The following is a 51,425-nucleotide window of genomic DNA, read 5'->3' as shown; positions in this document are numbered from 1 at the left end:
ATAGGTGTTTATAATCGCACCAGTCTGAGAATATTGTGTAGCTGTACGGAAAGTGTTAATTACAGTAGTGCAACAGGTTTTTGACTAGTAGTATGACATCTGTGTTCTTTGAACACGAACTGGCCCTTGAAGTGCATTGTCCTATTGAAATTCAGACTATAAAGTCATACCAAGTTCCATGACAAAGTGATAAGTGCAATGTTATTCACATTGTCTAAATTAAAATGTCTTTAGTACTCTGACAGAGGATTTTTTGATTTATTTAAGCAGAGATACTGAAATATCAGTTTGTAGCAAATTCCATGCTTAGGGCATACAATCTAAGATGACTGATTGCTTTAGCTCATTACCCTAAGAATAGAGAACAGTCATACATGGAACTTGCATAGTATACATAAATCACTGAAAAATTTGTAACTCTGGGCACTTGCCACTACAAGATGAAATTAGGGTATGGCACAGATCAATTCCCACAGAAAGAGGTATGATTACATAAGATGTTCTTGTAGAGCACTCCTCTCCCTTATCTCCCCTAATAAAATCACATGACAAAACAGGCAAATTTATTAGCAAAATATTTTGCAAAATTTAAAACTGAAGCTACACGATCAGTTGTAAACAAGTATACTAGATAGTTTTCCCCTTCCCAATAACATCACAATTGACACATTAGGGCAGCTTACACAGAAAAATAAAATTGGTTGTGCAAGACTTCCACAGGAAGATTTTGTACAAACCTGGCAATGTGTAGCACAGGATCACAAAAGCTACGTAAAACACTTGAAAAATGGTTTCTTAATTCTTTGTGTGAGGTTTACAAGTATGACCTTTTTAGGTATGCTACATCATGAAGTACAGCACCTGACATGTTACAACTCCCTGAAAAGAAAAAGGATTTGTACCAGGCTTTGAAAAAAAAAAAATCTGCATACTGAAGAGTCTCTGTAAATAAATGATAGCCTTGCAAGATCTACTGCTAGGTCACAAGAAGTTGGGGCTGCACTTTTAGAAGCTAGCTGCACTTCAAAATACACATTCTGTAGTGGAGTCTTCCATATCTTCTAGGACTTTGAACACTCCCACTTTTTCCTTTTCAACTGATTCTGACTTTTTCATTTGGTCTAAGAAAAACAAACAGTAAAGATTCAACAGAACTCTGAATAGTCTTACACTGAAGTAGAACAGTGCAGAGAAAGCTTGTACCTCTTTTTTTAAAGAACATGAAGATTGTTAATATTCACATTTTGTTCTATTGAGTCATTTCCTTGGCTGTTTAGTAGCTATAGAGCTCCTTAAATGACACCATTGTCAAAACTGGTGCTTTAAAGTTATCCAGAAATGTGCACTAAAATTGACAGCATCTCATGGGACATCTACCGTAAATTAGCATATATAACCTGCACACATGTATTACCCGCATCCCTGCATAACCTGCGGTTTTTCCTGATTGTGTAAAAAAAAGTCTTAGATAACCTGCACACATGTATAGCCCGCAGGAGATGAACCGCAGGTACTGTTAATGAACAGCACCTGTAATGAATGAGTCAGGCTGGGTTAGGGGTTCAAGTCCTGCTCCACCATGAACCTGCCGTGCATGTGCCCAGCTGTACGATGGGACAAGAGGCCTGGCCACCAGGGGCTGTGAGGAGATATGGCACAAGGCTGTGTCAGAGCCAGCTCAGGGGCTGGGGAGTCCCAGGCTGTGGCTGCCATGGAGAACTGGAGTGAGGCAACAGATGCGCTGGGCTTTCAATGGACTGGGAACACCCCACTGATCGCGCACCCAGCTCCTGCCCACCCCGGCCAGCGCGCGCGCACACACATCCCTCCCAGCCAGAAGTGGCCCCGACGGATTTTCAGGCTCATTTCCTCACATGGCGGGCGGGGGATGGGATGATTATAAAACCTTGCATAACCCACAGGTTATATATGCTAAAAGATGGTAGTTATTTTAAGCCTACAAAAACTATGGTTTCTTCCTTTTTAAGAGGAGTTACCCATACAAAATTAGGAGGAAACTCAACAAAATCTGAGAAGTCTTTTGACTGAGGTTAACTGAAACATCTCAATTTCAAAATGTTTTAGTTAATGCCTTAAAAAAAATTACTATAATTAGCACTTAAAAAAACCCTTCAACCTCCCCGCCCCCTCATTTAAAAGTGTCCTATTTTGACAATTAAAAAAAAAATTGTAACAGGAAATTTTGAAAATGACCCTTTTCCTGGGAACAGTTTCAGTTGGCGATGAATTGGCCATTTTCAGACAAAAAAAGTTGTTAGACTTCCTCATCAGCACCAGTTGTCAATGTAGTAGTAGCCAACAGTACATCTCATACATCAATTTTGTTTGAATGGAACACTGACATAAAATTTGATTACAAATTTCTGCAGGGAGCTGGTGTTTTTGCATACCATATGATCTTTCTAATAAAGGCACTAGCAATTCTCTTTTATAGGCTTTTACAGATAAGAAAAAAGTCAACATATTTTACTGTCAAATATGAAAAGAGGACCAAATTAATTTCCACTTACCAATAAGGTCACTTCTATCCAGCAGTGATTCTAGATCTTTGTCACTTATTACTTTCTCTCTGGATCCTTTAACCTCTCTATAGAAATAAGAGAAAATAAGTACAGTAGACTTCCGATAATCCGGAACCTATGGGACCTAGGTGGTGCCAGATTATCAGATATGCTGGAGTATCAGGAGGTACTATAATCTGGTTATGTATACACTGTATATAGTATATAAAGTGTTCTTAACCTTTTTAATTGTACATACAGTATACTGTAATGTTTTAAGTTTTTTTAAACCCTTTTTTACCCTTTTCGCTCAGTTCAGCTGCTGCCGCTGTTACCTTGTGACTCATTTTTTGCCGAAGCTCACTCACTAGGCTCTTGCCATTTTGATGCTGGACTATCAGGAGTGCCGGACTATTGGAGTTTTACTGTATGTCTAAACACCATAATTCTCAACATTTTTCCACAAAGGACCTCCCTCCTTTTCTATACCAGAGTTCCTCAGGACCGATCTCCCACACTGAAGAGCCCCACATCCCATTTAGCAGTATAGGAAGGGCAGGGTAGTTGAGATCTTTGGACACCCATTTGCATCTCCCAGGACTAACAAAATGTGGAAGTTAACATACCTTTCATAGTCCCTGGATTTCAGCAATTCCATTAATTCCTCAGGATCTAAGCAGCTCTTTGTTTGGATTAACGCAGATTTACCACCTTTAAATTGATCTATAAAAAGAGAAATCTTACTTGACTATAAAGGCTTCCAAATTACCAATCAATTGTATAAACTGACATCTAATGTATGAGTTTAACTCAACAGAGAAAGGAACCATTCTTGGATTTGTTGATAAAACATATAGCAAATATGCCCTAAATTGTGATGACTGAATTACAAATGCAGGCCTTCACTTTATAATTATGGCGCGCACGCACACACGCATACACAGACGCGCACACACACAGGTAGCAAAACACTGATTTGACATGCGCATGTACAGTAGAAAAGCTATTAATTCTACTTACGTAAAAACATTGCAAATAAAGTTAGATGGTGGATGCTGAAGCATGTTCCATTTGCAATGTTGCTGATTGAAACAAAGTTAGGAGTTGTACCACTAAAAGATAGAGAATAAGCAAAAGATATCCTGCCCATTTCATTGTAGTGTACTTCACTCCATCAGTGAACTAGATACGACTGTTTTGATTAACATTTTAAAAACAAGCATGTTTCTTCAGATAAATTCATACACTTTTATACCGAAATCTGATTGTTTTCCAGTTTAGATGTGTGTGTGAATAGAAATCTTAAACAACAATGTGTACTATTGTTGTAAAAACAAGAGAAATAGGTTCAGTCAAAGTATAACTGATAATGAGATCGGAAAGTTTAATTAAAAACAAACTGTCTTTTAGATCAGCTATCCAGTATGTCAAGAAATGGTATAAAAGATTACTTCTAATTTGCAATGGTTGAATGAGGTCAAAACCAATGACAAGACAACACATGCCCAGAAGTCCTTCCAGGGATTGTAACTTTGTTATCACTGGACTTATCCAACCTACCCTGAACTTCAGTTACATTTACTGAAACATCTGTGCATCCTTGCCTGCTCCATATGCACTTCTTCCTTTCCTTTGTTTTCAAACTCCATCATGCCTCCACTAACTTTTTGTTCTTTCTCTCTGTACTATTTTAAAACTTAAACATATACCACAACATTCTTCTCAGATGTATAATTATTTTAAAGAAAATCAAAGTATATATATACTGTGCAGAAATAAGTTTCCATGTATAACTCTAAGATTTCCTGACTGGATATCTTAACACAATCTTTTAATGTAGTTTAAGTGATGTTTCCTATGGGCTTTTTATTATAAATTATTATTGATTATAAAAATAAGATAAACAAAATGTGTCAAGACCTGAAAGCTCTGCTGATTTGTAACTAATTCCAAATCTGGAGCTACTGTTATTTTACTCCTCAAATACCACCAAGACCCCCATTCACATGACAAGATTCACAAGAGGATCTCTCTACAGCAAACTGTAGTTGCTTTTCATAATTTTTTTAAAAGGACAGAAGGCCATTAAATCTATAAGATGACCTGTATAATAGCCTATAGAATTTCACCCAGTTACCCTTGTATTGAAATGCAAACCTTGTGGTATACACCTGCCCTAGTTCATCTTTAGAAGGACCTTGTGGATCATTAGTACTGAGGGAAAAACATTATAGGGCAGCATGAACATGTTTGAAAGGGGGCCTGGGTTGTGGTTTCAGAAAGAGCAAAAGACGGGGCATTTTTTGTCATCTTTCACCGCAAAGAATCCGATTTGAGGAAAACCCAAAAGATGTGGAAGATGGAACACAGTGGCTATGAAAGTATCTGCTGAGATGGTCTGCTATCATGTTCCATACTCCTAGGGTATGTCTACAGTACATGTCTCCGTCGATGGAGCCATGTAGATTTGTTTACTGGGCATAGGAAAATGAAGCAGCGGTTTAAATAATCGCCGCTTCATTTAAATTTAAAATGACTGTTGCGCTTGCCAATCAGCTGTTTGTCGGCTCAGCGCGCTAGTCTGGATGCTCCGCAGTCAATATCAAAGGCATTTGTCGACCTCCCCGCTAAACCTCATGCCATGAAGCATACCGGGGAGGTCGACAAATGCCTTTGATGTCGACCGCGGAGCGTCCAGACTAGCGCGCTGAGCCAAACAAACAGCTGATCAACACAGAGCAGCAGTCATTTAAATTTAAATGAAGAGGTGATTATTTAAATCGACGCTTCATTTTCCTAAGCCGGGTAGCCTAATCTACATGCCTCTGGCGACAGAGGCATGTAGTCTAGACATACCCCTAGAAAATAAGCAGCCTCCAGGTAAAGGCACTGGGCTATACAAAAGTCCCAGAAGAGGAAAGCTTCTCCACAGAGTAGTGACAATCAGGCTCCACCCTGTCTATTGATATAGAATATGGCGGTGATATTGTCTGTCAGAACTGTCATGCTGCGACCTTGTATAGTAGTGTGAAAGAACTGACAGGTCAAACAAATTTCCCTAAGCTCTATGACACCGATGTAGCTCATTTGACTACAGACCTGTATCTGCAGGTCCTCCAGATATACTCCCCCCCAAGTCTGATATCTGTGACTAGCAGTAAATCAAGTACCTAGCGCAGTGCTGTAAGCATCAGTCCTGACTGTTGTGATCAGGCATGTCTTGCCTCCGCTTACCAGCCAGAAGTGGTCTTAGCCTCAGCCTGGCACGCATGATTCTATATGTGCATGCAGCCATGTACCCAAGAAGGTTCAGGCAGCTCTTCACAGGGGTGTGGGATAATATAAGCAATTGAATGAGCTGAGGCAGGATGTGGAACTTCAAGTTTGGAAGGACTGCTTTTGCCAAAAGTGAGTCCAGGGCAGCACCTATAAACCCTAGGCAGAGCAGAGGTGAAGCAAGTGCCTTGGGGGCTTCCTCATGGCTGCTGGGCTCTGCCGACAGAGGTTAGGCTCCTTTGCAGGGGAGACAGAAGCAAGAGCTGGGCCAAGTCACTCCCCATAGCTTTCAATCAACCAGAAGGTAGTATCTTTCAAACCGTGGGGGTGCATTCTTCATAGTCTGAAAAAAATCTCTGTGCTAAATTGAAGCCAGAAATCTAAGGAAACACGTGCCCCAACGCATCACCTGCTCACCCCACATTACCTCCTTTTGCTACCCTGGCAGCCTTGTGCTAGGGGGGCCTGCCCTCCTCTGTTTATAACTCAAATGAAGTGGAGTGTAAAAAAGAGACTAGGCTACAAGAAAGAGGAAGCATCACTAACTCAAGACTGGCAAATGTCACCCAAAACCTAGCAGTAGCCTATGATCAACAGTTCAAAAAACACCACACCAAACAATTTATTCTTTCCTTCTCTCTGTCTCTACCCCAACATATATCGTTTTTGCTGTATTATGAGGGGTTTGGATATTTAAATTATAGACTACTGTCAGAGCCCATCAGATCATAAAAAAAAAATTTCCAATTGATTTCAATGTATGTGATCCAAAGCCAGACAAGTTTGCCTGTGCAGCTAGAAAACTCCTCTCTCAAAGGTTCAATTTAACTTAAAGACAAAATAGTTCTGACTCATGTCTGTCAGGCATTTCCTCTGAAGGTAGATAACTATAAATCTGAAAGCTGATACTGCCAACAGCTGTCATATCCCCAACAGTCATCCTGACCATTCTTGCTCCTTGCTGCCTGTTGCTCTCATTTCTGTTTCTCTCTCTGGCCAGCATAATGCCCCTGTTTCTCATTCTCCATAGCAGCCAGGAGGAAGTATAGCACACGCTAACCTCTAATTCCACAGCAAGGACACATTTTTTTAAATGGCAAACTAATGAGGCAGCAGTCAAATGCATGACAAAAGTAATTTGAAGCCAAATTCACCATCATGTCACTAATTTCAGCCTTGATGCTAAAGAATGCTCAAAGTGCCGATTAAAAGAGCTAAGAGAAGAGAGATGGGAATATTTAGAAAAAGGTGATGAATTATTTAAATAGGAGAATTTCTCTGTTAACAAGGATAATCAGAAACAATTTTGAATTACAGCACAACTTCCCCACAATAACTTAGTGGAATAAATAGGAGAATTTCTCTGTTAACAAGGATAATTAGAAACAATTTTGAATTACAGCACAAATTCCCCACAATAACTTAGTGGAATAACAAAATTGTAGAAGTGCTGAAGAATGAATACACTTACTTTTATGAATTATCAACTTCTCTAGCTTCCTTTTGGCAGCAGCTCTCTCCACAATCTTCTGGTCAATAGTGTTTGCTGTCACGAGGCGATAAACAACAACTGGCTTTGTCTGACCAATTCTGTGACACCTGTCTTGGGCTTGAAGGTCAGACTGGGGGTTCTAAAGAGAATTATATCAAAGGAATCAAATTAGCTTAATTGTTAAAGATGTACAATGGATTCCATTTTCAATTACTCAGCTTTCCAAGCTATTACTTTTCAGGGTGAAAAATTTATCGCGGGGAGTTTTGTATGGCAGAAAGAGGGGAAAAAAAGTACAGATGTTCCAGAGAATGAGTTAGAGAGCCTGAGAAAGACAGTTATCCCTTTACCAAAGCCCTAACAATTAAACCTGTCTTACAATTGATACGGAAGATGGAATTAGCTCTCATTAAGAAGTACTTTCGCATTCAAATTCTCAATTTGTAGCTCTTCACTAATTCCTCAAATGGGAAGGGATATACTAACCATGCTAGTGTAGACTAAATAGCTGTCTATTGAAAAAGTGGGTTGTAGCTGTCGGGAACTTTGGGATGTCAGTTGACTTGGGAAATTTTGGGGACCAGAGGGGCCAACAAAGAAGATATTGAAATAGGGAAACCTGCAAAAGTTGTCTGCCCAAAAGGGCTCTAACTTCTTTAAGAACTTAGAACTTCTTCTCTAAGGAAGGCATTTTAATTATTATCAGGACTCAAGCAGTACGCATTTTTTTAAAACTATCAGAAAAACCTGTTAAGGAAATTGAGGGGAAGCAGCCAGTTGCCTACCAAGTAATCTTAGCTGTTTTGTATAGGCCAGCATGTTTGTATTGATTAGCCGATGCTACATATTTAATCTGAATATGTATTTTACATATTACTTCCAGAGACTCCATTTGGAACTGCATCCCATAACACAAAAACCTAAGCGAGTACTTAGAGCTACACTAGAAAACTGTAGGACGTAGCATTTGAGAAACAGTATGTCATCTTACCCAGTCACTATCATAGATGATGACCGTATCTGCTGCAGTCAAATTAATGCCCAGACCTCCAGCCCGTGTACTCACTAAAAATATGAACACTTCAGGATCTATATTAAATTTATGCATCTGTAAAAGAATACATCTAATATGAAATAGCATAAAGAATAAATATGTGGTAAGTGGGTTTTTTAAAACCCGTATTTTATATTAAATCAGACAATTAAAATATATTATTTGCTTTGTCTTTCTACAAGGCATTACATGTAAAGCATATCAACAGAGGCTTAATTTATTGCAATTAGTTGAGTTGGATGCATGCATCATTTAAGTTATTACTTACATTTTCCTCTCTCTCTGTATAGGACATGGATCCATCCAAACGACTGAATTTGTAATTCCTCAGATAGCAATAATCCATCAAAATGTCCAACATCAGTGTCATTTGTGAGAACAGCAACACCTACAAGTAGTTAAGACTCAATATCCCTATTTTAAAAAAATAAAACCAACCACCACCACACAGAACAAAGCAACTGATCAGCTATGATTCATATTCATAAACAAAAATACCTTGTGTCCCCTCTTTTTCAGTTCTGGCAGCATGCGATCCAAAAGCAGGAATTTGCCTGAATTTTTCACTAGATTTTCATCAACCTTAAAAAAGGAAAAGTTAAGATTTACAAAGTCTCAAATGCATCAACGTTCAGGTTTTAGAGATGATAGCTAATGCACTTGACTTCCACTCATGTGGCTAATCCTATATCATCTTTTTCCAGTCTAGATCATTTGATTGTGTCAACCATGACTTGGGGCTCAAAGTTCATGACAGCCTCTAAGTGGTCCTTCTGACATGGAATTCAATATTTTTTATGAAAATGATTATATGAATGTGCCATGACAGATATGTTTTATGCAAGATGGCTCATAACCTTATTAGAAAGGTTATAATTTACTGAATATGATTATCCTATTTCTATACATGCATCACTTCTGTTTCTGTGGTTAGGAATATAGACTGTAGATTGATATTACACATGGGCTTCATACAGCTTGAACGCATTACCCGCCCTTCAGGAGCAACAATGAAAAAGCTGGACAGTGCTGATGATTTGTCAGCAAGAGACAATAAACTGTGAAAGAGCTTAACCCACCTAAGATCTGTGTATCACCATGTAAAGAATGGCTACAGGTTCCCTACAGAGACATATGACCACATCATCGGATACCTGAGCTCTTGAATTCTATACTTTTACATAAGAACCTCTGCTGCAACTTGAGACCATTGCTCCTTGTTCTGTCACCTGCCACCACCTAACCCCATCCTCTCCGGAACCTCCCTTCACATAGTTGAAAGCTGCTCTTAAATCTCCCTTCACTCTTCTCTTCTGCAGTAAATAAGCCCAGTTCCCTCAGTCTCTCCGCACCCTAGTCCCCAATCATTTTTGCTGCTCTCTGCTGGGCTTCCTCCAGTTTGTCCATATCCTTTCTGTAGCGGGAAGCCCAAAACTGGATGCAATAGTAGAGATGTGGCTTCACCAGTGCTAAACAGAGAAGAATAATCACCTCCCGCAATCTGCTGGCAATGCTGTTACTAATGCAGCCCTATAAACTGTTAGCATTCCTGGCAATAAGGCCACACTGTTCACTCATATCCAACTTCTTGTCCACAGTAGTCCCCAGATCCTTTTCTGCAGAACTGCCGCTTAGCCAGTCAGTCTTCAGCATGTAGCAGTGCTTGGGATTCTTTCTTCCTTTTTGCAGGACTCTGCACTTTTCCTTATTGAACTTCATGAGATTTCTTTTGGCCCAATTCTCCAATTTGTCTAAGTCACTCTGGACCTGATTCCTGCCCTCCAGTGTTATCTACCTCTCCTCCCAGCTTAGTGTCTAAGCATGTCGGGTGACATTCCACGGGTCCTGACCCGCCAGTTTCTCTGAATGACAGAGAATTCAACTCTAGGGTTGAGTCATGCTCATTTTTGTCTGCAAGACTATATTTTGAATGAGAGTTTTTAGTTTTTGTTAACAGGTTATTAAGGGTTAGTAATAGGGTTGCCAGGTATCCAGTTTTGAAGCGGACAGTCCAGTATTTGAGCTCTCTGTTTGGGAAACAAATTGAGGAAATATAAATGAGAAAATATACATGTCCGGTATTTTCTATATAAGATGTAATGTAGATTGTGATGTAATGTAAAGTGTGTCCAGTATTTTTGTTGAAACCTCCGGCAACCCTAGATAATAAAAATGCTAAGAGGATTAAAGCTACCATAGATACAGATACCATCAAAACTCTTTTCACCTTTTTAATACAATAAGACTATTTATGGTGTATTTTAAAAAATCCTATTAAGGATACTAAACTCCAAGAGGCTCTGGGAGACAGACCCATAGTCTTCTATAGACAACCACCTAACCTCAAGATGATTCTTACCAACAACCACAGGACATACCACACTAATACCAACCCTGGTACCTTCCCTAGCAACAAACCCCGTTGCCAGCTTTGTCCACATATTCACTCTGCTGATACCATTATTGGACCTAACCAAGTGAGTTATAAGATCAAGAACACACATTCCTGTGCATCCAGAAATATAATTTATGCTATCAAGTGCCGAAAGTGTCCGTCTGCTTTGTACATTGGACAAACATCTCAGACACTTCGCCAAAGGATCAATGCCCACAAAACAGATATTAGACAGGATCACAAAGAAAAAACAGTTTCTTGCCATTTCAACCAGAAAGGACACTGTCTTAACTTAATTACCTGCATCAGAAGCCTTTTAAATCTGCACTTGAAAGTGCATCCTATGAACTGTCACTCGTGCTAATATTCGACACTCTACGCGGGGATCTCAACAAAGACTCTAGCTATCTTACCCATTACAAAGATAGCTTCCCCAGTTATCACCTCTAATACCATTAGCTCACAGACATTTACCTCCCCCCCACATCCTCTTCTGTTCTGAAATTTGATTTGTCCTTTTCATACGTGTTCATTTTTTTTTTTAATTGTATCGTTTGGTATATATGGCTGTGACTATTTTCTTCCACTATTTGATCTGAGGAAGTGGGTCTGGCCCACAAAAGCTCATCACCTAATAAACCATCTTGTTAGTCTTTGAAGTGCTACATAGTCCTGTATTTTGTTTCAGCTACACCAGACTAACACGGCTACATTTCTATCCCTGTTAAGATGACCTTTATTTATTTATTAATTTGTATATATCTTAAGTGGGGGTTGGATGCTGAGATCCAAAAAGAACACTGTCTTGTATACAAGTTCTAGGAAGCTCTCTAGGATACGATACAACTGTATCTTCTACAACGTGTAGAAGCCAAATTATTCCTATTTTTCAAAAGAAATCAACATTTTCACATTTGAAAATACTCAAGAAGAGTTTGTGATCTTAGGGCCAGATATTTGGCTAACACAAGTCAACAGAGCACCACTGAAGCTAGTGGATCTAAGCTAGTTTTACAGCAGTTTAGGGTCTAACTCTCAGTTTAATTTTCTTGTGGCCAAGTAGTCACATCACAAAAAGGGCAGAAAGTGAACTTACTCTCTCATATTTGGTGTAGTTAATTTTAAAACAAGACAATCACATTGATAGGGTTTTTTGGAGAAGCATACTATGCAAGTCTAAAGCTGTTCACTAACATTACATTACCTACTGTCACTTTCAAACAATGCTTTGAATGTTTCAATACATGTACCTTAAATTCCTGTGTGGCAGGGTCCAGTGGATATTCAATGAGATATGGATGGTTGCAGCATTTCCTCAGTAACATCATAATATTCTGCAGTTTAAGATTGACTTCTGAATCCATGGGAATGGTCATTTCTATCACCGGCCTTACAAAGATATCCAATACTATTAGCACAGAAGAATGTCAATTCATTTCAAGTATAGCACAGCATAATCTAACATGTCTGGAAGACCTACTGTAAACTGGATTTTCAGAATTAGTGAGAAAGAACAGTGCAGCTTTTTTTGATTAAGCAATTTCATTTCTATTCCATGTAATATTTCATAGTGTATTAAAAGCAATCTTAAATTAGAGAATACTTTTAAAATGGATATTTTTCATGCACCTTTCTTTTTCTACTTCCTCTTGCATTTTGTTGATCAGTTTTTCCAGCTCATCAGGTGTATCACCATCTAGTTCACGGTAATCAACTGCTTTTCGACTCCGGCGCTTTGGCCGTCCTGTAGGACTCAACTCGACCACTTCTTCCTGTATAAATTGACACAACTTGTGATTGTCAGCAGATGTTTCTCATGAATCATCGGGGGGAAGGAAGGCAGCCAGATATGACCTAATCCTTTTGTGCCCCAATATATATGCTGCTTTAGTGTTTCTTAACCAACAGTACACATTTCTCAATATTTACTATTGAGGGTGCATATAAATTATAGGGAAATGCCCAGATTTTTCTGTGACATTGATATAGTGAAGGTTGGCCTGCAGCTGACTTCAGAAACCAGGTTTCTATGATTGATCATGCTGGTCAGGGCCCTTCTAATCCCTGTGTGGATAGAAAATTGGTATCCACATCCGCAGAAATGATCCACAGATATCCATATCCACGGACATAAAGCAGATATTCAAAGTTGTAGGATTCTAGATATCTGTATCTGCAAGAATGAGGCAAGGATATCTGCACTGACATGCACCGATGCGGATAATCATGGATGTAAAGCGAGTATGTGTGGATTTGCAGGACTCTAATTATGATGCATTGTGTCTTTGGCCCAATCATTCATAGCTGCCCTCTGAGAAGATTTGATGGCAGTCTGAAGGCTCTATGCTTCACAGTGGAGACTGCTGCAAATTGGCTTGGCAAGCACTGCATTTGAAAAGAAAATGACCATTGAAGATCATCATCTCTAGTGCTACCTAAAAAAGTTATGTTGTGATAACTCAGGAATGAACACTGAAGCTGTTCAGTGTTTTTCTAGTTAACTAAACTTAAATTCCATTTTTAAATGGTCACTAATTCTCAGGACCTAACTTTAGATACTGAAAGTGTCATTTTGAGAGGTGCATGGTCAGTCATTGCTCCTGTGAATGGTCTCATCAACCTTAACTGTCGTTTAAGCAAGAGGAAGGTCTCTTAGCTGTGAGCTACAGAAATAGCATTATGTCTTCCTATGCTAAAGTTACCCAAGGAGAAACAAGCTCTAAATTCTATTCACTGAAGTCAGCAGCAATAAATTCAAATTAATTTTAAGTGGCAGAAGAATGGGCCCAGAACTATTCACAACAAAAAGCTTTTGCTCAATTGTATTATTTTCTACGGTAACAGTCAGTGCTGAAGTTTAAGAAAATTTAAGTACAGGCAGTCCCTGGGTTACGTACAAGATAGGGACTATAGGTTTGTTCTTAAGTTGAATTTGTACGTATCTCGGAACTGGCTCCAGATTCAGCCACTGCTGCTGAAACTGACCAGGAGCTGACTACAGGAAGCCCGAGGCAGAGTTGCTCTGCCCCCAGCTTCCTAGAATCAGCCACTGATCAGTTTCAACAGCAGCTGAATCTGGAGCCTGGGACAGAACAGCTGGGGCGCTGCCGGGTAGGTCCCCCCACGACCAACCCGGCAGCACCCCAGCTGCTCCCCCCCTCCTCCAGCAGACCACCAGGGAGACCCGGAGCAAAGCCGCGGAGGTGGCGGGGTCCCGCGCCTCCAAGGCTTTGCTTCGGGTGTCCCTGGTCCGCTGGGGGGGGCGGGGTTCCCAGCAGACCAGGGACACCCAGAGCAAAGCCGCAGAGGCGGCGGGGTCCCACGCCTCCAAGGCTTTGCTCTGGAGCAAAGCCGCAGAGGCAGCGGGACCCCGCCTCCTCTGCGGCTTTGCTCCAGAGCAAAGCCTTGGAGGCACAGGACCCCGCCTCCTCTGCAGCTTTGCTCTGGGTGTCCCTGGTCTGCTGGGGATCCCCCCAGCAGACCAGGGACACCCGGAGCAGCTTTTCTCGCCCTGGAGGACGCGGTGGCGGGACCACTGCGCGTCTGGGTGGTCCCGCCGCCCACAAGTTCCGGGGCGAGAAAAGCCCCGTTCGTAAGTGTGGATCCGACATAAGTCGGATCCGCGTAACTCGGGGACTGCCTGTATATGGAAAGCTGAATAGCATAAATAGCCAATTTTTAGCTGATAGGCACTGAAATAGACAAAAGTTAACAATCTGAAATCAGGGTAATATTTTAGATTCCTGTAATAAAAACCTGACATACCAAAATTGATAAGATAGGAATGTTTCTTTTCAATTTCAATGTACAGAATTCTAATATAATCAATGAGCTGTGCACCTATACATTAAAAAAAATGATAAAAAATGTGTTTTACATAGTTTACTAATGTACCCAATGCTATGATATTTTCATTTGTGAACCGCTGACAGTAACAGTTGTATACATTTCTGAAGTCTACATCAGTAGGCACCTCTTTATTTCCAAGTAGCTTTTTAATGGTCCGATTTACAATAGCAGTATAGAAGGTTTCTTGTTTCTTTGCCAGCGGTGCATACACCACAACTTCTCGTTTAGGAGGAACCTCAAGAGCTACATCAGATTTCAATCTTCTCAATAAGAAAGGTGTCAAAATCTAAAATGTAAACAAATATGTATTATAAATCTCTAAATATGTGGGGCCAAGCTCTCTAGCTGCATACATTGGTGCAGTGCCATTGACCTCTAAAGAGGTAGTGTCAATTTACAACACAGAATTTGGCTTGTAGATTTGTATAAAGCTTATAATACGTAGCTGTACAAATCATGGGAATAGGCCTGAGTCTTCAAAGACATGTCATGCGCTACATGTACCAAAATACTAAAATATTTTTAATGGTAATGCAGCTATTGTCTACATGCCATAGTGCAGAAACTATGAAAATTGGCTATTTAACATTATGCAAGTTTCATTCCCAAGTTCTCAAATTATCTGTGGGCTTATAACATTTATGTGATCTTGATGCAACAATGACCAAATGCCCTTACTAGAGTACAGAAGTTGTCAGGGAGAGTCAGCATGTGTCAGTTACCACATAGCATATCTGGAATACAGAACAGGAAAACAGTGGCAACTGCTAACAAGGGCTGACTTAAAAAATAAAACAAAACAAAACAGGAAAGCAGATACTTTGGCGGAAGAGGGTCCAGAATAATCCAGACAAATTGGAGGATTAGGCCAAAAGAAATCTGATGAGGTTCAACAAGGACAAATGCAGAGTGCTGCACTTAGAATAGAAGAATCCTGTAAACTCCTACAAATCAGAGATCAACTGGTTTAGTGGCAGTTCTGCAAAAAAGGACTTGGGGATTATAAAGGACAAAAAGTTAGATAAGAATGAGCCTTCTTGGCAACCAGGCACACTGTTAGTAGTATATTGTAATGCAGTAGTAGGAGCACTGCCAGCACATCAAGAGATGTGATGATTCTCCTCTTATGCAGCACATTTAAGGCCACAACTGGAGTAGTGTGTCCAGTTTTGGGCTACCCATTACAGAAAGAATGAGGACAAATTGGTGAGAGTCAAGTGGAGAGCAACAAAAATGATTAGTGGGTTAGGGTGCATGACTTATAAGAGATGACAAGAGCAATGGTCTCAAGACCTTGCAGTGGGGAAGGTCTAGGCTGGATGTTATGAAAAATTGTGTCACTAAAAGGTTGCGGAAGTGCTGGAATGGGTTACACCCAGGGAGGTTGTGGAATTTCAATCCTTAGGAGGTTTTTAAAGCCAGGCGAGACAAAGCCCTTGCTCTAGTGTTCCCTGTAAGCTATATGCTTGTGCAGCTGCTATGGAGAAATTCAAATGCCACCCAACTGAAGCAGAATGCTCACAGCTAGGTTTGTATTTCTCTTGGTGGTGCACATTCACAAATGCCTTTTTGCACATAGATTTATTCTACAAAATAGGTGGAAAAGATTAGAGGAAACATTGTTTGGTTGGGATGATTTAGATGGGGTTGGTCCTTCTGTGAGCAGGGGGTTGGACTAGGCAACCGTAATCTTCATTGATCATAATACATTTGGTTTTGCTTTTGAAGAGGGGAATAAAACTCCTTTACAAACTTAGAAAGTAAAAAGAGAGCCGTGCCCCACAAAGCTATGTCACTGCCAACAGAATTGAGTCAGAAGTGTATTAGTTTTACATTCTGTAAAAGACCAACCGTTTTACGTCATTTACAAGGGTACACAGAATTCAATTTAATGATACATGGTACCAGTTTTATCTGTTACTGCAGCATCAAGTGCTAAAGAAGTGCGGAAACAAAAGCTGCAGTTAGCTTTAGTCATCAGAATTCTCAATTTCATTCCAAAACCAAAAATATAGTAAGACTTATATCTTCTAATATGTTGAAAAGGTCCTATAGAAAAGTAGTGCAAGTAGTGCCAAAGACAATGCCAGACCTGCTAAGTCGTGTTATGATCAACACCAAAGAAGAAATCTGCTTTAATTTTATGTTTTGTATTAAAAAGGTGTAACAAAACAAAAAACAGCAGCAGCAAACTGAAGAATCTATTTAAAAATAAAAATGAAGACCTGGTGTAACATGTGTAAGATGTTCTGCTCCCTTTCTTTAGCGACAATATCTTCAGCAATTTCTGTAATGCTTGTAATGTCAAACCAGGACTCAAAGCTAAAGAGAAAGACAAAGAAATTCAAGGTATTCTATATACAGCATTCTTTGTTATTTGAATGTGTGTGTCAAACCCTAAGTAAGTTTCAAAGTCACCTTATGTACGAAATATGTACAGTGAGTAGAACTAAAAACAAACATTTTCTTTTAGCTAAGTCCAGACAATTATAAACTAAATTATAATAAATACACTTAGCACTGATATTAAAGTTGTTTTTTGACACTGTGATGTGACAAATAGTCATGAAGAAAAACAATGCTTGCTGCTTGACTCATGGGATTTTAATTTTTGCTCATTGGCTAACATTTGTAAATTGTTTCCCTCTCTGTACAAGCAAATTCAGAAATGAAAAAACACACAAACAACAGTTACTTGAGAAAAGAAGAAGCCATTCAAGCCCCTCCATCACCAAACAAAGACGAATCCAATCATTGCAATAAATGATCAGTTTATCCAACTCAAATTAACGAATTCTAATGGTAATGATGTGGGGCAACAGTTCTGAGCAGCTCATGCAGAACACACACTGTCTTGGCCAACAAACTATTGCCTACCTTTTCAAGTCATCAAATACGTCCGGCAGCAGGAAGTTCAGTAGTGACCAAAGTTCTGCCAAGTTGTTTTGCAAGGGAGTACCCGTTAGCAGAAGTTTATTGTCAGCATTAAATCGTTTTAATTCCCTGATAAGACGACAGTTCATGTTCTTAATTCTATGTCCTTCATCCACTATCAGATATTTCCAGAAGCAATGCTACAGAAAAAGAGAAAAGATGTCACCTATCATTGTAAGGAATGTGATCTCTGCTACATCAAAATACAGTAGACTTCCGATAATCCGGAACCTATGGGACCTAGGTGGTGCCGGATTATCAAATATGCCAGAGTATCAGGAGGAACTATAAGCTGGTTATGTATATACTGTATATAGTATATAAAGTGTTCTTAACCTTTTTTATTGTACATTCAGTATACAGTATACTGTAATGTTTTAGTTTTTTTAACCTTTTACACCCTTTTCGCTCAGTTCAGCTGCTGCTGCTACCACCTTGTGACTCATTTTTTGCCGAAGCTCACTCACTAGGCTCTTGCCATTTTGATGCTGGACTATCAGGAGTGCCGGACTATTGGATTCCAGACTATTGGAGTTTTACTATATGTGTATTATAGGCAGGGCTAGTAGTACTGATTATAACTGCCCAACACTTCCCTTATAACACCCTATTGTCATGTGCTTATAACTGTGCCGAACTCCAACTGTTTACCCTAAAGTCTCCCATGCCTGGAATCTGCCTCAGGTTGAACATTTAATTTTTTATTTTACATATTATGGCCAAATTTGTTTCTAAGAACAAGGCTAAAAAACCCCTAAAATAATGTGACTTTTTCTGGGCTCTAGTGGGGCAAAGAGTTAAAATCCACAAGAACTGGCCTGAGTGTCAGACAAGCATCTTTTTAAATAACCATAAAAATACACCCAATTTTGGCCATGTTCTCTACCATTGTCCACAATCCTTATTGGGTAATGTAGTCTATTTTTTCATAATGTTACTCAATATATCAATCCAGGGCTCTAGGTGCTGAGGGAACAGTACACTTGGGCTATGTCTACAATGCTCCCGATTTGTGCAAAAATATGCAAATTAGGAAAAGTGTGGAATATCGCTGTGCCTCATTTGCATAATTAATGAGGCTCCGTTTTTGCACAAAAACCCCCTCTTGCGCAAGAGCAGTCCTTCCTGAAAAAAATGCAGAAGAATGGCTCTTGTGCAAGAGGAGGCTTTTGTGCCAAAACGGAGTGATATTCCACACTTCACCTCATTTGCATATTTTTTGCGGAAAACGGAGGCAGTGTAGACATAGCCTTGGAAACTGATAAAAGCATGTATACTGCTGATGTGACATTGCTACTGGGGAGAAAGCACTGTTATCAGCTATACTAGAGATACTGAAGCATTCCACTGGTCAAAGTGTACTATGTACCTGCAATGCATTCCTGTCTCTCATGGCTATTTCAAACGAGGTAATGACCACAGGGTGAATTTGCAGTGAACCATCTCGCTTGTGAATTTTTTGAACCAATTTATGACGTTCACGCTGGGCTCCATGGTACAGCATTATGGGAATCTAAAAGAAATGTTTAAAGTTCCATTAGGAAACAAGAACCCACACATTTTGTAGTAATTATACTAAAAACTACAACTGCAGTTACAATACATACAGAACAAGTTCCAAACAAACAGTTACAGGCATGGACTAATTTTCTCTTCTAAACATTAAAAAATAGTTTTTACCTCTGGAGTGAATCTCTTGAACTCAGACATCCAGTTAGGAAGAGTAGACAAAGGACCACATACTAAGAATGGTCCAGGGACTCCTCTCTCTACCATCAGTGCTATTGTAGCAATACATTGGATTGTTTTTCCTAGTCCCATTTCATCAGCCAAAATGCCATTGATGCCATTTTCCCAAAGCATCTGCATACACAGAGATATATTTCTAAATTTACACATACTTAGTAAACACTAGACACAAACATATGACAGAAATCATTGTTTGGCTTCTGTTAGCAATCCTTTCCCATAGCCATATTTTCAGAGTTACGTGAATAGAATTTCTCTAACTTAGTTTGGAAAAAAGAAGATTAAGGGGGGACATGATAGCGGTTTTCAAATATCTAAAAGGGTGTCACAAGGAGGAAGGAAAAAATTTGTTCCTCTTGGTTCCTGAGGACAGGACAAGGAGTAATGGGATTAAAGTGCAGCAGGGGAGGTTTAGATTGGACATTAGGAAAAAATTCCTAACTGTCAGGGTGGTCAAATATTGGAATAAATTGCCAAAGGAGATGGTGGAATCTCCCTCTCTGGAGATATTTAAGAACAGGTTAGATAGACATCTGTCAGGGATGGTGTAGACAGAGCTTGGTCCTGCCTTGAGGGCGGGGGGCTGGACTCGATGACCTCTCGAGGTCCCTTCCAGTCCTATGAAATACAAAGGATCTGTATGCATGTGCCAATCAAATATCTTCTTCGTACTATTATTTTAGAAATGTGTCTGTCCTTCTATAAGTCCTAAACGGGAAGAGCTAATACCACCAAATTTGGTATGCAGCTTCCCCTTACCATAACTTAAAGCAAGATAAGGATTTGGTTGTGCCAGAACAACAGGACATGCATGGAATGTTATTGCTTAGAATCAAATGGAGGTAGGGGAATCCTCACTGGGGCTGCCCACAGCAGTCCCCTCCCAGCTTCTCTGGGAGGAAGGAGAGGCAGGGCTGCAGTGCTCAACCCCAGCTGTTATCTCCTGGGGGGAGGGGAAGGGGGAGAAGGGAGGAGAGAGGCAGAGAGCTGGGATGCTGAGGCTGCAGGGGCTTAAGACAGAAATGGATTTTAAAAAACACTTTAGAAGACTCTTGGGTCAATACCACTGGTCACAAGTACCTATAAGAAGGAAACTCATGCTTGAACCTGGGTTGGATCTGCTAGATGTTAAGCAGTTGGTACACTCAGGTCCCTGTCTAAAGGTGGGAAAATTACAAAGATTCCACCCTGTAATATTATGGGCAAGAAGCCTACTACCTGAAGAGATGCACTCAGAGAGACCAGACATGGAACAGTTGAAAAGGAAAGGCTTTTAGTCAGAATATTTAAATCTTTTAATACGTTTAACTCCAATGCCCAGTATAAAGAAGTTTTTATTAAACATTCAAAATACCAACTTTCCAAATAAGTTGCAAGAGCTCATAACGCACATCAAATCCCCAAGATATATTCTAGTTAGTGCAGGGAACACTAGATACTCCTAATATTTCTAATGTGAAAAATTAAGAAAAGCTTTTAAAAAAGCTTTAAATATCCTGTTATACACCATAAAGAAACAATAAGTGCATGAGCCCAATTTTACGGTTTGGAAATCCTTTACAAGCCACTTAAAAATTCCAAAACTAAGATGGAAGCTCTGAATTTTGACACATGGGATAGTGCTCATTTGAAATCAGGTAAGGAGCATCCTGCCTGAAATGTCAGTATGTTGCAATAGGGAAATGGACTACAGCCTTCCAATATGAATGCTTTACTCTTATTAGGAGAATGGCTTTAAGGCTTTAATATCTTCTATCAAAACTTTCACCCAGACATAATGCAGCAATGCCCATATACATATTCCCTTCTTTTAAAGAAATGTGCATGCAATTTCTGTAGTTTAGTAAATTACACAGTGTTGGAATAGGGATGTTACATTTAAATTAGTCAAATAGTCGATGGCATTTACATCAACTATTCGATAAGTCTATAAGAGCGCCTCTGCCTTTGAACTGTAGCAAGAGCCTTGTAGGCCTTCTGCTTTTGAAATGTAAAAGAGCCCAGCTGGTGCTCTTGCACATTTCAAAAGCAGAATCGCAGCAGAAGCGGTGCAAGTGGAGACTGCTTCAGTCCCCGCTCACACTGCCCCTGCTCCCTGCGGAGATGGAGCTTGGGGGAGGGGGGGGGGGGGGACTGGCTTTTATGCCGGCTCTCCCAGCACCAGCTTCTGCTCCCACCCACCCCCACTCTTGCTGCCTCCCTCTGATAGAGGCAGCAAGCAGGGAGGGGAGAGCAACTAGTTGCATCACTAGTCAACAACCTTTAAGTTTCTGATTATCAGATAGTCAACTAGTCTCTTACATTCCTATGCTGGAACAGCCAAAGCTAACATCGACCAAGAGTTCCTTTAAAAAAAAAAAAAAAAAAAACCCCACAGCTGATACAGCCGTGCATAGCTTCTGTACCAAACCCAAAAAACCCCACTGACCTCCCAGTATAATTAATCTGGGGTAGTATCAAACCTCTCTCAAGCAAAAGACTTTGAAACATGAGCAGGTATCATTCTGTGGAAATAAGTATAAACTTGAGACTTAGGCTAACATATAGATTCATACCCTGAGCCATTCCATGCCTTCAACTTGGTACCACCTCATAACACCTCCCGAAAAAAGCTTTGGCTGTTGAAAGGGTATTGGCTGCCCATTAAATTTCCGTACTGGATCAAGGAAGTGTTTGGCATTATGTCGTACAGCTTGTGACAATCTATCTTTAATGACACTATTAGAGTCTTCATTTTTCTGTAAGTCTTCTGCACACAGTTTGTAAGAAGAGCTTTCATCCTACAGAAGAAAGTTATGAGAATTTAAGTAAAAATTTTGCTATTCTTAGTTGACACACAAGCAAGTTGCTGAGGCAAAACTGAAAGTCAATGTTATTGCTACATTTAGGTAAAACAGTTCCCATCTTCAATGATAAAGGCAGATTGAATCAAAGTGTGGTTGACCACATTCAATAACACAAGCACAAAATAACCCATTATAATATTGACACTTAACATTTTTAAAAGTTCAACTGCTCAATAGCAATCCTTCAACTCTTTGGTGTACAAAAAGCAATAATATTTACTAAATAAAATGATAGTATTGAACACCAAGTTGATGCCCATAAAAACTTGACACACAAAAGATGGCATATTTCAGGTGAAACTGTTTTCCTTTTTCAAGCAAAATTCTAGTGAAGCTAGAAGTTAGATTTGTCTGTGGAGAGGGAGCCATCAGAACAGAGAAGAAAACTAAATCCACGCATACCATATCAATTATTAGAACAAGAACACTTTATCACATGTATATCAAAGGCCTGATCAGATATCCCAGCACTCAGTTTTGCTTAAGTATATTATTTATACTTTGAGAGGCAAAGATATTTTCCTTGTGCCTGTCACAACACTGAAACTTCTGGAGGCTTGAGCTTAAAATTTAGTCAGTGTGCCATTTAACCTCGCACTTTTTAAACTTCTAATAGAGTACCTGATGTTGTAGCAACTAGGAATCTAATTATAGAACGTTAAAAATATACTACATAAGACGACAAAAATCTTGCATTTTATAAAGGGTTCCCAGAGCATCTTTTCCCGGAATTGTATTTATTCTATATAAATGTAAAAGATGCATATTTGTTTTTTTATCATTTAGAACAGGGCTTCTCAACTTTGGAAGCTCTGGGGGCCACAAAGACACTCACAGTACATGCTGAGGGCTGCAACTTAAGTGTGGTTGCATATACATGCAAATAGCTTCTTTCACACTGATGGGCATGAATACAAAGATAAAGACAAGACTACACAACACACAGGCCCTATTTAAGTTAGCTCTGCTGATATAATTAAAATGCAACATTTACCCAATTTCCATCCATAGGACAGCACTTAATGAGCACTGACAGTCCAGGAATTTAACTACTAAAACGCGTATCAACAGAAGATTATATTGACTTTTTTGTTTTGTCTTCCAGCTGCGTGTTGAGCCCCACGTAAACCCAAACTGCACCACAAGCCGCAAACCAATAGGCTGCATCTGGCCCGCGGGCCACATATTGAGTAGCTCTGATTTTGAAGGAAGAGATAAATTGAGCTAAAGCGTTTAGATATTTCCTCGTTTACTACACAGAACCACCAGCTGCAAAACTGAATTTTGTAACTTGCTCTTTAGCATATTTGGTGGCATTATTTAACAAAACATTTCAAGATAAAGAATTGTATTTTCAGATACTTATTTTAAAATCACTGATTACAAGTTAGCATGTGCAACTTTAGCTGAACAAATATACATAATTGGAAAAGTACGTTTTCAGTAAGCAACAGCTAAAAATGAGGGCAGGAAAAGGAGGTAAACAATCTAAAATATAATTAGGAATTTTGAAATTCACGATGTTTAACAATATTCATGGACATACCTGATTTATTACTTTGCTTTTTTTGGCCACTGACAAGATTTCCTAGAAATAAAAAAAGAAAACGACAGTATAAAATATTCTTTGTGACAACTTGAAAGACTAGTATAGAAATATCATTTTTGTGGAATCTTTAATCCAAGCATCTGAAAGTATTTTAAGTGAACCTCAACCAACTATTATCTGCATTTGCTGATGAGAACATGCATAGATAAATTAAATAACTTGCTCATACTCACATTTTAGTCAATATCCTCTCCCAAATTGCACATCAAGGAATTCTACCTATGTTTAAAATATACTGTATTGCCAAAAGACAGCAGTATCTTGAGGCTACATCACAAACAAATGCTAATGTACTTTTCTATTTACTACAAATTACATAAGAACATCAGCATTCCCTTGTAATGTAGCTGCCAGACACTGCAGCTATACCTCTTTGGACATGACTTCTGAAATGTAGTAAGTTTCATCTTCTCTTCCTCTTTTTTTCTTTTTCTTCACAGCTATAAGAAAATATCATAATGTTCTTAAAAGCACAAAATACTATGAAAGCCGCATAAAAACTTAAGACTAAATACTAAATAGTCAAAAAGCAAAAACTAATGAAAGATAATCTTACCAGTTTTCTCTTCTTTTCCATCAGTTAGATTCTGATTCTAGAAAGTAAATATTTAAAAGGGTTATCAACTTAAGTAGTTTCCAGTATCTCTTGGATAGATAAAAGATACAACCAGCACTGATCAGTTTATGTAATCAGTAACTACATTTAACACTTTTCAAAAATGTCACTCTCAAACACTGTTAATAGGTTTCTAAAAATAGCATCTATCTTCATTAGAACAAGATTCAACATTACATGGTCAAAATATACCATCAGGTAGTCTTGAATAAAATTTGGGCTAAAACGGTTTTCCAGAAAGTACTGGCCCATCTTGGAAAAAAATCAAGACATTTGAGGTACAACTGTTCAAAAAAAGAGTTTGGCTTTGTGTAAGAGGACAGTTGTGTGACATGGACATACATATACTGCATCATAAAGCCTTTCCCAAAGTCTTAATCACTGTCTCAATTTTAGTGTATTTATCAGGCTGATCATTTTACAGTTTTGCAGCATGCCATCACTGAAAAGCAATTTATATAAAACAGCCAACACATCTTACCATTGACGCTTTTAGTAACATCTCTTTTTTTTTTTCTAATTTCTCTTTCCTTTTCTGCTCCTAAAAAAACAAAGTTCTTACTTGCATAGAACAACAGCAATAAATCTAATTATAAAAATACTATATTAACAGACACTGAGTACACACAACTCCATGTTAACAATGTAAGCTGGGGACTGGTTTTGCTTCTGTTGGTGCCAAGATGAAAGCTGATAAGTAGCTGAAATTGCTTGGCAGTGGTGTACAGAATTATTTTGAACTGCCTTTTGCTGGATAATTTAACTCGATCAACAGAAAATCTGTATATCAGAAATATTTTAAGGCAAAAGACATGACACAAGTAAGCTAGTTAAGTATATATTTTACATAAAACTAATGGCTTAAACATAGCACCTTCCCTGAAATCAATTTTTGCAGGACATGCAGCTGCACTTCATTTTACACATTGTTGCTTTTGCTGCATTTGAACTAAGGATGTTAAAGACTAGTTGACTATCTGATTCCATCCCCCCCTTGCTGCCTCTATGAGATAGGGGCAGCAAACGGGGGAGGAGGGAGAAGGGAGGGAAGGAGAAAAGGGGCACTTCAAAGTGGCTGCACTGCACAGTTGAGCCAGGGATCAGCTGTGCGGCGCTGCCACTTTGAAACACTAAGACTATGTTTCAATGGGGCAGCTGCTGCTGGACTCCATGGCTGCCTCTTCGAAATGCAGAGGGGCAGCGTCGCACAGCTGAGCTGGGGGAGGGAAGGGGGAAATCAGCTGTGCAGCAACTGCCCCTTTGAAACACGGTCTCTGGTCTCTGCACGTTTCAAAGGGGTAACTGTGGAGTCCAGGGTCAGCTGGGGGAGTCACCCGCTGACCCTGGGCTCCATGGCTTTGAAATACACAAGAGTCCCCAGTGGGACTTCTGCATTCTTCCTTTGAAATGTACAAGAGCCCCAGCAGGAGGAATGTGGAAGTGCCTATCGACTAGTCAATTAACAGCATTTTAACATCCCTAATTTGAACTGGACTGTGGGAAGATTTCTAAAAGTTAAGTGCTGTTAAAACTTCTCACTTTTCAGTCTGGAATTCTTAGAATCCTCAAAGATCTCTTTGGTACATGTAACATGGAGCAATGACATTTTAAAATAGGAACATATTAAGCAAAATATCCTTTCAGAGTATGCATTTAGGTGTAAAAACTGCAGATTGTTCCAATCAATAGTTTTAAGAATGAAGTTTCCGCCATTTGGGAAAAAAAGCCCTTGTCTACCAAAGTTAACGCTCTCTCCCACATCTGACCATATCCATCCTCTCAAATCCTCTTGCCTTTTTTAAAAAGTTAAAGCTTAATTCCTAAGAACGGCTATACTAGGTCAGACCAAAGGTCCATCCAGCCCAGCATCCCATCCTCCCACAGTGGCCAATGCCAGGTGCCTCAAGGGAAGGAGCAGAATAGGTAATCACCTGTCACCCTTTCCCAGCCTCTAACAGAGGTTAGGGACACTATTACTAAACATCCTAGCTCATAGCCACTGATGGACTTATCCTCCATTAATGTAGTTCTTTTTAGAATCCTGTTAAAGTCCGGTCTTTACACCATCCCCTGGCAAGGACTGCCACAGGCTGACTGTGCACTGTGTAAAGAAAAACTTCCTTTTTTTGGTTTTAAACTTGCTACTTAATTTAATTTGTGACTCCCCCTCCCCCAGTTCTTGCGTTATTTACTTTCTTCACATCAGTTATGATTTTATAAACATCCATCAATATCCCTCCTTAGTCTCCTCTTTTCTAAGATGAAAAAGACCAGTCTTTTCTCTCTCTCCTCTTATGGCAGATGTTCCAAATCCCTAATCATTTTTGTTGCCCCTTTCTGAACTTTTTCCAATACTAAGATATCTTTTTTGAGATAATTTGACGATATCTGCACACAAGAATTAAGATGTGGGCATACCACAGATTTATATAGAAGCATAAAATATTCCTTGTCTTACTGTGTCTCTCTCTCTAAATTATTCCTAACTTTCTATTTGTTTTTTGACTGCTACTGCACATTGAGTGGATGTTTCCAGAGAACTATCTACAATGATTCCAAGAACTCTTTCCTGAGTGGTAATAATTTAGACCCCATCATTGTGTGTGCATAATTAGGATTATGTTTTCCAATATGTATTACTTTGCATTTATCTAAACTTTCAATGATTTGCACAATGCTTACTTCAGCTCTTGCTCCTTTTTCTAGCTTGTATCTTTGCGCCATCCTCCTCCTTTCAGGTCTGGTTTCTCTCACCTTCTTCAATGTTGTCTCTTGGGGTTTGTCTACACTGTGGCGCTATTCCTGGATATTTCTGGTATCCCAAAATAGCTAATCCATGTCTTTGAAACAAGCCCATTATTTCAAAACGTAACGAGTTTGCTATTCCGATGTCCCTGTAAACCTCGTTCCACGAGGATTAAGGGATGTTTTGGAATAGTGGTTTATTTTGAAATTTGATGCTGTATAGACAGTGCCAAGTTACAAAATAAGCTATTTCAAAATTAACTTGAAATAAGCTATGCAAAAACTAAGGATGCAGTGCAGAGGCACCCTTAATCTGTTGCAGAGGCCTATCCCTCTCTTCCAAATCCCCTCAGACTAATTCCATTAACAAGAATTCTGCTGATTTATTCTCTTAACATAAACCTTAGTTGGAATACAAACTCTTTGGGAATGGCTTCAGATTATTTTAAAAATATCAATGGTTATGCAAAGGAGTGTGGCACTTGTAAGTTGTTACTATATTCGGAGCTTAAAAATTAAACACTTGAGAAGGAGCTATAATATAGATAGGGCTATAATAGTTTTTGGCATTTTTACCTGGGTTTAAGTAACAAAATAGCAAAGACATCAGAATCTTGCATTAAGGGAACAGTTATGGTAAGATTCCCTAGTGCAGATTAGCATTTACAATGCTCTATAAATATTTTTTTAAACTTAGAACATATCTACCTCCAGCTGCTGCTGCTCCATTTTAGTTAGCAAGAATTTTGAGTATATGTTGCTTTTTTCAAGCAAGTGTTGAAGCCTCTTGTAGCGTATTTCGCTGGAGTCTCTTTCCCAGGACATACGAACCTGCAAACAAGAAATGAAAGCAGATTTTATGCTTTATCCTTTGAAATGAATAAAACCATTCTGTACATCTTGAACAAGACAGCTAGAATTGTAATATACAGACTCTCCCCTCCCCCATCATTACCACTTGGCTACATCTACACTATGCACATGGTTTGCCACCACTACCTACATGACATATAAGCACAACTACATGCTGCAGTGAAAAGCAGGCTGCAACCACACTGTGGCATATAACATCAGTGAAAAGTTCAGGTAGATGGGAGGCAGCAGGAAAGGCAAGGGCCTTTCCCAGCTGCCTCCCCCTGCAGAGCTTTCCCCATGGAAGGGAAATGCTCCAGTAGTGGGGAGGTGACACAGAGCCTTTCCCTCCCATCAGTATCTCTCCCTTTGAAGGGAGAGGGCTCCAGCAGCAGGGAAGCCTTTCCTAACTGCTGGAGTCTTTCCCTGGTAGGGAAGACTTTTTTTTCCCAGAGGGGAAGGCTCCACAGATAGAGCCCTGCATGAATACAAATGTCTATTCACGGAAGCAAATATCCGTAGATAGAAATTGGTATCCACAGAACTCTACTTCCAGGAGACATTGCAACGAAAGGAGTCAAGTGTGGTACCGCTGCTCCCATGAGTCAGTGCCTCCATGCCGGCAGCTCCTTCCAGCCATGCAGCTATACCATCCTCAGCCATAGCCCCAGAGGGGTTAAACAACCCCAGACAGGACAGTCAGCTGTGGGAACCTATCCCATAGTCCACCTCCACACCTTCTACTATTAGGCTTTGTGAGAGGCAGTGTGTCTCGTGGTGCATCTTGGTACCAGGCTCAGTGTTCTATGAGGCACTGATTTCTGATCCAGCATTCCATAGGTTTCTGGCTTTCTCCGAGCATTTTTCAACAGCCCTTGTTTGATATTCTCCGTGACATCTCCGTGTGACAGGATGGATCCCACACTGCTTCCTATGCTCTGATGATGGTCCTTGAGACATTGTGGATGCAATGTAGTTAATCATGAAGCTCCTAACTGAAGAAGGCTCTCAGTTTCCAGACCTGCAGTGTGATTAGGACAGAAGCAACTTTAGATTGTTTTTGGCATTCATACATCAGCTGCAGATTGTAGATTCTTGAGCCCAAAAGTGACAAACAAGCACTGTATGGTGGATCGTCCTGTTATGCAGGTCTGGTATAATAAGCAGTGGCCACAGAATTTTCAGATGCGGAAAGCCACCTTCTTGGAACTGCGTGAAGAACGTTGCACTGCAGCATAACAACAACAGAATCAGAGTTGCCCTGTGGTGAAGTACACAGCAATCTCAGTGTGGAAGCTGGTTACTCCAAACTGTTGCTCGTTGGTCGTAAATAAATTTGGAGTCAGGAATTTAACCACTGTGACTGCATTAATACAATGGTGCTGGGAAATGGTGGTGCCCCGTAGTGTAGTCACCAGGACAACGCTGCCAGGAGTTCCACATAATCATCTAATTTCATCTCTTCATTAATTACTTCACCCTCCCCAGACCTGCAAAAATATCCATGTGGCTCTTGACACCAACGACACCATCAAGCTCCTGGTAGAACCAATTCTTAGGTGCAGCTCCAGTGTGATAGTTTACCTCCCTTAACTTATGAACACCTGATGCAGTTCCTTTATCTTCACTCTGTTCTGTAGCGTGTCCCAATCATAGCCCTTTTTGCACAAGCCTCAAGACAACTGGCCAGTTATCAAAATTTCTATGGCTCAAGCACAGCTGGGGGCTGCACAGCCTCCTCTTCTACTGAACAGATTCAGCAGCTCTGCAACAGTCCAAGTAAGAGAGAATTTGCTGTGTTAAGCTTCCATGGTTACCTGAGAAGATGCAAAAAGAGTCCTTTCCATGCCAAGCCAACAGGAAATGCAATTTCAAAAATCCTAGGAGTTCTAAGGGAGAGGAACGGATGGTTGTTTACCTAGTTGCAGGGCAGCAGAGTTCAGACTGCTGACCACAGCAGTCAGATTGGGCACTGGGGGACCCCTCTTAGAGATCAATTAAAGTGATAAAAATCAAGTGTTGTGTCTATACTGGCATTTTGCCAAATAATTTGGCACAAAACTAATCTTATGTCTCTTGTTGGAATGGTTTTATTTTGTCACCAAAACAGGGCATTTTTGTTGTCAACAGGCACATCGTAGTATGTATGCATTCACTGTTTTGTCTACAAAACTCTGTAGTGCAGACAAGGGCCAACAATGAATGGTGATTTGGCAAGGGAGTATGTGCCACTTATTTTTACATAAGTGTTTTTATTTCATTTGTGACCGGAAATTTTCTACATATGTGAAAAGGTCTCACCCACAAGTTCTTTCACTGGTAGCATAGTCCATTCTTGTGAGCCTCCATGGTTTCTATTATTCTTGTTTTACTTTCTTCTGAATGAAAGCTAGCTTCTGAAGAACAGCTCATGTGACATTGCCAGTAGTGAAAATCTAATTAGAATCAGTACTACTTTATATAAGTATATGCTGTTGCTGGCATTCTGGAATAGAACTGTGTTCTGTCCAACAACAACTGGTGAATCTGGATTTTCCCCTTGAGTAATCAAGAAAACTGCAGGAAAAAAGTGACAGGTTACTCAATCAATGCAACATTTAAAAAACTTTGACCCACTTAAGCCTGTCAAGAATAATCTCTCGTTTTGTTCAGTTATTCAGTTCTACCCTACTCCCAGCAGGATTTTTCAATCATGTTTCTTACTGCAGAAAGTTTTTTTCCTATTCTTTTCATCAAATGTTGGGTATTATTCTCAGTGCATTTTGCCTCCAGCACATAGTAGAACTGCAGTGCTAATCACATGGCAGGGGGTTCAAAGTAGTAACAAGAAGAAAAAATAACGCTTTCATGAACATGCATGTTCTAGCAAGACCCCATGCTGCTAATGCCCCTCCCCTGCCTGAAAGGTACTGAAGCTGGTAGGGGAAGGCACACAGGAAAATTGTTTTCAATGCTGCAAGGGAGCTTTGTAGATTCAGAACTGAAAAGGGGTTCTAAAAATAATCAATCTTATTACATTCTAGTAATATTATATTAATAGATTTAATATTTAGTACCTTAATTGCAAGTCCCTTTCTCACTGTTATTCTTTGGATTGAAATCTCATGATTACTACATAGTGGAAGTTTCTCTTTTCTAACTTCAGAGTTTAAAGAAAATCCATTCACTTAGAGTTATCAGAGCAAGAGATCTTTTTTTTTTTTTTTTAAGTTCAGTATCATCATAGAATCATAGAATAATAGGACTGGAAGGGACCTCAAGAGGTCATCGAGTCCAGCCCCCCGCCCTCAAGGCAGGACCAAGCTCCGTCTACACCATCCCTGACAGATGTCTATCTAACCTGTTCTTAAATATCTCCAGAGAGGGAGATTCCACCACCTCCCTTGGCAATTTATTCCAATATTTGACCACCCTGACAGTTAGGAATTTTTTCCTAATGTCCAATCTAAACCTCCCCTGCTGCACTTTAAGCCCATTACTCCTTGTCCTGTCCTCAGAAACCAAGAGGAACAAATTTTCTCCTTCCTCCTTGTGACACCCTTTTAGATATTTGAAAACCGCTATCATGTCTCCCCTTAATCTTCTTTTTTCCAAACTAAACAAGCCCAGTTCATGAAGCCTGGCTTCATAGGTCATGTTCTCTAAACCTTTAATCATTCTTGTCGCTCTTCTCTGTACCCTTTCCAATTTCTCCACATCTTTCTTGAAATGTGGCGCCCAGAACTGAACACAGTACTCCAGCTGAGGCCTAACTAGTGCAGAGTAGAGCGGCAGAATGACTTCACGAGTTTTGCTTACAACACACCTGTTGATACAACCTAGAATCATATTTGCTTTTTTTGCAACAGCATCACACTGTTGACTCATATTCAACTTGTGGTCCACTATGACCCCTAGATCCCTGTCCGCCATGCTCCTTCCTAAACAGTCGCTTCCCATCTTGTAACCCATTTCACATTTTAAATTCATGGGGCTTATCTAGAAACCTTGTTAGATGAATATGTGCTTTGCTAGTTTTTGCAAAATGTTTGAAGCAATAAAAAAGTTAATGAGCAAAACAGGCATATTGTTATTTTCTTCACAGACTCAATCAAAAATTCTATAAATATGTGCATGTACTCAGAGTTTTGGAACTTAATTTCCACTGTGATAACCCTTTTTAAAAAAAAAAAAAAAATACTGACAGGAGAGCTCTCTCCCATTGGCATAGACTGTCTTTACCATACTCCAAGATGTTACACCCAGATATCTACCATAAACACATCACCAAACTCATTCACTTCATACTGCCCCTAACATTTTTTTTTCCACAGTAAAGTCTGTATTATCCAGCCTTGTATCAACTGGAAGGCTCTATAAACTGGCATTTCTAATCTTCATAGAAAACCTGGTTAGTGCAGGGCCAGCAGGCTCCCTACCTGCTTTTTGTGGCTACCCAGAAGCAGTGACATGTGCGTGCTGCTCCTAAGTGGAGGAATGGTCATGAAGTTCAGACTTTGGGAGGGAGCTTGGGGACAGGGGGCTGGAGAACAGAAGCGATTTCAGTATGCTAGGTCAGAGAATGGGGGGCTCGGGTGATTCCCTACAAGCATTAACCTGTCTGGGCTGGTCTTAGGCCAAGGTGCAACAGGGGGTTCTGCATGCTGCCTCTGCCTGCAGGCATTGCCCATTCAGCTGACTGGCCACAGTTAAAGCTAACGAAAGCCAGGGAGGTAGTGCTTGAGGCAGACCTCCATGCTGAGCTGCCTGTCATGCCTCTATTTAGGAGCAGCTAGGATAGGTTGCTGCTTGTGAGGTGTCACCTGAGGTGACCTTCCCCCAGATCCAGCACCCCAAAACCCTTCCTGTGCACTAATCCCCAACCCCACATGCTAGGGTTGCCAAGTGTCCAGTGCTTTCTGATTTTCCAGAGGGACGCTGGATGGAAGCCTGGCAGGGGGAGTGGCTGGAAAGCAGGGCGCAGTTGGCCCTGGGAGCCTCTGGTTGCGTCTGAGGAGGAAGGGAAGCCTTGTCCCTGCTCCTGAGCGTTGGTCTAGTGGGTGATGGAGCCGCAGCTGGACTCGCTTTGCTGGGACCGTGCGCGGGACGGGCAGTGCCCTGGAATCTGCACATGAGCGGGTCAGTCCCGCTCCCCGCCAGCTGATTCACTCCCCCCGACCCCGGCCAGCCCCGCTTCCTGCCAGTTGCCCTTCCCCCAATCTCCCCCATCCAGCCCCACTGCTCCTGATCTCCCCCAGCCAGCACCACTGCCCCCGCCCCTGCTCCTATCCCCCGGCCAGCCCTGCTCCCGCCACCCGCTCCTCCCCTGATCAGCCCTGCTGCCCCCGACCAACTCTGCTCCCCGGTCCCAGCCCCCCCTCCGATCAAGTGTGTCCAGTATTTTTTTTTTTTTTTTAAGACTACCTGGTAACCCTACCGCATGCCCATCTGCACTCAAACTCCCTTCCTCTTAGTTAACCAGCATTTTTCACTTTCCCCCATTCCCATAATATGCCAGATAAAATTTTTACTCTATATTCAAACACTTAGTCCAAACCATGGGAACAGCCAGCATACTAGAATGGCTCCCCAGTATGCCCACTAGGGATGTAAAATTTTCATTATTTGGCTAATCGAATAGTCGATGCAATTAGTCATTAAGAGCACTTCCGCCTTGGAAGGGTATCAACAGTCCCAGGACTGCTGCTACCCTTCAAAGGTGGAAGGGCTGTGGGGATCACGGAGCCAGTGAGGAACTCAAGCAGTCCCCAGTTGACCCCAGGCTGCATGCGGCATTTCAAAGTGGCAGCGCCACATGGAACCCAGGGTCAGCTGGGGAGTCTGACCCTGGGCTCCATGTGATGCTACCACTTTAAAACACCCTGGGGAGTCCAGCATCAGGCTTCATGCAGCGTTTCAAAGCGACAGCGCCCTGTGGCGCCTGGGATCAGCAGCGGGGAACTTCCGTCTCTGACCCTGGGCCCCATGTGGTGCTGATGTTTTGAAACACCACATGCATCCCAAGCAGCGCTGCATGGAGCCCAAGGCCGGACTCTGGGCTCCACGCGGCAATGCTGCTTTGAAGCATCCTATCCTCTTCCCCGCTCCCTCTTGCTGCTTCTTTCTGATAGAGGCAGCAAGGGGGAAAGCAACTAGTTGTTCACATCCCTAATACCCACCTCTTCACTGCCTACCTCGAGGAAGAGTTTCTGGACAAATGGACTAGAAAACCAGTTATATACCTGTGGTATGTACAATGAGGTACATCATATTTTCATTCTCTGGATTGACAAGCTATAGCCCACTCATAGATTTTTACTACAAATTCAATAATCATCATCCATGCACTGAAGAACGTAAGGACAGCCATAATGGACCAGACCAAAGATCCATCTAGCCCAGTATCCGGTCTTCCAACAATGGCTGATGCCAGGTGCTCTAGAGGGAACAGGTAATCATCCATTGATTATCTTAATTTAACTAAGTTTCTGTAAGACCTATAGTATCAATACCCTCATTTAATATGAGGCACTCTAGTTCACCCATCTTATTATTTAGACTTCTAATATTTGTATATAAGCACTTTAAAAACTTGTCATTTTTTAGCTGACTGCCATTACATGATGTGATTGAATGGGGCTCTTTTTCATTTGACTGTTTCTCAACAGATCTTACCTGTATTTTAGCATCTCCTCTTTGCTAGGACATAGAAAATCTAGTAATAGGCCTGCTCCTAAGGGATGCAATGCATGTTCTCCTCCTGGCTTTCCCCCAGCTAGATAAATTCTTCTTTCAAACTCTACAGCAGTGCCACACTAGCATTTCCTTCTTGGAAACCTGGATCAGCTTCAGGAATGGAATCCTACAGACAGCTACGTACAAGAAACCCATAGATCACCACACCTACCTTCACAGATTTAGTAACTGCTCCAAACACACCAAAAAATCTTATCTACAGCAGGGATGTTAAATATCAGTTAACTGAATAGCTGATTAACCACATGAATTCTTATCACTTACTTGCCTATTCTATACAGTACTTGGGGGAGGGGCCAGCAGCCAGTGCACTCTGGCCCCACTCCTGAGGAGCCCCCTGCCACTCTGCGCTGCAGCCTCTGTATCAGATGCAGGTGCGAGGGGGTGCCAGGTGGGCGCTGGTGCGCAAGGGGAGCCAGTTTAAAAGCCAGCTCCCATCACGGACCAGCTGCCTGTTGCCCAAAGCTGCTGCCTCTGATACAGAGACAGCAGTGTGAGGTGGCAGCAGCCCCTGTCCAAGAGTGAGAGAGCTCCTGGACTCAATGCAAGCCGGGCTGCCTGCCCGCCAAGCTCCTAATACACTTTAAATGAAGAGCCTCAGCAGAAGAAGGTCCTGGGCCCAATGTGAACTGTGCTGCTGGCCAGCCTGCTAAAAAATTTACTGGTGGGGGGACAGAGGAGAAATGTGTGTACTCTATAGCATTAACCTATAAGCTTTTGCTTATCAATTAAACAGATAATCAGCTACACTATTACATCCCTAATCTACAGCCAAGTACTCCGATTGCACAGAACATGCTCGAAGGAGAAATTCCAGGATATATACTCTAATACATAACAGGTTTTGAATGTAAGGACACTCCACTAGAGAAATAGAATGTATCAGGGAAGGGGCAACCAATATACCCAAAGGGCATCTGCTTCAATACAGAATTTAAACTCCCTGCAACCATTAAACAATCACAATCTATACTTGATAAGGACTTACAATGTAAAATCCCATTTAACCAGTTAACCAATTACAAAGAGGTGGTCAGGGGGGCTGCCCAGCTGGAACAGCCTGTGCCTGAGGGAGAGCTGCTCCAACCCCCACTGGTTAACCAGAATGAGTAAGCATCAGCCATTAATGGTCCTAATGAGGCCCATTTAAAAAAAAGTTTATTCTCCTGGTGTATAAAAGGCACACAAACAATAGAAGATAACTAAAATGTTAAATGGATTATTCAAACTGTTGTGCATTGACTCGTTTCACTACAAAGTTGCTTCCCATTTTCAAATTAAAGAGTAATATTTGGTATTTTCAGGCCCAAGAAATACCACAGAATATTAAACTGGTAAATAGGGACAATTACAGCGCATTTAAAGTTTTAAAGCGTTTATTGAACTTAATAGTAACATTGTTTAATAAATGTGTTAGTTTAGAAAAATAAGGATGTAAACGAAGTGTCCCCTTAAAAAAATCCATTGCTGATAACTAAAAAAAGACAAACACGTCTAAGCATCGATGCTGTCCTGTCAGCACAAGGACACACTCCTACAGCACCTGTGGGACTTGCTTCCGTTGACGTGCACTCTGCTAAGCCGTTCCTGCTCCGGAAGCAGTCCTAGGACAGGCACGCTCTCAACTCTAACTCTCAAGTGCCAACAAATCAAGCCCAAGGCGGAGAGCGACGCACGCCCTTGTCTCTGGGTGACGTCAGAGTGGGCACGAAGACGCGTGTCTGTATCCCACGCTGCAATTTACCTTCTCCAGCATCTGCCGCTCCTTCTCCAGCCCGGCCGCCTCCAGCTGCTGCTCCTCCTCCAGCATCGAGCGTGTAATCAGCGCAGCGCCTGCTGGCTCGCCCATCTCCGGCCCCGGGCGCCCTGCAGGGGCAAGGACCCCGTGAGCAGCGCCCCGCACAGCAGCGAGCGGCACTAGCGGCCGGCAAACACACGGGCCCGGGTCAGGCTGTTCCCGCGGGGACACGGGCCGGGCGCAGCGCGGAGGAGGGGCCCCCAGCCCCCGCGCCGCCAACCGCCCCTTGCGGACCCTTTGCAGCCATCGCCTGCCCCTCCGGCCCCGCGGCCCCCCCGCCACTCACCGCCGCTGCTCGGGGCGCTGCGGGCCGGCATGGCCGGCTGGCTGGCGGGAAACTTGCGGAGGCCGCTCAGGTCCCCTCACGCGAACTCCCGCGCCAACTTTCCTACCACGCGCCACCAGGACTACACTATCGCGAGATCTATTCGCCAAGAAACCCGCGCTACCCGAACACCGCGAGAAGTTGTACTCACGCGATACTGTCCTAGGCTCACAACCCACCTGTCTGCGCCTGCGTGAAGCATAGCCGCGGGAGGGGTCCGTTTGCCCCCCGGCAAGGCAGCCATCGCCCATTAACCCTTTCTGCACGCTCAGCCACTGACCCCTCCCAGCCACCGTCCCGCAGTTGCGATTGGCCGCCTGCAGCAAGGCCAGGCAGCGCCCCCCGGCACCGCAGGGTGACGCGCCGCGCAAATCCCAGCTGGGGGGGGGGCTCATTGGGCTGCAACCACCCGAGAGATCGCGGAGCCCCCCCGCCCGCCGCGCTGGGAGCCCTCAGTGAAGGGGACAGGGCAGAGACACGTGTTGCCCCGGTGCAGCCGCCCCCGGACACTGGCACAGAGGTGCCTCGTGCCGGAGAAGAGCGATCGTCTCGGAAACGTTCAGAGAGGGGCCATACAAATGCGGAGGGTCTGGAAGGGTCCCCTATGGAGAGAGTCAAAAGGCTGGGACTGTATCCTAGAAAAGAGGCGCCCCAGGGGGATGGGATAGGGGTCTATAAAACCATGACAGTTATGGGAAAATGAATAAGGAAAAGTTATTGACAGGCAGTCCCCGGGTTACGTACAAGGTAGGGACTGTAGGTTTGTTCTTAAGTTGAATCTGTATGTAAGTCGGAACTGGCATCCAGATTCAGCCGCTGCTGAAACTGATCAGCATCTGACTACAGGAAGCCCAAGGCAGAATTGCTCTGCCCCGGGGTTCCTGGAATCAGCCTCTGATCAGTTTCAACAGGCTGAATCTGGACGCCAGTTCCGACTTACATACAGATTCAACTTAAGAAACCCAGGCGTCCCCACATCAGCTACTGCTGAAACTGATCAGCATCTGACTACAGGAAGCCCAAGGCAGAATTGCTCTGCCCCGGGGTTCCTGGAATCAGCCTCTGATCAGTTTCAACAGGCTGAATCTGGACGCCAGTTCCGACTTACATACAGATTCAACTTAAGAGCCCCAGGCGTCCCCACGTCAGCTACTGCTGAAACTGATCAGCAGCTGATTCCAGGAAGCCCGGGGCAGAGCAACTCTGCCTCCGGCTTCCTGTAGTCAGCGCTGGTCAGTTTCAGCAGCGGCTGACTTGGGGACGCCTGGGGCAGAGCAGCTGGGGTGCTGATGGGTTGCTCCAGTAGCGCTGCTCCTCGGCGCTACTGGACCAATCCACCAGCACCCCAGCTGCTCTGCCCCAGGCGTCCCCAAGTCAGCCACTGCTGAAACTGACCAGCAGCGGCTGAATCAGGACACCTGGGGCAGAGCAGCTGGGGTGTTGACGGGTTGATCCAGTAGCGCCCAGAGCGGTGCTGCGGGACCAACTGGCAGCACCCCAGCTGCTCTACCACAGGCGTCCGGAGAAAAGCTTGGACTGCTGGGGGGGGAGGGGACGTACTAGCTGCGTGTCCCCCCCAGCAGACCAGGGAGATGCATGCAGGGGACCGAGACGCACCGCGGTCCCACCACCCGGGTCCTCCGCGGCCTTGCTCCGCGTCTCCCTGGTCTGCTAGAGACCAGCAGACCAGGGAGACGGGGAGCAAAGCTGCGGAGCACGCCGGCAGTGGGACAGCCGCGGCGTGTCTGGGCTGTCCGCTGCCCGCGTGCTCCACGGCTTTGCTCCACTTTGCTCCCCGTCTCCCTGGTCTGTTGGTCTCCAGCAGACCAGGGAGACGGGGAGCAAAGCCGCGGAACATGCCGGCAGCGGGACAGCTGCGGCGCGTCTGGGCTGTCCGCTTCCCGCATGCTCCCCGGCTTTGCTCCCCGTCTCCCTGGTCTCCAGCAGACCAGGGAGACGGGCAGCAAACCCCGTTCGTAACTGTGGATCCGACTTAAGTCGGATCCGCATAACTCAGGGACTGCCTGTACTTATTCCCACAATATAAGAACTAGGGGTCACCAAATGAAATTAATAGGCAGCAGGTTTTAAACAAACAAAAATAAATTTTTCTCAGTTTTACTCAGTGCACAGTCAGCCTGTGAAACTCCTTGTTATGAAGATGAGGACTTTAACAGGTTTCAATAAAGAGCTAGATAGATTCATGGAGGTTAGGTCCATCAATGGATGTTAGCCAGGATTGGTAGGAATGGTGTCCCTATCCTCTGTTTGTTTGGAAATGATTGAGAGGAGAGGGATCACGTGATAATTGTCCGAAGAGTTCCCTACTTCTGGTGCATCTGGTATTGGCCACTGTCGGCAGACAGGTTGCTGGGCTATATGGACCTTTGGTCAGACCCAGTTTGGCTGTTCTTATATACAAGCAAGGGAATTTGCAGAGCCATAGGCCTTGGGCCATAGGTTATGGCTCAGAATCTCTCAAGGACATTGTTCATGCACCTCGTAGCAAACTTGAGATAGGACTCCAAAAATCCCTCTTTATAATAGGCAAAGGCACAGCATAAGGAGCCCCAAATGTCGGTTCAAAGGGGGCTATGTGAGGTGTCACATGAAAGCTTATGTTCTACGGATCCTGTATATGCTATTCATGTACTTGTATAATATCTGTATGTGGAGTTATAAATATGTACTCTGTATTGATGCTGGAAAATTATCTGTCTGAGACAGAGCAATGGGCAAAGAATGTTCAGCCAGTGGCAGGACAATGTAGCACTTTAAAGACTAACAAGATGGTTTATTGGTTTATGGAATTAGGAAGTGGTTTATGGTTTAGGATGTTTAGGATGGTTTAGGAAGTGGGTCTGGCCCACGAAAGCTCATCTAATAAACCATCTTGTTAGTCTTTAAAGTGCTACATTGTCCTGTAGGTGCTAATACACACTTGAGGAATGTGACTGATACCTGCAAACAAGCCAGGGCATAATGGCTGCCAGCATGTGAAACAGAGATAGGTCGCTCGACCACATGACCTGCTCTGGCCAGGAAGATGCCAGGAGAGGTATATAAGTGCCATGGGGCACCCTCCATCTTGTTTTCAGTTCAGCTCCTGATCTCAGATGTAGCCTTGCAGGAAACAATGAGCCAGAAAGAACCGTGGACCCATCCTAACATAGGATGCACACCAGAGACTTATAAGATAGCAGTTTGTAACATCTCTGCTAAGAGCCTTCATTGAGAACTTGGTGATTTGATGCATGTAATGTATTCTCCTTAACAACCTTACTCTCATGATTTTCTTTATTTTAGTAATAAACCTTAGATTTTAGTTTCTAAAGGTTTGGCTCAGCGTGATCTTGTGGGTGAGATCCAGAGTGTAAATTGATTGGGACCTGTGGCTGGTTTCTTGGGACCCGAAGAACTCGTTCGGGGTAAGTGAGATTGGGTTCTAAAACCCCTCACCTGTGTGAAGGCCCGGGGCTAATTGGGGCACAGGAAGAGCTGGGGTGCCAGAGAGGTTTTGCTCATGATGCTTCTGGCTGGCCAGATTGGCAGCTGAAGCATTCGGTGTGACTGGTTTGTGACCTGTTTGGAAGGTCTCCAGTCTAGGGCTGTAAGGAGCCCCAAGTTTTGAGCAGTTTGCCCTGAACAGAAGCCCTCATCTGTGCTTAGACCTGTCCTGGTCCGTCACAAGTGATTATATACCAGATAATGTATACTGATTTAGTGCATGTGATTAAGCCTCTCCACTCCTAGCAAATCAACTTCAGCCTGTAACTTCAAACTAAATAAGGTACCCTTTAAAGCAAGCAGTTGAAGATTCCGTGGTTCAGTCTCCACTGATGACCATGGTGGATGTATGTGTGTGGTCACAGTGTTACGGTAACTGCCACAAGAGGGGAGAGCTCTGACCATTTGAGACCCTACTGAGTACAGTATGCTACCTCCAGTGCCCATTGCCTTGTGTTTCAAAGGAAGGTGAAGGCCACTCACATCACACTTGGCTATTTATGTAATGTAATGCAAGATGCTGGGCAAGAAACTTGTTGGCAAAGAGAAAATGACATTACAGAGAAAGAGCTGAAAGTCAGCAACAAGCAAGTACTGTGAACAAAGACACTCTGTTCTCAGGTAAGGCAAGTGGGTGCTGCTAAGTCATAACCCTCCCCCCATCCTTGTCTTTGAAGTTTACCAGTCAATCTGATAAATGACACAATGGGAATTTGTGTGTTTCTCCATCCTGCTTCTCTAGAACTGGTTTTCTTAGCCAACTATCCATCATTGTAGAAACATACATTTCACTAATTGTGCAAATGGAAAGCTGTAACTTTGCAGCAGGATGATTTTCCTGTTGGGATAGGCATGAGCGAGACAGAATCTTTCTTGCCTTCTTCAGTCACAGTATGGACACAAACTTTCCTCATCTTGAACAAAGATAGCTAAACCACAAAGGTGACTAAGGAATTTACAACTTCTGAACTAGTTCATCACTTGCAGAATTCCATTAGCTTTCATGGAGTTCCCTCCCCACTTATTATCAAATCTGAATTTGGCCTACTTTGTATCAACCATGCACCACTAAAATGCTACCCCTTCTGCAATATCCAGTCTCCTCTTACTGCCCCTACAGTTTTTGTAGCTGGGTGGGGAGCAAAAGCCAGATCATTCCCTTGACCTACAGGTACATTTCCCATTGACATCTGGAGAGAGGTTTGACATTTCCTGAGCTAGCTCCAAATTTTCCAAAGGTTATCAAGATGAGTGGGTTGGTTACCAGGTTTGATTTAAATCTCCTGTAACTCAGAGCTGAGTAGCCACAAAGCCAGGCAAGTCAGCAGAAAAAAAAAATCTCAATTGTTTAGGGGACGCACAAGATTACCTTGATTTGCTGCAGCAGATTAAGTTTACTAGAGAAGTTCTGGAGCACATTATATACACAAGAATAGCTGCACAATCTCTTTGGAATTACTCTTGCTATGTAGCTCATAGTATATAAAGCAGATCCACCTTGTTAGTCACTGGCATTGGAATGTGTTTTATTTGTGTCTGTGTCTATCAGCAAGTAGAGCACTTTTTTCCCAGTTTAGGGGCCAGTGTAGTTCGAATTGCAGAATATTTTAAAAAGTTGGGGAAAAGCATACCAAGCCTTTGCTTATGGATGAAAAGACATCTGCCAAATGTCAAGGGCATCTTAGCTGTGTAATACAAGCCTTTACACCTTGTTTCTCGGAGGAGCTGAGCTGCATCTTTTCACTGTTATCTAATGTTACTGTTCCCCCAGAGATGTACAGAAAAGGAAATCTATGCAAGGTATCAGGTCTTATTTATGGCCTTCATTCAGCAAAGCATTTAGTTCCTGCAGAACTTTAAGCATGTTCTTAAATGCCTGTTTTATGCCACTCCTTGACCTGGAACAAGCTCCTGCTTCCTAGACACTGGTTCCCTGTCTTTTCTCCATCAGATCCTTCCTCAAAACTCACTGATTTTGCAAAGTCTTCGATATCACTTATGATGTGTGCTCCCCATAACTCTTATCCATATGATACATAATCCTTGGATTGTAAGGGAATTTTACGGAGAAAAGTTTAGTGTTCTGTATTCAGAGAGCATAGTAACAAAATTACCTTCAATTTCTCTGACCATAATTGTTCTTTCCTAATGATTTGTGGCTACACATTTACACAAACACCAGAATTGTAAACTGAGGCATGGAAAACAGTTCACTGGGATACTCTTCTGCTCCAGATCCACAGGCCTCTACCATGGGAGATGAAGAAGGAAGTTTGTCAGCAGCAGCAAAGAGTATCACTTCTTTTCAAGTCATCGCAAGAGGGTAAGACAATTACAGGCTCTGGAGGAAATCAGATTTCATAGGATAGAAATTGACCGATCTACACCTGCCTTCCAGCTCCTAAGCAGCAATCATAGTAAATGAGTGGGCCGCATTGCATGAGTTCAATTCCAAAGTCAGGTACTGAGTTATTGGCCTCACATGTACAGCTCTCTGAGTTGTAATCAAAACCATGTACATACATCAGGATCAATATATATATTGACCTTTACTATCAGCAAAAGACCTTTGTTATGAACATTATAGTGGGAGCTTTGAAAACTCACTTGCAGGGGTACTCCAAGTCTAGGCCAACCACCAGTATATGGGAAAACTACATTATGATCAAAGGAGGAGTCATTTCAGTGAGATCCAAGGGCAGAAAATTATGTCTGTATATTAGTTATGCACCAAACATTTGAAACTGTGTGATTAAGTAGACAGAGCATAGGGCTGGGAATCAAGAGTTTGAATTCAAATTCCTGCTCCCAACTAAAGATGTTAAATGGCGGTTACCTAGCTAATCGTATAGTTGATACAATTTGTATCGACTGTATGATTAGTTGATAGGACCACTCTGCAGAGTTGCAAGGGGGTACCTCCAGGAGCTGGCTCGAACAAGGACTAACCAGTGCCAGCTCGTGCTGGATCCGGGTGCCATCTATGCTGCAACTCTGCATTTTAAATGTAGGAAGAGCCACCAGGCTCTTTCTACATTTAAAACACAGAGGTGCTAAGTCCAGCAGCCCCTCCAGGGCTGGCTGTGGGCAGGGGCTGCTCCAGGCAGCAGCCCTTGTTCGTGGCAGCCAGGGCTGACGATGGACAAGGGCTGGTTTGCAGCAGCCTCCTCTCCCCCCCCCCCCCCAGCTGCCTCAGATAGAGGCAGTGGGGCGGGCAGGTGGCACCCCAGAGACGATGCTGGGGGAACTGGTTTTTAAGCTGGCTTCCCCCCGTACCAGCTTCTGTTCCACCCCCCATAGAGGCAGCAAGGGTGGGGGGCACTGAGGTGAGCTGGGGCTCAAGCAAGTGCTACATTTCAAAGGCTGAAGCACCACAGTGGGAACCAGCACGAGCAAGGACTGCTTAAGTCCCCGCCCACACTGATTCCCCACTGTGCATCTGCCTCCCCTACCCCTTGTCTAAATTTTGTAAGACCATAAGAATGGCCATATTGGATCAGACTAAAGGTTAATCTACCCTCATGTTTCTCAAAGTGGTCTGCGGACCCACTCAGAGAAAGCTGCTACTGGGCTGTTCTGGTTTGTTTATTTACCGGCTCTGCAGCCATGGAACCTGATGGCTCCCGTTGGCTGCGGTTCATTGGCACCCTCCAGCAGCAAATTTTTGTTGGCTACTGTACATTGATGGTTTCAGAGGAACTCTCCCACAATTCCAAGAACTCTCTCAAGTGGAAACAGCTAATTTAGACCCCAACTTTTTGTATGCATAGTTGAGATTCTGTTTTCCAATGTGCTTTATTTTACATTGTTCAATATTGAATTTAATCTGCCATTTTGTTGCCAGATAACGAATGATAGATCTAGCCATCCTCATCTTCTCTTTCTTTTCCCATCGATTGTTTTTATAAACATGTCCCAGTAGATCTGGCCATGTTCAGAGATTGTAGTGCTTTAGAGGACCAAGATCTAATACGAGAATCAGGTGCTCAGGCTATAACTTTGTTCTCTGAAATATTTTTTCTGGCCAAAAAGGAAAGGATAAACCTTGTTCTAACACAGTTTGGCCATAAATGTGTTTAGAAACATGATTTTTGGTAGGGTAGATAGGCTCTAACATTTACCTGACTCATACAAATAGGAAGCCAATAAAGGCACACTGACACCTTGTTTAAAATGCCTTTCCCTTTGATCCCTCCCTCCCTCCCACTCTACTGATTCATGGGGGAAAGAGGAGGGATCAGTGCTACAGAATTAGATATGCTTCCATCCAACAATATAATTCACAGATAATAGGGTCAACATTGTCTGGTTCACTAATTCCATTGAGTGCCACTGAAGTGGCATTGTGGGATCAGGCAGCTGTAGCTGGCTTCTTCCAGCTGCTCTCTCCTCTGTGGGTATGTCTACACAGCAGCATTATTTTGGAATAATGGACGTTATTCTTAAACAACGTATTGCATGTCTACACAGCAAGCCAGTTATTTTAAATACATTTGAAATAACGGGCTTCGTACTCTGATTTCTGTAAATCTAATTGTATGAGGAGTAAGGGAAGTTGGAGGAAAAGTGCTCTATTTAGAAATAAGTGCTGTGAAGACATGCCCAAATTTGAAATAAGCTATTTCGACTTGAGCTACGCAATTAGCGTAGCTCAAGTTGTGTTGCTTATTTCAAGTTTAGCACTGGTGTGTAGACTTACTCTGTGTCTGAGAGGAGGTTGGGTGAAATGGAGAATTCATCCCATAACAGAAAGTTTTCCAAAATCTTCTGACGAACGAAGCATGCGTCCTTCACACTGACTCAGTACGAAAGCACTTTGAACTCTGACAATAGTGCTGTGATGGATTAGTATGTGGTCAGATACAATATGTTTAACTGGTTACCCAATTAAATAGGATTTTACATCCCTAACACACACACACACACACACACTTATGCTCAGTGTACGTGGAAAAAACACAAAATTATTAGATCTGGCTTTGAGTAGAAATCAGGGAAATGTGATCATTGTGGCCTAATGTGTTTAGGGGCCAGACAGAAGAGCCCAGGATGAAGTGAACAGAATATTTGTAAAAACACGTTCCTGGAATTCTGAGCCCATAAATAATGTTTGTCAAAAGTTATTCAGTATCTTCCCTAAGGGCTGGCAGAGAAAAGAAATAAGCAGACCAGAAGGAGCTTAGGCACATTCCAATTTGTGGAGGAGAAGGAGGCTGCAAATACATCTCCAGCTGTCTATAGTTCCTTTATACTTTTGCTTCTGCTTTACCTGGAAGGCAGAAAAAAACTGAAAACAAACCTTTTCCGGCTCTGAGCTGCTCCTTGAAAGGTGTCTTGAGCTAGACTGGCACTAGCCAGAGGCTAGTCTAGCAATTGTTCATATTGCAGGAAAGTGACATTTATGAGAAGCAATCAGAACATTTTAAGCTGTGGAGAAAATTAGTAGCAACAAAGTGGATATTGTTTAGGTCTGTGCAAAGATATCAGCATTTGCTTTGTGCATATTTACATAGTCAATCCAATGTAACAACATTACTTCTGTTGCAACAAAGAAACAGAAGACAGATGGGACTGAGGTCCGTGGATGTTCCCACTGTGATTCTACAGAAGCTTCAAACCACAGTAAAAGGAAACTGATCATAATACGTGATATGCTCATGAGCTCCTAATGCACCTCTTTTAATAGGTCCAGAAAAAAAAAGAGTTTCCATTTCATGTCCCCACTTTCCCACAACACTCCTGCCTCCAGTGCAGGGGCTCATTGACAATCCCAAGAGAGAAAAAGTTCCCTCAGACTCATATTCAGTGATCAGTTTAATCCTTGCATGTGAGCTGGGATTAGTGTCAACAGAACTAACCTGCATCATATCTCCATACAATACTACTAGGTTCATTTTCATTCTTGAATCAATTCTAACAAGAGAGGTGTTTACCCAGAACTTCTGTCCAGGCTATAATTTGGAATAACTGAAGTCTGCCTTCCTAAAATTTCCCAACCTTGTTAATTATCTGGAATTCTTCCTGTGCTAAACTATTCCATATTGCCCCACCCATTGCAGAACTGCTGCTGGGTTTCACCCCATAGGCAGCTACATTTCACAGGCAGATGAATGTTTGCTCTCTCTTATTAGGAAAAATAATATATATTCTTCTTGTGGAGGCAGAGAATCGCAAACATCAAGTAGGTGCTGGATATACAAGCCCAGCCCTGCATTTAATCAAAACATAGTTTTGCTCTAGTTGTAATTATTTCCATCCAATGATCAAAGCAGACAATCACTACACTCTTGAATGAACTTAGGAAAATAATAAAAGACAAAAACATTCTATCAGGCAAACACTCTTCACAAAGCCATCACTCCATATTTAACCTCTCAGCTCTCATCCACAAAAGCAACCTACACAACACTAAAAGTCATGGACTGAATAAAGACACTGGGGCTGTATCCAGACTCAGGGGTTTTTTCGGGAAAAGTAGCCTTTTTCCGAAAAAACTTCACCTGCGTCTAGACTGCAGCCACGTTCTTTCAAAATTAAATCAAAAGAACGCGGCTTTTCTTTCGACGGCGGTAAACCTCATTGCACAAGGAAGAACGCCTTCTTTCGAAAGTGCTCTTTCGAAAGAAGGCGTTCTTGAATGTAAATAGAGAGCATCCAGACTCACTGGGTGCTTTCTTTCGAAAAAGCGGCTTGCAGTCTAGACGCTCTTTTTCGAAAGAGGCTTGCAGTCTAGACATAGCCTGGTTGTATGACTTATTACATCCATCTGTGAACCCCCCCCATACCTTTCCTTGTCCTATGACTGCAAAGGTGTTAACTGTCCACCTTGAATGTTATGTGTTAACTCCTTATGGTAACCACTTCTTCCATCTTGTAGTTAGCTGTAACACTGAGTACCTCTCTCACACCTGAGGAATAGCTCTGTGCTGCTGAAAAGAAGAGCTACAATAAAAGATATTACCTTATCCATCTGGTGCAGTGGTTCCCAAACTTTTTGGCATCACGCCCCCCTTTTTGATTTTTGAGAAACCCTCAACCCCCTCCCCCCCCCCCAAATAGGAGCAAAACTTGTAGAGAAAAAAAAAAAAAAAAAAGGAACTGAACAGGACAGCAAAACTTGATGGGGGAGGGGGGAGGCTAGGTCCCCCCCCGCAGAATTTCTTCACCCTCCCCAGTTTGGGAACCCATGATCTAGTGTTACTAAAGATTTTAGTAGTAGTATTGCCAGCAATTCCCCACCATAGGCAAAGAATTGAGAATTCTTGTCAGTTTTCTCATCCCACCAATAAATAGACAACTAAAACCCTCCACATTTCTACAGAGAAACTGTCCCAGTTTCACAGTCTTGTATGGAAATATGATTATATTTGTGTTATCATAGTACCAGACTGGGCCCCAGTGTTCTAGGCACTGTACATACATACAATGCTGCCATCTACCAACAGTCTTCAGAAAAAATTGAACCACCACCTTCATTTTCCTCAACCCTTTGAAAACATGATTGATTAGATTGATAGCCTATGACTGATGCAGTGAAGCCTAGTGGGGAGGCCACTGAACTGAGAGACCCAGTTCCATTCCCAGCTCTGCCACTGATCTGCTGCATTACCCCAAGGAAGTCACTTCACTTCTGTTCTGAAACTTTGTCTCCTCTACTGTAAAATGGGATTGAGATTGACTTCCTTTGGAACATCTGCTGATGAAGAGTGTTATATATCAGCTTGTTGTTTATTTGCCAGTTCATTAGTCATGAATGTCTTTTTACTTCCAGATTTGAAGACAATTCTTTTGTCCCTTTCTTGCAGAGAGTTGGGTGGGGGAGGGCAGTGTTAGGATAAATAAGGGAATGATAGCTCCCATGTTTCAGCTTTGCTGTTACATTAAGGAGTTACATTTTTACAGCTGTGTGTGTTGGACAAGATCAGTTAAGGCAGTACAAAAATAAATACAATAACACAATTTCCTGCTTCACAGAGATTACGTACACAGACTGTTCTTGCTGATACAATCAGTGGCAGAACCTGGTGGGAGTGATGTGTTCAGAAGACAATTGTCCCTGAAGAACTTATGACTCAGCTTCTCCCCAAAAAAGGGTTTTCCACAGAATAGCAGGTGTAGCCATTAGCCCAGGCATGTTGGATTTTCTATTGTTAGTGCACAGTTATGACATATGGGAACCCCTAAAACACAAGGAAGCCCACAGTGAATTCCTCTTATTCTTAGCATTGGTGGTAGCTTGTGCCCAGAAGAAGGGGAGGGGCTGCTGGCAGCAGGCTGTTTTCCACCCTTGCCCTTCAGGTTGATATTTAAAGTAAAAGTTTGGGACACTGTAGTGGAAGGTTGTTCTATAGCAGTGTCTCTCAACCAGTGGTACGGCCCTTGGGGTACTCGAGAGAAGTCTGGAGGGTACGTCAACACAACTGAAACTTGGAGAAAACTGAATTTGTTTTAAGTTTTACAGCGCTTTATTATTTTTGTACTTTTTACACCCAAACATTTCATTGCCCACCCAGCTGTGATTAAGTTGATTAAACAGAAACAAATTTTGTGTGTCTGAAAACTGTAGGTACTGGGGGTATTTACAATTTTTTTTTAAAAAGGGGGGTACGTTATGCAAAAAGGTTGAGAAACACTGTTCTCTAGTATATGGGTTGGGCCAGCAGCCAGTGCATTCGGGCCTCGCTCCCGAGGAGCCCCCTGCCATTCCGCTGCTGTCTCTGTAACAGAGGCAGCAGCACAGGGTGCCAGGTGGGAGCTGGTCTGTGAGAAGAGCTAGTTTAAAAGCCAGCTACCCTCAGAGACCAGCTGCCTTTTGACCTGTGCTGCTGCCTCCAATAAAGAGGCAGCAGTGTAGGTGGCAGCAACCCCTGTCTGGGGGTGTATGTCTGAACTCCCGGATCCGGCTTCTAATACACTTTAAATGCAGAACTGCAGCAGGGGTAGGTCCCGGACCCATCGCAAGTCAGGACTAAGCCAGACTGCTGGTCAGCCTGCTAAATATGTACTGGAATGTGTGTAGTCTATAGCAGTTGTCCTCAACCTTTTTTAATTTGCGACCCCCAAGACCAGGAAAATTTTGGTTGAGCAAATAAAAAAAAAGGCACCAGGGGAACGTTTTGTTGCAACCCCTTTAAATAAGAGCACCGGTTTGCTTCCCTGCCACTCCCCCCGCTGTGTGCCGAGCTGGGAAAACAAAATGGCTGCAACCCCCCAGGAAGAGCCATGGGTTGCGCACCGCTGGTCTATAGCATTAGCCAGTATAAGCTTTTGCTTATCAGTTAACCGGTTAATCAACTACACCAGTGTTTCTCAAACTGTGCTCCGGGGAGCTCCAGGGCTCCGCAAGACATCTCCAGGGGCTCCGCGAGGTTGACAAACTGGAAACATTGATAGGTACAACACATACAATCAGTGGATCGCTGGGGCTCCACATAAATTTTTACACATGTAAAGGGCTCCAGAGCCCAAAAAGTTTAAGAACCGCTGAACTACACTATTACATCCCTATTGCACAGTACACAACACTGGTAGAAGCCTGGTTCTAGTTCTTAGTCTACACTTACAATCACCCATATATTTTAGAAATGTTGTCTGTCTATATGTCTGTCCATCCATCTGGGAGTCTGTCTGTTCAATAATTCTTCCTAAATGGTAAGAGCTAGGACCACCAAATTTGGTATACAGCTTCCTCTTATCATAATTTAAAGCAAGGTAAGGTTTGGGTTTTGGCAGGACAATGGGATGGAAGTAGAATTTGATTGTTTCTCATAAAATGGAAAGGGAGGGATCCGGTAGGAGGGAGTTATACTGTAGAATGACCACGGGGGCGCAGTAAGGGGCCAGAGGTGGGGACCAGGACAGCTATAACTCCATTGGGCCAGCAGGGGGCAAGGGTGGGAAAAGGGACAACAATCTATTATATATTTCAGAGAGTTTGTGTGTGTGTCTGTCTATGTATCTGTCTGTCCCCCAGCTGGGGGACATGCACCTGTCTCCCGGCTGTGCTTGCTGCAGCGGCCAGGGACAGGTGCTTCTCATCTGCCCTCAAGATGCTGTGGTGAGAAAGGGCTCTCTCCCTGGAGCCGCCTGCATACTGAACCCCTCATTCCCAGCCCCCCCTGAGAGTAGTGATTAAAATAAAAGAACCCCAAACTTATTTGAGTTAAGGACGTGAGCAATGCCAGTTAAAGCTTCTATGCTATATGTGTGGGCCCCCTACCATTACCATACGACAGGAGCCTGAGGCTGTGTCAAAGTATGGACCACATTTTAAATCAGAGACTGCCCTGGGCCACCCACCCTCATGTTTACAAACTGTCTAGCCACCCTGTGGAAACAATAGCACTTGCCTGTATGGAAAAGCTTTAGGAAGAAGTTACCCATCCTGCTGCAATGTAGGCACTGGGGCTATGTCTACAGTGCTCCCGTTTTGTGCAAAAAATATGCAAATGAGGTAAAGTGTGAAATATTGCCATGCCTCATTTGCATAATTAATGAGGCTCCGTTTTTGCACAAGAGACTTTTGCGCAAGAGCCGTTCTTCCGCATTTTTCAGGAAGAATGGCTCTTATGCAAGAGGGGGGTTTTGTGTAAGACAGCTCCTTTTTGCGCAAAAGCCTCTTGTGCAAAAACAGAGCCTCATTAATTATGCAAATTATTCCATGCTTTGCCTCTTTTGCACATTCTTTGCGCAAAACAGGGGCAGTGTGGACATAGCCTGGGAATAAGGAGGAACCTGCAGCAAGGCCTACATCTTTCAAAGTGGACACAAATTAGATGCTTCATTTTTTGGATGTCCAGTTTGAACCATCTTTGGGCATGGTTTTTAGGTTTACTGAGCACCCAAGAGACTGCAGATGCACCCTGCACCTCTGAAAATGAGTCTATAGATCTCCAAATTAGGTACCCAAAACTCACAGCATCCTAACATGTACATGTGGAAAACTTGGGTCTATGTGACTTGGCAACTTCTGCAGAACCCAGCTGATGCTCCAGGTTGAGAATCCCTGCCCAGAGTGTATTTTTTTAAGTAGGAAAGTTTTGACTTCAGGGGTATCTGATCTTATGCTTGTTTCATACCTACTCCAAGTCCACAAAGGTAAAGAGAACAAGAGGATGCAGC

At 42.5% G+C, this 51,425-nt stretch overlaps 1 protein-coding gene across 3 annotated transcripts; it reads right to left on the bottom strand.

Annotated features, from left to right (window-relative positions):
- Nucleotides 1-546: 546 nt before the first annotated feature.
- Nucleotides 547-36,915, bottom strand: HELLS (helicase, lymphoid specific). 3 transcript variants are annotated; one of them, XM_075935701.1, is made up of 22 exons: nt 36,759-36,915; nt 36,419-36,540; nt 27,796-27,918; nt 24,824-24,883; nt 24,283-24,319; nt 24,096-24,166; nt 23,664-23,705; nt 21,827-22,051; nt 19,203-19,385; nt 18,892-19,035; nt 17,466-17,662; nt 16,814-16,910; nt 14,713-14,874; nt 12,369-12,511; nt 11,990-12,128; nt 8,843-8,926; nt 8,613-8,732; nt 8,282-8,398; nt 7,270-7,429; nt 3,149-3,245; nt 2,532-2,608; nt 547-1,121 (listed from the first exon to the last, which is right to left on the bottom strand). In XM_075935701.1, exons 1-22 carry the CDS (start codon nt 36,787-36,789, stop codon nt 1,024-1,026), a joined length of 2,529 nt encoding a protein of 842 aa, XP_075791816.1. In that variant the 5' UTR covers nt 36,790-36,915; the 3' UTR covers nt 547-1,023. The 3 variants fall into 3 exon arrangements, with proteins under 3 accessions (XP_075791816.1, XP_075791817.1, XP_075791818.1); XM_075935702.1 differs by lacking the exon at nt 36,759-36,915 and adding an exon at nt 30,241-30,495 and having other exon boundaries at nt 36,419-36,539; XM_075935703.1 differs by lacking the exons at nt 547-1,121; nt 2,532-2,608 and adding an exon at nt 3,543-3,634.
- Between the last annotated feature and the right edge of the window lie 14,510 nt (nt 36,916-51,425).

The sequence above is a fragment of the Pelodiscus sinensis genome, chromosome 8 (genome assembly GCF_049634645.1).
Source record: "Pelodiscus sinensis isolate JC-2024 chromosome 8, ASM4963464v1, whole genome shotgun sequence".
Taxonomy (NCBI): Eukaryota; Metazoa; Chordata; order Testudines; family Trionychidae; genus Pelodiscus; species Pelodiscus sinensis.
Note: the sequence above shows the minus strand (reverse complement) of the source record. Positions and strands in the feature narration are given on the sequence as shown.

What these genes read in the sequence shown, in the direction of transcription:
- HELLS (XM_075935701.1), bottom strand. Translation starts at nt 36,789, where the DNA reads ATGCCGGCCCGCAGCGCCCCGAGCAGCGGCG. An exon ending in AAAGCAAAGTAATAAATCAG is followed by an intron (nt 22,052 to 23,663) that starts GTATGTCCATGA and finishes TTTCTTCTGTAG; the next exon opens with GATGAAAGCTCTTCTTACAA. An exon ending in AAATCCAGGGACTATGAAAG is followed by an intron (nt 2,609 to 3,148) that starts GTATGTTAACTT and finishes TTATTTCTATAG; the next exon opens with AGAGGTTAAAGGATCCAGAG.